At 45.0% G+C, this 51,949-nt stretch overlaps 4 protein-coding genes and 2 pseudogenes across 4 annotated transcripts; 4 read left to right on the top strand and 2 right to left on the bottom strand.

The window, feature by feature from the left end:
- The first annotated feature begins 2,402 nt into the window (after window positions 1-2,402).
- LOC123457274 (ubiquitin carboxyl-terminal hydrolase 17-like protein 6) lies at window positions 2,403-3,984 on the top strand. Its single transcript, XM_045141233.1, has 2 exons — window positions 2,403-2,430; window positions 2,543-3,984. The coding sequence occupies exons 1-2, from the start codon at window positions 2,403-2,405 to the stop codon at window positions 3,982-3,984; spliced, it is 1,470 nt and encodes a 489-aa protein (XP_044997168.1).
- A 4,864-nt stretch (window positions 3,985-8,848) lies between these two features.
- Window positions 8,849-10,430, top strand: LOC123457273 (ubiquitin carboxyl-terminal hydrolase 17-like protein 6). Its single transcript, XM_045141232.1, has 2 exons — window positions 8,849-8,876; window positions 8,989-10,430. Exons 1-2 carry the CDS (start codon window positions 8,849-8,851, stop codon window positions 10,428-10,430), a joined length of 1,470 nt encoding a protein of 489 aa, XP_044997167.1.
- Window positions 10,431-14,989: 4,559 nt separating this feature from the next.
- On the top strand, window positions 14,990-16,571 carry LOC123457272 (ubiquitin carboxyl-terminal hydrolase 17-like protein 6). Its single transcript, XM_045141231.1, has 2 exons — window positions 14,990-15,017; window positions 15,130-16,571. Exons 1-2 carry the CDS (start codon window positions 14,990-14,992, stop codon window positions 16,569-16,571), a joined length of 1,470 nt encoding a protein of 489 aa, XP_044997166.1.
- Window positions 16,572-21,103: 4,532 nt separating this feature from the next.
- Window positions 21,104-22,685, top strand: LOC123457271 (ubiquitin carboxyl-terminal hydrolase 17-like protein 6). Its single transcript, XM_045141229.1, has 2 exons — window positions 21,104-21,131; window positions 21,244-22,685. The coding sequence occupies exons 1-2, from the start codon at window positions 21,104-21,106 to the stop codon at window positions 22,683-22,685; spliced, it is 1,470 nt and encodes a 489-aa protein (XP_044997164.1).
- Window positions 22,686-30,701: 8,016 nt separating this feature from the next.
- Window positions 30,702-31,404, bottom strand: LOC101609649 (annotated as a pseudogene).
- Window positions 31,405-32,147: 743 nt separating this feature from the next.
- On the bottom strand, window positions 32,148-43,330 carry LOC123453249 (annotated as a pseudogene).
- Window positions 43,331-51,949: the final 8,619 nt, after the last annotated feature.

Raw genomic sequence — 51,949 nt, 5'->3', positions numbered from 1 at the left:
TTTATTGTATTGTATTGTATTGTATTGTATTGTATTGTATTGTAATGTATTGTATTGTATTGTATTGTAATGTATTGTATTGTATTGTATTATATTGCATTGTAGTGTATTGTATTTTACTTTACTTTGTTTTTTTTTTTTTTTTTTTTTTTTTTTGTGGTTGGGTCTCTCTCTAGCCCAGGCTGACCTTGAGTTCACTACGTAGTGTCAGACTGGTCTGGAATTCACAGATATTCTTCCTACGTCTTTGTCCCCAGTATGGCAAATTGTGGCATGCACTACCAAGGCCAGCAAAACTATGACTTTCGTATAGAGGTTGGTTTGGTCATCAGAAAGGCTTAGTTAGGGTGCTATTGGAAATGGAGGCTAATAGAAATGGCACCAGAGACTGAGAGGAGAATCAGGATGAAAGTTTAATGTCATGCCAGTGTGGGCCCACGGGAAACACTTCCAAAGGCTGGGTTCACAGTTCATACAACTTATCTTGGAGTACTCTTATCATTGTTAGGTCTCAGAGCCCAGAGCCCTGTCTTAGTGCCAGAGATCTTGAATATGGGATAGGTAAATTTTATACAAACACTCAAACAAACAAAAAACACCCCATGGCTATTTCGCAGACAGATGCCTGTAGAAATGGTGGTAAAAAGACGATTTTCAATACAAGTCAGCAGTTGCAATGCAGATCCGGGTCTTGAATAATTAAGCAATTGAAAAGACCACACATTTAGGAGAAAAGACTACCCAGTATGATGTATATAATACAAAAGCCTCCTCAGTACAGGACCTAACATTGGGGCGATTGTTTCTGACTTACATTTCCTCACCCCAAATTGCACATGAATATATTTCATTGCTTAGTTATTTTGGAAAGTGTTCATGCTCATGACATCTAAAACTAAGCAGCACAGGAACACAGATATGATTGAAAAGAAGTGAGGCCAATGTTAATTTTGTTTTGTTCTGTTTTGTTTATTCGAGATAGGGACTCAGTCTAGGCAAGGCTAACGTAGTTTTGGAATGTAGTCTCAGGGTGGTCTCGAACTCATGGTGATCCTCCTACCTCGGCCTCCCAAGGGCTGGGTTAAAGGTATGCGCCAGCACACCCAGCCCAACATTGACTTGTAACATTTTCTTTTTCTGGTTTTTCTGCTTAGGGTCTCCCTGTAGCCCAGGCTGACCTGAAACTCAGTTTGTGGTCAGGGTGGTCTTGAACTCATGGCTGTTTTGCCCAGATCTCAGAGTCCCCAAAGACCACCAAGAAAGTGAGGCACATATGCAACAGCAAAGTGCTTTATTTCGGGCTTAGCTTGTGCTCCAGACTTTACCAATGCAGTGGGTTCGTCCAAGAGCCCCGAATGGCATCTGGAGAGAGCTTTCATTAGGTTCAAACAAAGCAAAGGGGAAGTTGCAATGGGGCAGTTCCATGATAGGTTGACATTTAAATGTGCTAGGTGGTGGGTTACATAGTAGCTGAGGTGCGTTCAGCACACTTGTCTATAGTCAGAAGAGCCACAGGAATCGATAACATTTATTGTTCCTTTTTGATTGGCCCATTACAGGGATTAATTTGGGTACTGAGCAGTTTGCAGTTGTTTTTCCCAGTAACTGCCAAGTGTTGTGTCAGTAATTTGGGCCCAGGAGGGAAACAGAAACTCAGGCCTATTAATATATTTAAAGACTGTCATGGTGTTACTTTGGTTTGGGCTCTTCAGTGGCGATCCTCGCACCTCTGCCTTCCGAGTCCCGAAACTCAAGGCGTGCCCCACCACGCCCAGCTTAAACTATGTTGAATTGATAACTTCCATAAGCCATGATGATTTCCACCCAGCCCCACATTCCCTTCACAAACCACCCTCCATCATTTCCCTTCCTCCTCTCAATTAGTCTATGTTTCATTTGGATGGCATCATCATTTCCTCCTAGGAAATGAGGGTCTTGTGTGGGTGGGTAGTACCAGGCACTGTAGAGTCACGAGTCCCCGGGCCTTTTTGTGTACCGTAAGGAGACCTGCCCTGTTTTGGGCTCTTACATTCTTTCCGCCACAACTTCAGCAATGGACCCTGGGTCTTAGAAGGTGTGACAGAGGTGTCTTACTGCTGAACACCCTGTCACTTCTTCTCAGAACTATGGTGCCTTTGGAGTCATGGCCCTGGTCACCAGCCATCTGGAAATATTTTGATTCTGGAGACTCGGGCCTAAAGACCACCTGTGCCATGACTGATTCCACTGAAATCTTTCAGGTTGTTCCAGCAGTTCATGAGTGGGTGAGGTCACGAGACTGACCCATCAAAGGTCTGAGGTGCTGGAGAAGTTCAGGCCTTGTAGACATGTGCAGAAGGTGATACTTGCTTGTGCTCCTTGAGAAGCTAGACAGGAAAATTTTTCGCCTTGACTCTGGAAGCATGGATTCTCCTGAGAACCATGGGGAAGGTGAGTGTCCCTTTGAATATACTTTCAAAACTCAGATCACTTCAGCCAAATGCCTTTTGTCTACTTCCTCCAGATTCACCTTCATCTAATGTGTGTGTTTATCTACCTGTAGATTCATCCCGATCATCTCAACCTGATGCAGACCTGCTGAAGGTGACTTTCAAGGCAACAGAGCATGCTCTGAGCCGGCAACGTTACCTGAGTTGGAAAAGGCCTTATGGCATCGCTGCTGGGCTCCAGAATCTGGGAAACACCTGCTACCTGAACGCCACACTGCAGTGTCTGACACACACACCGCCTCTGGCCACTGCGATGCTGTCCCAGCAGCACTCCCAGACCTGCTGTCACCGGGGATTCTGTATGATGTGCGCCTTGGAAGCTCACGTGACCCGCTCACTCCTCCATTCAGGTGATGTTATCAGGCCCTCTGGGCCGCTGGTCAGTACTTTCCATCGGTACAAGCAGGAAGACGCCCATGAGTTCTTGATGTTCCTTCTCAATGCAATGCAGAGGTGCTGCCTGGAAGGGAAAAGCGACTCAGATTCCAGTGCTGAGGATGCCACCATCATCCGCGAGATATTTGGGGGCTACTGGAGATCCCAAGTCAGATGTCTCCTCTGCCGTGGCGCCTCAGACACCTGTGACGCCTACCTGGACATTTCCCTGGATATCAGGGAAGCTCAGAGTGTGAGGCAAGCCTTGGAAGATCTGGTGAAGCCCGAGAAACTGCACGGGGAGAATGCCTACCAATGCAGCACTTGTCTGAAGAAGGTACCAGCCACGAAGACACTCACTCTGAAAACCGTGTCTAAGGTTCTCATCCTTGTGATGAAAAGGTTCTCGGCTTTCACGGGCGACAAAGTGAATCAGCACGTGAAATTTCCCGACTCTCTTGACATGGGTCCTTACATGTCTCAGCCAGGCCGAGGGCCACTTGTGTATGTTCTCTACGCTGTGCTGGTCCACACAGGTCTGAGCGGTCACAATGGACATTACTTATGTTATGTAAAAGCTGGGAATGGACAATGGTATAAGATGGAGGACGCGAAGGTCACCAGGTGTGACAGTTCTACCGTCCTAATGCAGCGTGCCTACGTGCTGTTTTATTTCCTGCAAAGTGATATCCAAGACAACAGTGTTGATCTGCATGTGGGCACGGACCCAGGAGCTCACGGGGCTGAAGAGAGGGTTGTGGGAGAGCAGAAGACACAGCTCATCAGAAACTTCTCTATGGAACTTCCAGAGTCACAGGATCCTGTGGAGTATACAGCCACCAAAGAAATGTCCCTAGACCAGTGGAAAAGCCTCCAAGAAAGAAACAGACTCAAGCCTCAATTTAACCTCAGGAGAGTAGAAGTCACTCTGCCACCCAATGTAGTAATTATTCACAAGGCAAAATACAGAGGCGATTTGGGGGAAAATCAGGCAGAAAAGGAAAATTCTCTTGTGCAAGCTGGTGTGAGACTGGAGTGTGATCAGGGCAGTTCCCTGGTCAGGCCCCACACTAAGAAGCAGAAGAAGAACAAGCAAGGCATGAGGCTTCTGGTCTTGTAGACTTCTGAGTTCAATACCCGACCCGTTATTGTGTGCAAGCAGGCCTTCCAGAGCTCAGGAGGGCCCTAAGGTCTGCATGCGTCTGCCTCCAGAGTGGTTGAGGACTAGAAGCCAACTCGCACTTTTAATATTCCAGAGGTTTCTTCCAGCTCCTCAGATAGGGGCTGGGATATTTCACATTTCTCACGAATGTGGACACGTTTCTAGAATGAATGCTACCTGCCTTGTGATTGTCAACTTGGCTAATTGAAATTCCAAAAACTGGGGGTTATTGTGCAGTTTCTCCAGCTTGGTTGATGTGCCAGTGAGTACACCTTCTGTGTGGATGGTGCTACTTCCAATATTTGCTCCGGGTCAAGTTGACTTGTGGATTGTTTCTGATGAGTTTTATGCCATCTTTGCATTATTATTTCGATGCCATGACTCTCCCATCGGCTTCATAATCACTTTGGATATTTGACTTTTATCTCTTCGGTCTTGTTTGTTGACATGTAAATGCCTTCTCATTCTGAGAGGGCATGGAGGCTGGTGTGAAATAAATGACATTGTGAGGCTGCAGGCTTTGGTTTGGAGCTGGGAAGTTACCTCCTATGGTTTCCTAATTGACACAATTAAATATCACCTGACTTATTGTACATGAGCTGCAACGATGTTGACCAAATAAATTATATTAATTACTTCTGAGTCCATTTCTAACAAGTATTTTATTTGTTATTATGATCAAGGAGAAGAAGAGAGATGTAGGGAGCCAATGCAGACGCCATTCTCGCCAGTCTTGAGGTAAATACTTCCTCAGTTAGGCAGCAACCTCCCTTGAGGTTGTGCATGCGCTTGATGCACCTTGTCCTGAGCCTATCCCGTGGCTCCTGTGGGTGGGTGAGCCTATGGCAGCCAATCAGCAGGCGTCCCATAGTATTCTGCCCTATAAAAGCAGCTACACTCCTGCGCCACTCGCCCCTCGCCATCAACTTTCCTGTTAACCAAGAGGCTCTCCAATAAAGTGTGATCAAGAAGGATCCTGGTTTGCTGGTCGTGCTCTTCCTGCGGGTCAGGGGCTCGCCGCAGAGAGACAGAATGGGTGTACCAGGGTCTCTTTTCACTGCCAATGATGTCTAGATAGATGTGCCACCTGGTGTATCTGGCTATAGGTGGCTTTTGTGGAATCAAACACAGGTCATCACACGTTTCTAGGAAATGCCTTTAAGACTTCAGCCTTTCCTGCGGCCCGATTCTGTCTTTTTCATGTTGAGAAAGACTTTCTTATACTAAGAAATGAAAAGAGGGCCTTGTGTTGGGGCACGCGTTTAACCCCAGCACTCGGGCGGCAGAGGTAGGAGGATCACCTTGAGTTTGAGGGCTCCCTGAAAGTCCATAGTGAATTCCATGTCAGCCTCAGCCTGGGTTGGACAGAAACCCTACCACGAAAAAGGAACAAAACAACACAAACAAACAAACAAACAAAAAATGGAGAGTACAAAAACAAAATTGATAAAGTTGCAACCTGGACTAGAAAAACAGGCAACACTATCAACTCTTTTTTTTTTTTTTTTTTGGCTTTGCCAGGTCTAGTTTCACACTAGTCAAGTGTGGCCTTTGATGCCTTTAATGCCAACACTGGCATGTGTCATTTGGGAAGCAGCGGTAGGAATGAGTTCAAAGCCACGAGCTTGCAGAAAACAAAAAGAATGACAAGAAAATCCAAACAGTTTAAGGTGTGGCTTGTTTGTCTAATTGAGGCAACCACACCCCAGACTCAGCTGTGTTTTTGTAAGATAAAAATGGGGACTTACAAACAGGGTGTTGATGTGCACGCCTCTCTTCCCAGAAGGTGCATGGGAACCCAGCGGCAGGGCTGGCAGGATGTCCATGAGTTTGAGGTCATTTTGAGACTACGGAGTGAATTCCAGGACAGCCTAAGATAGAGGGAAACCCTGCCTGGATAACCCAAGAAGGGGGGCGGGGAGGAATCTCATGTCAATCCCATGGCTGCAGGCGATTCAGTTCTCATGTATTCCAACTGGGTAAAGCCCATCAAGTTGTTCTCAGATTCTTTGAGACAATGGCTCATGACATTACTTCAGATCTGAGTTTGTTCAGAAAAATACATTCAGAAACTCTAGGGATATAGTTCAGTTGTTAGAGTGTCATTAAGATAAAGTATCTCATACATTAAAGGCAGGGGATGAAGTCCCTAGAATTCAGACCCAATCAGCACAGAGATAATTGAGTCAAATGTGATTGGCTTAAGCAATCCCATGACCCTGGCTGGGGCAGTATAAAGGCCCTTATGAACTCAGCCTGTCTCACTTCCCTTTCTCCTTGCATCCTGAAAGCTCTATCAATTGGCTACACTTCCTTCCTTCCTTCGTCGCCTGAGAAGTTGCTCACAAGAGGAAATCCTTTGAGGACATATGCATTGAAATGCCAAGTAAGCTCAAGAAAAAGAACGTGACTTATATTTTATTTTATTTTATTTTATTGTATTGTATTGTATTGTATTGTATTGTATTGTATTGTATTGTATTGTATTGTATTGTAATGTATTGTATTGTATTGTATTGTATTATATTGCATTGTAGTGTATTGTATTTTACTTTACTTTGTTTTTTTTTTTTTTTTGTGGTTGGGTCTCTCTCTAGCCCAGGCTGACCTTGAGTTCACTACGTAGTGTCAGACTGGTCTGGAATTCACAGATATTCTTCCTACGTCTTTGTCCCCAGTATGGCAAATTGTGGCATGCACTACCAAGGCCAGCAAAACTATGACTTTCGTATAGAGGTTGGTTTGGTCATCAGAAAGGCTTAGTTAGGGTGCTATTGGAAATGGAGGCTAATAGAAATGGCACCAGAGACTGAGAGGAGAATCAGGATGAAAGTTTAATCCCATGCCAGTGTGGGCCCACGGGAAACACTTCCAAAGGCTGGGTTCACAGTTCATACAACTTATCTTGGAGTACTCTTATCATTGTTAGGTCTCAGAGCCCAGAGCCCTGGCTTAGTGCCAGAGATCTTGAATATGGGATAGGCAAATTTTATACAAACACTCAAACAAACAAAAAACACCCCATGGCTATTTCGCAGACAGATGCCTGTAGAAATGGTGGTAAAAAGACGATTTTCAATACAAGTCAGCAGTTGCAATGCAGATCCGGGTCTTGAATAATTAAGCAATTGAAAAGACCACACATTTAGGAGAAAAGACTACCCAGTACCATGTATATAATACAAAAGCCTCCTCAGTACAGGACCTAACATTGGGGCGATTGTTTCTGACTTACATTTCCTCACCCCAAATTGCACATGAATATATTTCATTGCTTAGTTATTTTGGAAAGTGTTCATGCTCATGACATCTAAAACTAAGCAGCACAGGAACACAGATATGATTGAAAAGAAGTGAGGCCAATGTTAATTTTGTTTTGTTCTGTTTTGTTTATTCGAGATACGGACTCAGTCTAGGCAAGGCTAACGTAGTTTTGGAATGTAGTCTCAGGGTGGTCTCGAACTCATGGTGATCCTCCTACCTTGGCCTCCCAAGGGCTGGGTTAAAGGTATGCGTCAGCACACCCAGCCCAACATTGACTTGTAACATTTTCTTTTTCTGGTTTTTCTGCTTAGGGTCTCCCTGTAGCCCAGGCTGACCTGAAACTCAGTTTGTGGTCAGGGTGGTCTTGAACTCATGGCTGTTTTGCCCAGATCTCAGAGTCCCCAAAGACCACCAAGAGAGTGAGGCACATATGCAACAACAAAGTGCTTTATTTCAGGCTTAGCTTGTGCTCCAGACTTTACCAACGCAGTGGGTTCGTCCAAGAGCCCCGAATGGCATCTGGAGAGAGCTTTCATTAGGTTCAAACAAAGCAAAGGGGAAGTTGCAATTGGGCAGTTCCATGATAGGTTGACATTTAAATGTGCTAGGTGGTGGGTTACATAGTAGCTGAGGTGCGTTCAGCACACTTGTCTATAGTCAGAAGAGCCACAGGAATCGATAACATTTATTGTTCCTTTTTGATTGGCCCATTACAGGGATTAATTTGGGTACTGAGCAGTTTGCAGTTGTTTTTCCCAGTAACTGCCAAGTGTTGTGTCAGTAATTTGGGCCCAGGAGGGAAACAGAAACTCAGGCCTATTAATATATTTAAAGACTGTCATGGTGTTACTTTGGTTTGGGCTCTTCAGTGGCGATCCTCGCACCTCTGCCTTCCGAGTCCCGAAACTCAAGGCGTGCCCCACCACGCCCAGCTTAAACTATGTTGAATTGATAACTTCCATAAGCCATGATGATTTCCACCCAGCCCCACATTCCCTTCACAAACCACCCTCCATCATTTCCCTTCCTCCTCTCAATTAGTCTATGTTTCATTTGGATGGCATCATCATTTCCTCCTAGGAAATGAGGGTCTTGTGTGGGTGGGTAGTACCAGGCACTGTAGAGTCACGAGTCCCCGGGCCTTTTTGTGTACCGTAAGGAGACCTGCCCTGTTTGGGCTCTTACATTCTTTCCGCCACAACTTCAGCAATGGACCCTGGGTCTTGGAAGGTGTGACAGAGGTGTCTTAGTGCTGAACACCCTGTCACTTCTTCTCAGAACTATGGTGCCTTTGGAGTCATGGCCCTGGTCACCAGCCATCTGGAAATATTTTGATTCTGGAGACTCGGGCCTAAAGACCACCTGTGCCATGACTGATTCCACTGAAATCTTTCAGGTTGTTCCAGCAGTTCATGAGTGGGTGAGGTCACGAGACTGACCCATCAAAGGTCTGTGGTGCTGGAGAAGTTCAGGCCTTGAAGACATGTGCAGAAGGTGATACTTGCTTGTGCTCCTTGAGAAGCTAGACAGGAAAATTTTTCGCCTTGACTCTGGAAACATGGATTCTCCTGAGAACCATGGGGAAGGTGAGTGTCCCTTTGAATATACTTTCAAAACTCAGATCACTTCAGCCAAATGCCTTTTGTCTACTTCCTCCAGATTCACCTTCATCTAATGTGTGTGTTTATCTACCTGTAGATTCATCCCGATCATCTCAACCTGATGCAGACCTGCTGAAGGTGACTTTCAAGGCAACAGAGCATGCTCTGAGCCGGCAACGTTACCTGAGTTGGAAAAGGCCTTATGGCATCGCTGCTGGGCTCCAGAATCTGGGAAACACCTGCTACCTGAACGCCACACTGCAGTGTCTGACACACACACCGCCTCTGGCCACTGCGATGCTGTCCCAGCAGCACTCCCAGACCTGCTGTCACCGGGGATTCTGTATGATGTGCGCCTTGGAAGCTCACGTGACCCGCTCACTCCTCCATTCAGGTGATGTTATCAGGCCCTCTGGGCCGCTGGTCAGTACTTTCCATCGGTACAAGCAGGAAGACGCCCATGAGTTCTTGATGTTCCTTCTCAATGCAATGCAGAGGTGCTGCCTGGAAGGGAAAAGCGACTCAGATTCCAGTGCTGAGGACGCCACCATCATCCGCGAGATATTTGGGGGCTACTGGAGATCCCAAGTCAGATGTCTCCTCTGCCGTGGCGCCTCAGACACCTGTGACGCCTACCTGGACATTTCCCTGGATATCAGGGAAGCTCAGAGTGTGAGGCAAGCCTTGGAAGATCTGGTGAAGCCCGAGAAACTGCACGGGGAGAATGCCTACCAATGCAGCACTTGTCTGAAGAAGGTACCAGCCACGAAGACACTCACTCTGAAAACCGTGTCTAAGGTTCTCATCCTTGTGATGAAAAGGTTCTCGGCTTTCACGGGCGACAAAGTGAATCAGCACGTGAAATTTCCCGACTCTCTTGACATGGGTCCTTACATGTCTCAGCCAGGCCGAGGGCCACTTGTGTATGTTCTCTACGCTGTGCTGGTCCACACAGGTCTGAGCGGTCACAATGGACATTACTTATGTTATGTAAAAGCTGGGAATGGACAATGGTATAAGATGGAGGACGCGAAGGTCACCAGGTGTGACATTTCTACCGTCCTAATGCAGCGTGCCTACGTGCTGTTTTATTTCCTGCAAAGTGATATCCAAGACAACAGTGTTGATCTGCATGTGGGCATGGACCCAGGAGCTCACGGGGCTGAAGAGAGGGTTGTGGGAGAGCAGAAGACACAGCTCATCAGAAACTTCTCTATGGAACTTCCAGAGTCACAGGATCCTGTGGAGTATACAGCCACCAAAGAAATGTCCCTAGACCAGTGGAAAAGCCTCCAAGAAAGAAACAGACTCAAGCCTCAATTTAACCTCAGGAGAGTAGAAGTCACTCTGCCACCCAATGTAGTAATTATTCACAAGGCAAAATACAGAGGCGATTTGGGGGAAAATCAGGCAGAAAAGGAAAATTCTCTTGTGCAAGCTGGTGTGAGACTGGAGTGTGATCAGGGCAGTTCCCTGGTCAGGCCCCAAACTAAGAAGCAGAAGAAGAACAAGCAAGGCATGAGGCTTCTGGTCTTGTAGACTTCTGAGTTCAATACCCGACCCGTTATTGTGTGCAAGCAGGCCTTCCAGAGCTCAGGAGGGCCCTAAGGTCTGCATGCGTCTGCCTCCAGAGTGGTTGAGGACTAGAAGCCAACTCGCACTTTTAATATTCCAGAGGTTTCTTCCAGCTCCTCAGATAGGGGCTGGGATATTTCACATTTCTCACGAATGTGGACACGTTTCTAGAATGAATGCTACCTGCCTTGTGATTGTCAACTTGGCTAATTGAAATTCCAAAAACTGGGGGTTATTGTGCAGTTTCTCCGGCTTGGTTGATGTGCCAGTGAGTACACCTTCTGTGTGGATGGTGCTACTTCCAATATTTGCTCAGGGTCAAGTTGACTTGTGGATTGTTTCTGATGAGTTTTATGCCATCTTTGCATTATTATTTCGATGCCATGACTCTCCCATCGGCTTCATAATCACTTTGGATATTTGACTTTTATCTCTTCGGTCTTGTTTGTTGACATGTAAATGCCTTCTCATTCTGAGAGGGCATGGAGGCTGGTGTGAAATAAATGACATTGTGAGGCTGCAGGCTTTGGTTTGGAGCTGGGAAGTTACCTCCTATGGTTTCCTAATTGACACAATTAAATATCACCTGACTTATTGTACATGAGCTGCAACGATGTTGACCAAATAAATCATATTAATTACTTCTGAGTCCATTTCTAACAAGTATTTTATTTGTTATTATTATCAAGGAGAAGAAGAGAGACAGAATGGGTGTACCAGGGTCTCTTTTCACTGCCAATGATGTGTAGATAGATGTGCCACCTGGTGTATCTGGCTATAGGTGGGTATTGTGGAATCAAACACAGGTCATCACACGTTTCTAGGAAATGCCTTTAAGACTTCAGCCTTTCCTGCGGCCCGATTCTGTATTTTTCATGTTGAGAAAGACTTTCTTATACTAAGAAATGAAAAGAGGGCCTTGTGTTGGGGCACGCGTTTAAACCCAGCACTCGGGCGGCAGAGGTAGGAGGATCACCTTGAGTTTGAGGGCTCCCTGAAAGTCCATAGTGAATTCCATGTCAGCCTCAGCCTGGGTTGGACAGAAACCCTACCACGAAAAAGGAACAAAACAACACAAACAAACAAACAAACAAAAAATGGAAAGAGTACAAAAAAAAATTGATAAAGTTGCAACCTGGACTAGAGAAACAGGCAACACTATCAACTCATTTTTTTTTTTTTTTTTGGCTTTGCCAGGTCTAGTTTCACACTAGTCAAGTGTGGCCTTTGATGCCTTTAATGCCAACACTGGCATGTGTCATTTGGGAAGCAGCGGTAGGAATGAGTTCAAAGCCATGAGCTTGCAGAAAACAAAAAGAATGACAAGAAAATCCAAACAGTTTAAGGTGTGGCTTGTTTGTCTAATTGAGGCAACCACACCCCAGACTCAGCTGTGTTTTTGTAAGATAAAAATGGGGACTTACAAACAGGGTGTTGATGTGCACGCCTCTCTTCCCAGAAGGTGCATGGGAACCCAGCGGCAGGGCTGGCAGGATGTCCATGAGTTTGAGGTCATTTTGAGACTACGGAGTGAATTCCAGGACAGCCTAAGATAGAGGGAAACCCTGCCTGGATAACCCAAGAAGGGGGGCGGGGAGGAATCTCATGTCAATCCCATGGCTGCAGGCGATTCAGTTCTCATGTATTCCAACTGGGTAAAGCCCATCAAGTTGTTCTCAGATTCTTTGAGACAATGGCTCATGACATTACTTCAGATCTGAGTTTGTTCAGAAACATACATTCAGAAACTCTAGGGATATAGTTCAGTTGTTAGAGTGTCATTAAGATAAAGTATCTCATACATTAAAGGCAGGGGATGAAGTCCCTAGAATTCAGACCCAATCAGCACAGAGATAATTGAGTCAAATGTGATTGGCTTAAGCAATCCCATGACCCTGGCTGGGGCAGTATAAAGGCCCTTCTGAACTCAGCCTGTCTCACTTCCCTTTCTCCTTGCATCCTGAAAGCTCTATCAATTGGCTACACTTCCTTCCTTCCTTCCTCGCCTGAGAAGTTGCTCACAAGAGGAAATCCTTTGAGGACATATGCATTGAAATGCCAAGTAAGCTCAAGAAAAAGAACGTGACTTATATTTTATTTTATTTTATTTTATTTTATTGTATTGTATTGTATTGTATTGTATTGTATTGTATTGTATTGTATTGTATTGTTTTGTTTTGTATTGTATTGTATTGTATTGTAATGTATTGTATTGTATTGTATTGTATTGCATTGTAGTGTATTGTATTTTACTTTACTTTGTTTTTTTTTTTTTTTGTGGTTGGGTCTCTCTCTAGCCCAGGCTGACCTTGAGTTCACTACGTAGTGTCAGACTGGTCTGGAATTCACAGATATTCTTCCTACGTCTTTGTCCCCAGTATGGCAAATTGTGGCATGCACTACCAAGGCCAGCAAAACTATGACTTTCGTATAGAGGTTGGTTTGGTCATCAGAAAGGCTTAGTTAGGGTGCTATTGGAAATGGAGGCTAATAGAAATGGCACCAGAGACTGAGAGGAGAATCAGGATGAAAGTTTAATCCCATGCCAGTGTGGGCCCACGGGAAACACTTCCAAAGGCTGGGTTCACAGTTCATACAACTTATCTTGGAGTACTCTTATCATTGTTAGGTCTCAGAGCCCAGAGCCCTGGCTTAGTGCCAGAGATCTTGAATATGGGATAGGTAAATTTTATACAAACTCTCAAACAAACAAAAAACACCCCATGGCTATTTCGCAGACAGATGCCTGTAGAAATGGTGGTAAAAAGACGATTTTCAATACAAGTCAGCAGTTGCAATGCAGATCCGGGTCTTGAATAATTAAGCAATTGAATAGACCACACATTTAGGAGAAAAGACTACCCAGTACCATGTATATAATACAAAAGCCTCCTCAGTACAGGACCTAACATTGGGGCGATTGTTTCTGACTTACATTTCCTCACCCCAAATTGCACATGAATATATTTCATTGCTTAGTTATTTTGGAAAGTGTTCATGCTCATGACATCTAAAACTAAGCAGCACAGGAACACAGATATGATTGAAAAGAAGTGAGGCCAATGTTAATTTTGTTTTGTTCTGTTTTGTTTATTCGAGATAGGGACTCAGTCTAGGCAAGGCTAACGTAGTTTTGGAATGTAGTCTCAGGGTGGTCTCGAACTCATGGTGATCCTCCTACCTCGGCCTCCCAAGGGCTGGGTTAAAGGTATGCGCCAGCACACCCAGCCCAACATTGACTTGTAACATTTTCTTTTTCTGGTTTTTCTGCTTAGGGTCTCCCTGTAGCCCAGGCTGACCTGAAACTCAGTTTGTGGTCAGGGTGGTCTTGAACTCATGGCTGTTTTGCCCAGATCTCAGAGTCCCCAAAGACCACCAAGAGAGTGAGGCACATATGCAACAGCAAAGTGCTTTATTTCGGGCTTAGCTTGTGCTCCAGACTTTACCAACGCAGTGGGTTCGTCCAAGAGCCCCGAATGGCATCTGGAGAGAGCTTTCATTAGGTTCAAACAAAGCAAAGGGGAAGTTGCAATGGGGCAGTTCCATGATAGGTTGACATTTAAATGTGCTAGGTGGTGGGTTACATAGTAGCTGAGGTGCGTTCAGCACACTTGTCTATAGTCAGAAGAGCCACAGGAATCGATAACATTTATTGTTCCTTTTTGATTGGCCCATTACAGGGATTAATTTGGGTACTGAGCAGTTTGCAGTTGTTTTTCCCAGTAACTGCCAAGTGTTGTGTCAGTAATTTGGGCCCAGGAGGGAAACAGAAACTCAGGCCTATTAATATATTTAAAGACTGTCATGGTGTTACTTTGGTTTGGGCTCTTCAGTGGCGATCCTCGCACCTCTGCCTTCCGAGTCCCGAAACTCAAGGCGTGCCCCACCACGCCCAGCTTAAACTATGTTGAATTGATAACTTCCATAAGCCATGATGATTTCCACCCAGCCCCACATTCCCTTCACAAACCACCCTCCATCATTTCCCTTCCTCCTCTCAATTAGTCTATGTTTCATTTGGATGGCATCATCATTTCCTCCTAGGAAATGAGGGTCTTGTGTGGGTGGGTAGTACCAGGCACTGTAGAGTCACGAGTCCCCGGGCCTTTTTGTGTACCGTAAGGAGACCTGCCCTGTTTTGGGCTCTTACATTCTTTCCGCCACAACTTCAGCAATGGACCCTGGGTCTTAGAAGGTGTGACAGAGGTGTCTTAGTGCTGAACACCCTGTCACTTCTTCTCAGAACTATGGTGCCTTTGGAGTCATGGCCCTGGTCACCAGCCATCTGGAAATATTTTGATTCTGGAGACTCGGGCCTAAAGACCACCTGTGCCATGACTGATTCCACTGAAATCTTTCAGGTTGTTCCAGCAGTTCATGAGTGGGTGAGGTCACGAGACTGACCCATCAAAGGTCTGTGGTGCTGGAGAAGTTCAGGCCTTGTAGACATGTGCAGAAGGTGATACTTGCTTGTGCTCCTCGAGAAGCTAGACAGGAAAATTTTTCGCCTTGACTCTGGAAACATGGATTCTCCTGAGAACCATGGGGAAGGTGAGTGTCCCTTTGAATATACTTTCAAAACTCAGATCACTTCAGCCAAATGCCTTTTGTCTACTTCCTCCAGATTCACCTTCATCTAATGTGTGTGTTTATCTACCTGTAGATTCATCCCGATCATCTCAACCTGATGCAGACCTGCTGAAGGTGACTTTCAAGGCAACAGAGCATGCTCTGAGCCGGCAACGTTACCTGAGTTGGAAAAGGCCTTATGGCATCGCTGCTGGGCTCCAGAATCTGGGAAACACCTGCTACCTGAACGCCACACTGCAGTGTCTGACACACACACCGCCTCTGGCCACTGCGATGCTGTCCCAGCAGCACTCCCAGACCTGCTGTCACCGGGGATTCTGTATGATGTGCGCCTTGGAAGCTCACGTGACCCGCTCACTCCTCCATTCAGGTGATGTTATCAGGCCCTCTGGGCCGCTGGTCAGTACTTTCCATCGGTACAAGCAGGAAGACGCCCATGAGTTCTTGATGTTCCTTCTCAATGCAATGCAGAGGTGCTGCCTGGAAGGGAAAAGCGACTCAGATTCCAGTGCTGAGGACGCCACCATCATCCGCGAGATATTTGGGGGCTACTGGAGATCCCAAGTCAGATGTCTCCTCTGCCGTGGCACCTCAGACACCTGTGACGCCTACCTGGACATTTCCCTGGATATCAGGGAAGCTCAGAGTGTGAGGCAAGCCTTGGAAGATCTGGTGAAGCCCGAGAAACTGCACGGGGAGAATGCCTACCAATGCAGCACTTGTGTGAAGAAGGTACCAGCCACGAAGACACTCACTCTGAAAACTGTGTCTAAGGGTCTCATCCTTGTGATGAAAAGGTTCTCGGCTTTCACGGGTGACAAAGTGAATCAGCACGTGAAATTTCCCGACTCTCTTGACATGGGTCCTTACATGTCTCAGCCAGGCCGAGGGCCACTTGTGTATGTTCTCTACGCTGTGCTGGTCCACACAGGTCTGAGCGGTCACAATGGACATTACTTATGTTATGTAAAAGCTGGGAATGGACAATGGTATAAGATGGAGGACGCGAAGGTCACCAGGTGTGACATTTCTAACGTCCTAATGCAGCGTGCCTACGTGCTGTTTTATTTCCTGCAAAGTGATATCCAAGACAACAGTGTTGATCTGCATGTGGGCACGGACCCAGGAGCTCACGGGGCTGAAGAGAGGGTTGTGGGAGAGCAGAAGACACAGCTCATCAGAAACTTCTCTATGGAATTTCCAGAGTCACAGGATCCTGTGGAGTATACAGCCACCAAAGAAATGTCCCTAGACCAGTGGAAAAGCCTCCAAGAAAGAAACAGACTCAAGCCTCAATTTAACCTCAGGAGAGTAGAAGTCACTCTGCCACCCAATGTAGTAATTATTCACAAGGCAAAATACAGAGGCGAATTGGGCGAAAATCAGGCAGAAAAGGAAAATTCTCTTGTGCAAGCTGGTGTGAGACTGGAGTGTGATCAGGGCAGTTCCCTGGTCAGGCCCCACACTAAGAAGCAGAAGAAGAACAAGCAAGGCATGAGGCTTCTGGTCTTGTAGACTTCTGAGTTCAATACCCGACCCGTTATTGTGTGCAAGCAGGCCTTCCAGAGCTCAGGAGGGCCCTAAGGTCTGCATGCGTCTGCCTCCAGAGTGGTTGAGGACTAGAAGCCAACTCGCACTTTTAATATTCCAGAGGTTTCTTCCAGCTCCTCAGATAGGGGCTGGGATATTTCACATTTCTCACGAATGTGGACACGTTTCTAGAATGAATGCTACCTGCCTTGTGATTGTCAACTTGGCTAATTGAAATTCCAAAAACTGGGGGTTATTGTGCAGTTTCTCCGGCTTGGTTGATGTGCCAGTGAGTACACCTTCTGTGTGGATGGTGCTACTTCCAATATTTGCTCAGGGTCAAGTTGACTTGTGGATTGTTTCTGATGAGTTTTATGCCATCTTTGCATTATTATTTCGATGCCATGACTCTCCCATCGGCTTCATAATCACTTTGGATATTTGACTTTTATCTCTTCGGTCTTGTTTGTTGACATGTAAATGCCTTCTCATTCTGAGAGGGCATGGAGGCTGGTGTGAAATAAATGACATTGTGAGGCTGCAGGCTTTGGTTTGGAGCTGGGAAGTTACCTCCTATGGTTTCCTAATTGACACAATTAAATATCACCTGACTTATTGTACATGAGCTGCAACGATGTTGACCAAATAAATCATATTAATTACTTCTGAGTCCATTTCTAACAAGTATTTTATTTGTTATTATTATCAAGGAGAAGAAGAGAGACAGAATGGGTGTACCAGGGTCTCTTTTCACTGCCAATGATGTGTAGATAGATGTGCCACCTGGTGTATCTGGCTATAGGTGGGTATTGTGGAATCAAACACAGGTCATCACACGTTTCTAGGAAATGCCTTTAAGACTTCAGCCTTTCCTGCGGCCCGATTCTGTATTTTTCATGTTGAGAAAGACTTTCTTATACTAAGAAATGAAAAGAGGGCCTTGTGTTGGGGCACGCGTTTAAACCCAGCACTCGGGCGGCAGAGGTAGGAGGATCACCTTGAGTTTGAGGGCTCCCTGAAAGTCCATAGTGAATTCCATGTCAGCCTCAGCCTGGGTTGGACAGAAACCCTACCACGAAAAAGGAACAAAACAACACAAACAAACAAACAAACAAAAAATGGAAAGAGTACAAAAAAAAATTGATAAAGTTGCAAACTGGACTAGAGAAACAGGCAACACTATCAACTCATTTTTTTTTTTTTTTTTTGGCTTTGCCAGGTCTAGTTTCACACTAGTCAAGTGTGGCCTTTGATGCCTTTAATGCCAACACTGGCATGTGTCATTTGGGAAGCAGCGGTAGGAATGGGTTCAAAGCCACGAGCTTGCAGAAAACAAAAAGAATGACAAGAAAATCCAAACAGTTTAAGGTGTGGCTTGTTTGTCTAATTGAGGCAACCACACCCCAGACTCAGCTGTGTTTTTGTAAGATAAAAATGGGGACTTACAAACAGGGTGTTGATGTGCACGCCTCTCTTCCCAGAAGGTGCATGGGAACCCAGCGGCAGGGCTGGCAGGATGTCCATGAGTTTGAGGTCATTTTGAGACTACGGAGTGAATTCCAGGACAGCCTAAGATAGAGGGAAACCCTGCCTGGATAACCCAAGAAGGGGGGCGGGGAGGAATCTCATGTCAATCCCATGGCTGCAGGCGATTCAGTTCTCATGTATTCCAACTGGGTAAAGCCCATCAAGTTGTTCTCAGATTCTTTGAGACAATGGCTCATGACATTACTTCAGATCTGAGTTTGTTCAGAAACATACATTCAGAAACTCTAGGGATATAGTTCAGTTGTTAGAGTGTCATTAAGATAAAGTATCTCATACATTAAAGGCAGGGGATGAAGTCCCTAGAATTCAGACCCAATCAGCACAGAGATAATTGAGTCAAATGTGATTGGCTTAAGCAATCCCATGACCCTGGCTGGGGCAGTATAAAGGCCCTTCTGGACTCAGCCTGTCTCACTTCCCTTTCTCCTTGCATCCTGAAAGCTCTATCAATTGGCTACACTTCCTTCCTTCCTTCCTCGCCTGAGAAGTTGCTCACAAGAGGAAATCCTTTGAGGACATATGCATTGAAATGCCAAGTAAGCTCAAGAAAAAGAACGTGACTTATATTTTATTGTATTGTATTGTATTGTATTGTATTGTATTGTATTGTATTGTATTGTATTGTGTTGTATTGTATTGTATTGTATTTTATTGTATTATATTGCATTGTAGTGTATTGTATTTTACTTTACTTTGTTTTTTTTTGTTTTTTTTTTTGTTTTTTGTGGTTGGGTCTCTCTCTAGCCCAGGCTGACCTTGAGTTCACTACGTTGTGTCAGACTGGTCTGGAATTCACAGATATTCTTCCTACGTCTTTGTCCCCAGTATGGCAAATTGTGGCATGCACTACCAAGGCCAGCAAAACTATGACTTTCGTATAGAGGTTGGTTTGGTCATCAGAAAGGCTTAGTTAGGGTGCTATTGGAAATGGAGGCTAATAGAAATGGCACCAGAGACTGAGAGGAGAATCAGGATGAAAGTTTAATGTCATGCCAGTGTGGGCCCACGGGAAACACTTCCAAAGGCTGGGTTCACAGTTCATACAACTTATCTTGGAGTACTCTTATCATTGTTAGGTCTCAGAGCCCAGAGCGCTGGCTTAGTGCCAGAGATCTTGAATATGGGATAGGTAAATTTTATACAAACACTCAAACAAACAAAAAACACCCCATGGCTATTTCGCAGACAGATGCCTGTAGAAATGGTGGTAAAAGACGATTTTCAATACAAGTCAGCAGTTGCAATGCAGATCCGGGTCTTGAATAATTAAGCAATTGAAAAGACCACACATTTAGGAGAAAAGACTACCCAGTACCATGTATATAATACAAAAGCCTCCTCAGTACAGGACCTAACATTGGGGCGATTGTTTCTGACTTACATTTCCTCACCCCAAATTGCACATGAATATATTTCATTGCTTAGTTATTTTGGAAAGTGTTCATGCTCATGACATCTAAAACTAAGCAGCACAGGAACACAGATATGATTGAAAAGAAGTGAGGCCAATGTTAATTTTGTTTTGTTCTGTTTTGTTTATTCGAGATAGGGACTCAGTCTAGGCAAGGCTAACGTAGTTTTGGAATGTAGTCTCAGGGTGGTCTCGAACTCATGGTGATCGTCCTACCTCGGCCTCCCAAGGGCTGGGTTAAAGGTATGCGCCAGCACACCCAGCCCAACATTGACTTGTAACATTTTCTTTTTATGGTTTGTCTGCTTAGGGTCTCCCTGTAGCCCAGGCTGACATGAAACTCAGTTTGTGGTCAGGGTGGTCTTGAACTCATGGCTGTTTTGCCCAGATCTCAGAGTCCCCAAAGACCACCAAGAGAGTGAGGCACATATGCAACAGCAAAGTGCTTTATTTCGGGCTTAGCTTGTGCTCCAGACTTTACCAACGCAGTGGGTTCGTCCAAGAGCCCCGAATGGCATCTGGAGAGAGCTTTCATTAGGTTCAAACAAAGCAAAGGGGAAGTTGCAATGGGGCAGTTCCATGATAGGTTGACATTTAAATGTGCTAGGTGGTGGGTTACATAGTAGCTGAGGTGCGTTCAGCACACTTGTCTATAGTCAGAAGAGCCACAGGAATCGATAACATTTATTGTTCCTTTTTGATTGGCCCATTACAGGGATTAATTTGGGTACTGAGCAGTTTGCAGTTGTTTTTCCCAGTAACTGCCAAGTGTTGTGTCAGTAATTTGGGCCCAGGAGGGAAACAGAAACTCAGGCCTATTAATATATTTAAAGACTGTCATGGTGTTACTTTGGTTTGGGCTCTTCAGTGGCGATCCTCGCACCTCTGCCTTCCGAGTCCCGAAACTCAAGGCGTGCCCCACCACGCCCAGCTTAAACTATGTTGAATTGATAACTTCCATAAGCCATGATGATTTCCACCCAGCCCCACATTCCCTTCACAAACCACCCTCCATCATTTCCCTTCCTCCTCTCAATTAGTCTATGTTTCATTTGGATGGCATCATCATTTCCTCCTAGGAAATGAGGGTCTTGTGTGGGTGGGTAGTACCAGGCACTGTAGAGTCACGAGTCCCCGGGCCTTTTTGTGTACCATAAGGAGACCTGCCCTGTTTTGGGCTCTTACATTCTTTCCGCCACAACTTCAGCAATGGACCCTGGGTCTTAGAAGGTGTGACAGAGGTGTCTTAGTGCTGAACACCCTGTCACTTCTTCTCAGAACTATGGTGCCTTTGGAGTCATGGCCCTGGTCACCAGCCATCTGGAAATATTTTGATTCTGGAGACTCGGGCCTAAAGACCACCTGTGCCATGACTGATTCCACTGAAATCTTTCAGGTTGTTCCAGCAGTTCATGAGTGGGTGAGGTCACGAGACTGACCCATCAAAGGTCTGTGGTGCTGGAGAAGTTCAGGCCTTGTAGACATGTGCAGAAGGTGATACTTGCTTGTGCTCCTTGAGAAGCTAGACAGGAAAATTTTTCGCCTTGACTCTGGAAACATGGATTCTCCTGAGAACCATGGGGAAGGTGAGTGTCCCTTTGAATATACTTTCAAAACTCAGATCACTTCAGCCAAATGCCTTTTGTCTACTTCCTCCAGATTCACCTTCATCTAATGTGTGTGTTTATCTACCTGTAGATTCATCCCGATCATCTCAACCTGATGCAGACCTGCTGAAGGTGACTTTCAAGGCAACAGAGCATGCTCTGAGCCGGCAACGTTACCTGAGTTGGAAAAGGCCTTATGGCATCGCTGCTGGGCTCCAGAATCTGGGAAACACCTGCTACCTGAACGCCACACTGCAGTGTCTGACACACACACCGCCTCTGGCCACTGTGATGCTGTCCCAGCAGCACTCCCAGACCTGCTGTCACCGGGGATTCTGTATGATGTGCGCCTTGGAAGCTCACGTGACCCGCTCACTCCTCCATTCAGGTGATGTTATCAGGCCCTCTGGGCCGCTGGTCAGTACTTTCCATCGGTACAAGCAGGAAGACGCCCATGAGTTCTTGATGTTCCTTCTCAATGCAATGCAGAGGTGCTGCCTGGAAGGGAAAAGCGACTCAGATTCCAGTGCTGAGGACGCCACCATCATCCGCGAGATATTTGGGGGCTACTGGAGATCCCAAGTCAGATGTCTCCTCTGCCGTGGCGCCTCAGACACCTGTGACGCCTACCTGGACATTTCCCTGGATATCAGGGAAGCTCAGAGTGTGAGGCAAGCCTTGGAAGATCTGGTGAAGCCCGAGAAACTGCACGGGGAGAATGCCTACCAATGCAGCACTTGTCTGAAGAAGGTACCAGCCACGAAGACACTCACTCTGAAAACCGTGTCTAAGGTTCTCATCCTTGTGATGAAAAGGTTCTCGGCTTTCACGGGCGACAAAGTGAATCAGCACGTGAAATTTCCCGACTCTCTTGACATGGGTCCTTACATGTCTCAGCCAGGCCGAGGGCCACTTGTGTATGTTCTCTACGCTGTGCTGGTCCACACAGGTCTGAGCGGTCACAATGGACATTACTTATGTTATGTAAAAGCTGGGAATGGACAATGGTATAAGATGGAGGACGCGAAGGTCACCAGGTGTGACATTTCTACCGTCCTAATGCAGCGTGCCTACGTGCTGTTTTATTTCCTGCAAAGTGATATCCAAGACAACAGTGTTGATCTGCATGTGGGCACGGACCCAGGAGCTCACGGGGCTGAAGAGAGGGTTGTGGGAGAGCAGAAGACACAGCTCATCAGAAACTTCTCTATGGAACTTCCAGAGTCACAGGATCCTGTGGAGTATACAGCCACCAAAGAAATGTCCCTAGACCAGTGGAAAAGCCTCCAAGAAAGAAACAGACTCAAGCCTCAATTTAACCTCAGGAGAGTAGAAGTCACTCTGCCACCCAATGTAGTAATTATTCACAAGGCAAAATACAGAGGCGATTTGGGGGAAAATCAGGCAGAAAAGGAAAATTCTCTTGTGCAAGCTGGTGTGAGACTGGAGTGTGATCAGGGCAGTTCCCTGGTCAGGCCCCACACTAAGAAGCAGAAGAAGAACAAGCAAGGCATGAGGCTTCTGGTCTTGTAGACTTCTGAGTTCAATACCCGACCCGTTATTGTGTGCAAGCAGGCCTTCCAGAGCTCAGGAGGGCCCTAAGGTCTGCATGCGTCTGCCTCCAGAGTGGTTGAGGACTAGAAGCCAACTCGCACTTTTAATATTCCAGAGGTTTCTTCCAGCTCCTCAGATAGGGGCTGGGATATTTCACATTTCTCACGAATGTGGACACGTTTCTAGAATGAATGCTACCTGCCTTGTGATTGTCAACTTGGCTAATTGAAATTCCAAAAACTGGGGGTTATTGTGCAGTTTCTCCAGCTTGGTTGATGTGCCAGTGAGTACACCTTCTGTGTGGATGGTGCTACTTCCAATATTTGCTCAGGGTCAAGTTGACTTGTGGATTGTTTCTGATGAGTTTTATGCCATCTTTGCATTATTATTTCGATGCCATGACTCTCCCATCGGCTTCATAATCACTTTGGATATTTGACTTTTATCTCTTCGGTCTTGTTTGTTGACATGTAAATGCCTTCTCATTCTGAGAGGGCATGGAGGCTGGTGTGAAAGAAATGACATTGTGAGGCTGCAGGCTTTGGTTTGGAGCTGGGAAGTTACCTCCTATGGTTTCCTAATTGACACAATTAAATATCACCTGACTTATTGTACATGAGCTGCAACGATGTTGACCAAATAAATTATATTAATTACTTCTGAGTCCATTTCTAACAAGTATTTTATTTGTTATTATGATCAAGGAGAAGAAGAGAGACAGAATGGGTGTACCAGGGTCTCTTTTCACTGCCAGTGATGTCTAGATAGATGTGCCACCTGGTGTATCTGGCTATAGGTGGCTTTTGTGGAATCAAACACAGGTCATCACACGTTTCTAGGAAATGCCTTTAAGACTTCAGCCTTTCCTGCGGCCCGATTCTGTCTTTTTCATGTTGAGAAAGACTTTCTTATACTAAGAAATGAAAAGAGGGCCTTGTGTTGGGGCACGCGTTTAACCCCAGCACTCGGGCGGCAGAGGTAGGAGGATCACCTTGAGTTTGAGGGCTCCCTGAAAGTCCATAGTGAATTCCATGTCAGCCTCAGCCTGGGTTGGACAGAAACCCTACCACGAAAAAGGAACAAAACAACACAAACAAACAAACAAACAAAAAATGGAGAGTACAAAAACAAAATTGATAAAGTTGCAACCTGGACTAGAAAAACAGGCAACACTATCAACTCTTTTTTTTTTTTTTTTTTTTTGGCTTTGCCAGGTCTAGTTTCACACTACTCAAGTGTGGCCTTTGATGCCTTTAATGCCAACACTGGCATGTGTCATTTGGGAAGCAGCGGTAGGAATGGGTTCAAAGCCACGAGCTTGCAGAAAACAAAAAGAATGACAAGAAAATCCAAACAGTTTAAGGTGTGGCTTGTTTGTCTAATTGAGGCAACCACACCCCAGACTCAGCTGTGTTTTTGTAAGATAAAAATGGGGACTTACAAACAGGGTGTTGATGTGCACGCCTCTCTTCCCAGAAGGTGCATGGGAACCCAGCGGCAGGGCTGGCAGGATGTCCATGAGTTTGAGGTCATTTTGAGACTACGGAGTGAATTCCAGGACAGCCTAAGATAGAGGGAAACCCTGCCTGGATAACCCAAGAAGGGGGGCGGGGAGGAATCTCATGTCAATCCCATGGCTGCAGGCGATTCAGTTCTCATGTATTCCAACTGGGTAAAGCCCATCAAGTTGTTCTCAGATTCTTTGAGACAATGGCTCATGACATTACTTCAGATCTGAGTTTGTTCAGAAACATACATTCAGAAACTCTAGGGATATAGTTCAGTTGTTAGAGTGTCATTAAGATAAAGTATCTCATACATTAAAGGCAGGGGATGAAGTCCCTAGAATTCAGACCCAATCAGCACAGAGATAATTGAGTCAAATGTGATTGGCTTAAGCAATCCCATGACCCTGGCTGGGGCAGTATAAAGGCCCTTCTGGACTCAGCCTGTCTCACTTCCCTTTCTCCTTGCATCCTGAAAGCTCTATCAATTGGCTACACTTCCTTCCTTCCTTCCTCGCCTGAGAAGTTGCTCACAAGAGGAAATCCTTTGAGGACATATGCATTGAAATGCCAAGTAAGCTCAAGAAAAAGAACGTGACTTATATTTTATTTTATTTTATTGTATTGTATTGTATTGTATTGTATTGTGTTGTATTGTATTGTATTGTATTTTATTGTATTATATTGCATTGTAGTGTATTGTATTTTACTTTACTTTGTTTTTTTTTTTTTTTGTTTTTTTTTGGAGGTTGGGTCTCTCTCTAGCCCAGGCTGACATTGAGTTCACTATGTACTGTCAGACTGGTCTGGAACTCACAGATATTCTTCCTTCCTCTTTGTCCCTAGTACGGCAAATTGTGGCATGCACTACCAAGGTCAGTAAAACTCTGACTTTCATATAGAGGTTGGTTTGGTCATCAGGAAGGCTTAGTTAGGGTGCTATTGGAAATGGAGGCTATTAGAAATGGCACCAGAGATTGAGAGGAGAATCAGGATGAAAGTTTAATCTCATGCCAGTGTGGGCCCAGGAGAAACACTTCCAAAGGCTGCGTTCACAGTTCATACAACTTATCTTGGAGTACTCTTATCATTGTTAGGTCTCAGAGCAGAGATCTTGAGTATGGGATAGGTAAATTTTATATAAACATTCAAACAAACAAAAAACACCCCATGGCTATTTCGCAGACAGATGCCTGTAGAAATGGTGGTAAAAAGACGATTTTCAATACAGGTCAGCAGTTGCAATGCAAATCCTGGTCTTGAATAATTAAGCAATTGAAAAGACCACACATTTAGGAGAAAAGACTACCCAGTACCATGTAAATAATACAAAAGTCTCCTCAGTACAGGACCTAACTTGGGGGGTGTGTTTCTGACTTACATTTCCTCACCCCAAATAGCAAATGAATATATTTCATTGCTTAGATATTTTGGAAAGTGTTCATGCTCATGAGATCTAAAACTGAGCAGCACAGGAAAACAGATATGATTGAAAAGAAGTGAGGCCAATGTTAATTTTGTTTTGTTCTGTTTTGTTTATTCGAGATAGGGACTCAGTCTAGGCAAGGCTAACCTAGTTTTGGAATGTAGTCTCAGTGTGGTCTCGAAATCATGGTGATCCTCCTACCTCTGCCTCCCAAGGGCTGGGTTTAAAGGCATGTGCCAGCACACCAAGCCCAACATTGACTTGTAATATTTTCTTTTTCTGGTTTTTCCGCTTAGGTTCTCCCTGCATCCCAGGCTGACCTGAAACTCACTTTGTAGTCAAGGTGGTCTTGAACTCATGGCTGTTTGGGCCCAGGAGGGTAACAGAAACTCAGGCCTATTAATATATTTAAAGTCTGTGAATTACATGTCAGCCTCTGCCTGGGTTGTACAGAAACCCTACCACGAAAAAGAAGCAGAACAACAGAAACAAACAGCAAACAAAAAATGGAAAGAGTACAAAAAAAAAAAAAACAAAAAAACCTTTGATAAAGTTGCCACCTGGACTAGACAAACAGGCAACACTATCAACTTTTTTTTTTTTTTTTTGGCTTTGCCAGGTCCAGTTTCACTCTAGTCAAGTGTGGCCTTTGATGCCTTTAATGCCAACACTGGCATGTGTCATTTGGGTAGCAGTGGTAGGAATGTGTTCAAAGTCACGCCCTTGCAGAAAAGAAAAAGAATGACAACAAAATCCAAACAGTTTATGGTGTGGCTTGTTTGTCTAATTGAGGCAACCACACCCCAGACTCACCTGTGTTTTTGTAAGATAAAAATGGGGACTTTCCAATCAGGGTGTTGATGTGCACGCCTCTCTTCCCAGATGGTGCATGGGAACCTGGCGGCTGGGGTGGCTGGATCTCCATGAGTTTGAGGTCATTTTGAGACTACGGAGTGAATTCCAGGACAGCCTAAAATAGAGGGAAACCCTGCCTGGATAACCCAAGAAGGGGGGCGGGGAGGAATCTCATGTCAATCCCATGGCTGCAGGCGATTCAGTTCTCATGTATTCCAAGTTTTTCTCAGATTCCATCCTCACCTGAGAAATTGCTCACAAGAGGAAATCCTTTGAAGACATAGGGATTGATATTCCAAGTAAGCTCAATAAAATGTACGTGACTTTTCTTTTATTCTATTTTACTTCACTTTTTATTCTTTTTTTGAGGTTGGGTGTCACTGTAGCGCAGGCTGACCTTGAGTTCACTGTGTAGTGTCAGACTGGTGTGGAACTCACAGCAATCTTCCTTCCTCTATCTCCCCAGTAGGGCAAATTATGGCATGCACTTCTAAGGTCAGCAAAACTCATAATGATTTTGGATATTTGACTTTTATCCCCTTGGTCTTGTTTTTTGATATGTAAATGCCTTCTCATTCTGAGAGGGGAAGGAGATGGTGTGAAATAAATTACATTTTTTGGCTGAAGGCTTTGGGTTGGACCTGGGAAGTTTTCTTCTATGGTTTCCTAATTGTTGTTGTCCATGGAGATCATATGTCCCCTCCCCATTAGTGTGGGTGTCCATGCAGTCTCTGATTTTGTGCTTTGATGAGATTAGGCTTCCTCAGTATCTGCTCTCCTTTGCCTGGAAGAGGGTATCAGCCTAGCAGTGAGAGCAGCACTCATATTTATTTCACCAGGGCCTCCTTGTTCTGGCACTGTGGCGGAATGCCCCACAGTCTCTGTGCTACTCCTGTGTATGGAATGACGATTAGTACTTCATGACTAAAACATCAGGAGTCTCTCAAGTATCAACATGAGGTCAGGTTCCTGAACCTCTGTTCTAGACTCAACATAATAAAAAGGAGACCGGACATAGTTATATTAATAGCCACCACATCCTCCCACCAGAAAAACATACATTCTTATTATCAGACTCGGTCACTCTGTTTAGGGGCTTCCTAGGGAGGAGGTCCCCATCCAGTCGCCTGTCTTTGGAAAGTATCACTGATGAAAGAGACGAATGATCTGGAATGAAACCCATCACGTGGATCTCATGCAGGCTCACTACCCCATGGGTGAGTGAGGCAAGTCTCCACATTACCTGGGGATCCCCTCCTCAGCTGTGGCCACCCCCTGCCCCATGTGTAACCCAGACCTTTTCTGCAATTTGCCTCAGCTCTTGACTTGCATGCTACTGAGAGTAGAAATAAAAATTGTTTTGATACATGAAATTGAAATTCATTAGAGGATTTAAGCATATGGTGTTTTGACCCAAGCAAAATCACACTGAACTGTTCATGTTTTACATCCCCACATGAAATTACACATTGGGACCTATTTCTTGGAATTATGAAACTTTGTGATAATATAAAGTGTTTAACTTGTTCTTGTCACCATCTTGTGTAAACGAGATGGGTTTTCCAAGGAGATGGGGTTGAGACCATAACAAACTTCCGTAAACCCATATTGATAATGTGTGAGCCCTTTTGTGAAAAAAAAAAATCAACAAAGATAATACTGTTGGATTTATACCATAAATACATCTTCATGAGTTCTCTGTGTAGGTTCTGAGAGAAGTAGATGCTGGAGACAGCACTTAGGGTATTGTCTTGCTTTCAGGATGCTTGTAAAATATAGGGTAGGAGACTTGCATGGTCATAAACTTTTGTACTTGCCCCCAGGGCCCCATGGCTGAACTCTTCTAAATCTGGTTAGTAGCTGTGTCTCCTGATGCCAGAATGCACCTTGTGGTTCTGCCTCCTGAATCTCGTTCTTCTGATGTGGTTCTTGTTTCAAACACTTGGCTATATGCATATGAGGCCGAAACTATACCACTGAGATACATCCCCAGACATTCTATTTGCACATTTCCATATAAGTTAAGACCTGGACTCATGTTCCAAAGCACTGTCCCTAAAGAAGATTAGATCATGTGATTGGCTTGACTCAATTGGATTAGATGATAATTGCATCAGCTGTAGTCTTCTTTTTGAGAGGAGGAGCAGCCTTGGGTCTTGTCATCTCAAAAGAAATCCCTCCTGTCAGCCCAGAAGCACACAGTTCAAAGATAGGTCTGTGTGTCGATGCCAGGAAAGCACTGCAGAAAAATAGGAAGGGCTAACAATAAAGAGAAATGGCCACACACTGACTTCTGAGTTGTGGGTGCTTAATGCATTTTAATGAAGATTTTCCCTATGTGGACTATTACTGGCATAATGCCAACTGTTTTTCCTCTCCCCTTCTTCCACAATCTTTCAGGTCTTTTTTTTTTTTTTTTTTTTTTTTTGCTACAAGCAAAACAAAGAATGCTGGTTTAAATAAAGACAGAAAGGTGTGAGAACCCTCCTCTGCCTATCTTCTTCCCTACCTCCTAGGACTACCACTTCAGGATGGTCCACTGCTCTCAGGCAGGGAGGAGGCTGTTCCTCCCAAGACTCTGCCTGTGACCACCTCTTCCATGCTCTGTCTGTGACCCACGGGCCTCTAGAGTGAGGAAGGGTAAGATATAGTGACTTTCTATGTCATTTTCCAAGGGATTCAGCCCCTCTGCATGGCTAAGGGAGCGATGTTCTATGTAGTCTGTTAGAAACAATAGGTCCTAGCAGAGCCAGGCCGTGCTCTGAGCTTCTAGCCTACGTGCACTCACCTCCTCTCCTTCCTTGCTCCTTCATTCTTTCTTCTCACTTGATAGCAACACCTTGTCCTCTAGTCCCTGGCAGTGGGGCCACTCAGAGCAGAGCACAAGGAGGAGGCATGGCTTGTAGGATGGCAGGAGCTTCCCAGAGCCACCACTGCACCCAGTCTCAGTTTGCTGAGCAGGTGTCAGCTGGAAGCCTAACCTGGGGCCTGACTGACAGAGTCCCAAGCCAGTGTTTGCCTGAGGTTCATGAAGGAAGGACAGATTAAAGAATGAGGCCTGACCCCCAACATGAGCCCAGGAGTATTGTGATCAATGCACCTGCTCCTTGTCCTGTAAATCTGAATGTGTTTGAACCCAAGGGAGGAATGAGGATGTGGGCAGCCCAGGGGATATGGGGGCCAGCCACATTTATACAGGGGCACGTGTAAGTACACACACATGTGTGTGCATGTGTGTGCACACTCACATAACCATTCACAGATAGAAGGTCTCCTAGCAATAAATTTATCAAAACCAGTTAACCCTCTGATAGACTACTTGGCACTGAATACGCAGCAACATGGTTAACATTGTATTGTTGTGTATGGACGGCTATGTAGAAAAGAGATCTATAAAATTGCGCAACACCCAATATTACTGAACCCATTTCAGGTATTGGCAGGATGGACATAACCTGCACATCTCTACCCAAGCCTGTTAAAGACATAGGGGTGGGGTCCCTTAGAGAGTCTCCTTAGGCAGGGCAGGACAAGTCCTCCCTTGATTCTGTGCTGCCTGCCCAGGAATCTACAGGAGTTGAGGGTCTGGGAGTCTGGCTGATTGGCGTGGTTTCCTCTGACACAGGCTGCCCATCCTCCTATCCCTGCTCTCCCCACTGGCACCTCAGCTCTGTACTATTGGCCAAATCCATACAAATCCCCCAAACCCAAGAAACAGTCCACTAAAAGAACAATGCTCACTAGCAGAACAACACATGAGCCCCTAAACCAAAGCAGCCCACAGAGCTGTCCCCTCCACAGCCCACGGTTCAAGCCGACTGCTCAGCAGTCAGTTCCTGAGATCCCTGGCACAGCAGAGGCCTTGTTCAGTCCACAACCTCAGTCACACAGGGTTTACCTAGGCACAGGCAAAGACTGGAAGTCGTCTGCAGATGCTGTGGCTCTCCTTCACCCCTGCCAAAGATCAGCTGGTGGACCTGGGGAATCTAGGGCCCAAGGCCATGGGCACCTGGGTCTAGGGAGAAGAACATATAGCCAGGGAACAGTTCAGGGAAAACCATGGAGGATGGGAAGGAAATATGTAAAACCCTCAGTCTTTGCAGCCCTGCTTGCCTTGCTGGCATTGGGGAGGGTCCCTGAACGTGTGAATGGCAGCAGGTAGGTGTGAAGGAGAAGTCAGGCCAGCAGGTGGCAGATGCTGAGCCACATTCAGGGGTGGCCTCCAACCATGGTGGTGTCTGGTTGGCTCCACAGGCTGGCTCGTTGCTTCTGATAGTCGAGGGCCACACCTTGTTGGACTGCACAAATCCCCTCCAGTCAATTAGGGACCTAAGAGCACAGCACAGCAGTTGGTGGTAGTGCCTTTATGGCTGTAGGGGTCAACAGAGGCCTCACTGCCCCTCTTCCTGGAGAAGGGTTTGATGTCATCCTTAATTGTCAGGTTAGAGGTTAAGTGTGAAACCCTGAGAGGTGCAGGATGAACCAGATCGAGAAGAGGCAGATCGCCAACTTCAGCACACTGGCTGGTGTTTCCTTCCAAGCAGAGAGGAAGTTGCTTCTCTGAGAGTGCATTGTCAGGCAGGTGACCACACAGGCAAAGTGAAGGCCCTGAGGAGTGTTAGAGACAGAACAAGCACATAGAAGAAGCAGTAGTTTCAGCTCCCAACACAGTTGTCCACCCTGGGGCAGGCATGGTCAAGTGGAGTGGCCAGAACATCTTGCATCTTGCAGGTGAAATTGTACTTCACCTGTCCGATGATAAGATGATCAGCACCTCCTCCATCTGAGTGGGTGGCCGCTGTGTGGAGCTGCCAGTGCTAGGAATCTGATACTTCAGATCCTCTGCTTTACAGATGGTGGCCCAGGGCAGGACTCATAGGTTGGTGAAGCTCATTTGCAGCAGACAGCTCATGACATTGAGGAGAAGAGGAAGAGGTCATCAGTGGTGATGGGGATGACCAGGGTGAGTTTCCAGACCAGTGGAGTGTGACAGATTGCATGGTGGCATGAATGTACAGATGCCACCATGGCCAGCCAGCATGAGGGGCATGCCTCCCACTCACCATGAGGGCTCTCGCTGCCTCTGCTGCTCCAGTACAGGGTAGTGGGTGTGGGCCCTGGCCATAGTGGAGCTGGAAGAGCACTGACTAGACTGAGCTGTGGAGGTCTTCCCCTTTTATTTAATATTTAGTTTATTTATTTACTTACTTCAGAGACAGAGAGAGAAATAGAGAGACAGAGACAGGCAGAGAGGGAAGATGGACACAACAGGGCCTCCAGCCACTGCAAATGATTTTCAGATGTAAGTACTTTGTTGTCTTTCATTCTTTTGTGGGCACTGGGGAATCGAACCTGGGTCCTTAGACTTCACAGGCAAGAGTCTGAACTGCTAATCCATCTTTACAGACCCTCCTCTGCTTCTTGATGTGAGCCCTATGGCTTTGTCATGCTAGTTTTTTTTTTTTCCTGCAATTGCCTTGAGAAACCCATAACCTGAGATTTAAAGCTCAGAACAAATGTGAGTACAATAAATATGAAATATTTTGAGCAAGCTAAACTGCCTTTAACAAGGGCTGATTGTGCCTGACACACCTTTAATCTGAGCACTCAGGAAGCAGAGGTAGGAGGATCACTGTGTTTCAGGCCAGCTTAGCACTACAGCAGTTTTGAACCACAAGGCACATTGTTACCATCAAGAGACACAGCCTCCAAGTAGATTGCATGATGCATAGAGTGTGACCCTGAGTGCACAGCGTAAAGGTCCTGTAGGGAACAAGCTTCCCTCTTCTCCCTTCGCCCAGTATCCTGAAGCAGCACGCTGACCCGTGTGTTCTCTCCAGCATCCACCTCTATGAGCAGCTGCTGATTTCTTCTAATTCCACCCTGCCCCACAAAAATAAATGACACATGAGAGTTAGTATGGAGTGAGATAAAATACTATTTCATTGTAAACACAACATATTTTTCATAGAGTGTTAATGTAAATAATTATAAATGGAAACATGATCACCAAGGTTGATAAACAAAGAAATATGGCCCAATCTGTGAATTTCTACAGCATGAGTAGGACGACCTATGCAGCTGGGTGACTTGTTTTGATGAACTTTACAATAGTATGTATTGATACCAGCAGTAAAATTTCATGTCACATGTTCAAAAATAGTTTTGTGTTCTCAGTCAGGGATTCCCAAACCATATGCCAAGGAAGTCTGGACTGACACTGTGGAGATGAGGACAGAGGCAGGCCACTCCATGCTTCAGCATCACAAGACCCATGCAAACTCAGAATGTGCACAGGAAACTGAGGGACCACAGTGGGCAGTTTGTGCCCCCACCAGATCAGGAGAACCCCTGGTAAGTGGATGCTTGAACCTCTCAACAATTGAGGGTAAGGCCACCATGAGTCTCAGATCATGGGTTTGGTTGCATATTGCTGTCTCTTTGATCAGTGATCCTCCCCACTCCTTCAATACTTAACTGGGGACATACTCACTGGGCAGATAGGTCCATAGAGTGAAAACAACACATGCAGATGCTATTTAGTTTCATTTTGCCAAGAGTTTGTTTACTGTTGAAATCTGGATTATTTTCCTCACCCTTGGACCCTTTGATCTTCTGGTCCTTCCATCCACTGTCCTTTGCATGGCAGTATTGGTAAAACTGTCTATTTTCACCATAAATGGCATTACTTTGGTAATGTTTCCAGTTACAAATTTTACATCACTTTTGTTGTGAGCCCTTAGCTTTTGCATGCTACTTCTCTCCATGAGCCTAGTGAAATAAAAATGTATACCCTGTGATTTAAGTCATAGAACAATTAAATAAAAATAGAAATATGGAATCTATTTTGTATATATATATATATATATATATATATGTGTGTGTGTGTGTGTGTGTATGTATATAAGTTTCACAGGTCATTGCCTTAACTGCGAAAGCACCTCTGCAGCCCCCTAATCCATTATATGTATAGATAGATATAGACATAGATGCAGAGGTGCTTTCGCAGTTAAGGCAATGACCTGTGAAACTTAAAGACACAGGTTTGATTCCCCAGGACCCATGTAAGTCAGATGCACAAGGATGCATCGTTCTGAAGTTTGTTTACACTGGCTTGAAGTCCTGCCATGCCCATTCTCTGTCTCTCTGTATGTGCCTCTCTCTTCCAAATAAATAAATGCACAAATAAATATTTTTAGAAATAGATATCAGTGGCTGGAGAGATGGCTTTTTGGTGAAGGTGCTTGCCTGAGAAACCTAAGGATATAAGCCAAATGCACAAGCTCATGCATACACACAAGATCACACATGTGTACAAGGCAGCACTTGTCTAGAGTGCCTAGAGTCTCTAGCGTGCCAATTCTCTCTATCTCACACTCTGCCATTTTAGAAAACAAATACGAATTAGGACTGGAGAGGTTGCTTAGCAGTTAAGTTGCTTGCTGCAAATACAAAGGAACCAGATTCAATTCCCCAGTACCCAGCTAAAGCCATATGCACTAAGTGGCACATGTATCTGTAGTTTGACTGCAGTGGCTCAAGGCCCTGTAGCACCTGTTTTCTCTCTCTATCTGCTTCTCTCTCTCTTTCTAAAATAATGTAAAAATTCCCCTTACCTGTATGTTACAAATAATGTAAGGTTTTTAATACCATTTTTAAACTACACCTATTTTGCTAAAGGCAAAGGGAACAGATACAGTCCCATTTCTCTTCTGTGTGCACAAAAACAAGACATAAATAACAGCCAAAACCAATGAGGAATTTGATGATGTACTCATTGTTAATTAAATTAAATATTTTGGTCTCTAACCCCTCCAGGTTAAAAGTCCACAAGATATGATGGATGGGCCTTCTAGCTTGCTCTACAACCTTGATAAGTCATTTTCATTCTTGATTAGGGAGGACAAGGACACCCAGAGACTGCACTGAAAAAAAATCAGTGGACAATTTTCAAGAGGAGAGTCATAACAGAGGAGAAATCCTCAATGCTTCCAAGGAGGACCTCATGGTTAGCATGACTGACTTGTCTCAGCGGGTAGTGCAAATGCTCAGAGCCATGAAACTGCTCCCAAGTCCTAAGATGTCTCCCCTAAAGGGCCACAACTGACCTTCAAGAGTGCAAGTAAAGTTAAAATTTTTGAAGACTAATTTGTTCTTAAGCACTCAACTGAAATTGTAGGCAGATAATAAGGTAGAAGGCTTCGATATCACAGCTCAGTCAGTGACTTGATGGATGGGCTCACAACAACTGAACAATATCCATGCCACAGTCAAGTTCAAATGATATTCATATATTCTGACAATGTCTCACCTGCTTTATAAGAACAGGAATAGACCATGCAATTTAGTAAACAGTTCTAAAACCAGACCTCAAAGTTCCCAGCATAAAAAGATTATACCTATTAGAATCATAGTAGAAATTCTGTTAATCCTTAGATATTCTACGCTAAATGGCTGTTTTTACCATAGGTAGCCTCCTCTGTGTCCTCCCCCCTCCAAAGGGATGCTTCTTGGTGGGGATTATGGGTAATGCATTGGGGGGAGGTAGCCATCAGTTAATGGGGAAGAGCCAATGTCTGTGTGCATAATGTCTATTTTCACCCTAAATCCCACTACATTGGGAATGTTTTCAGTTATATTTTTTATTCCAGTTTGGTTTTGAGCCCTCAAGCTTTTTCATGTTACTTCTCCCCATGATCTTAGTGAAATAAAAATGTATAACTTGTGATTGAAACCATAGAACAATTAAATTAAAATAAAAAGTGAACATAGAATATTTTATATATATATATAGATAGATAGATAGATAGATAGATAGATAGATAGATAGATATAGATATAGATATAGATATAGATATAGATATAGATATAGATATAGATATAGATATGGATTAGGGGGCTGGAGAGATGCTTTCACATTGGCCTCTGAATCCTAAGGACATAGGTTTGATTTCCCAGGACACTTGTAAACCAGATGAACAGGGTACATTATTCTGGAGATTGTTTGTAGTGGCTTGAGGTCCTGGCATGCCCAATCTGTCTGTCTGTCTGTCTGTCTGTCTGTCTGTCTGTCTCTCTCTCTCTCCATTGCCTCCCTCTCATAAATAAATGCATATATAAACATTTTTTTAAAAGATACAAATTGATTATGTCTGGCTTGGCTCCACAGGCTGGCTCATTGCTTCTGGTAGGTGAAGATAACACCTTGTCAGACTGCACAAATCTCCTTCAGTCAATCAGGGGCCTCAGAGCACAGCACAGCATCTAGTAGTAATATCTTTATTGTTGGTGGGTTGACAGAGGCCTAGCCACCCTGCAGGATGGATAATCATTTGACATCATCATTAGGTGTCAGGTTGGAAGTAAGTGTGAAACCCTGAGAGGTACAAAATGGACCAGATGTAGAAGGGGCAGACCACCCACTCCAGCATGCAGGCTTGTGTCTCCTTCAGAATGGGGAGGAAGTTGCTTCTCTGAGAGCATAGTGTCAGGAGGGTGACTAAATAGATGAAGATGAAAGCTGTGAGGACTGAGAGGGAGAGAAATAGCACACAGAAGAAGCAGTAGTTTCATATCCCAACACAGTTGGACCAAGGGGCAGTGGTGGTCAAACAGTGTGGCCAGAACATCTTATATCTTGCAGACGAAGCAGTTCTTAACCTGCCTGATGATCAGCACCTCTTGTGTCTGAGTGGGCGGCTGGTACATGGAGCTGTGTGTGTTGTTGATCTGTTTCTTCAGATAGTCTGCTTCACAGATGATGGCCTGAGGCAGGATGCAGGGTTGAGGTTGAGGAAACTCATCAGCAGCAGATAGCTCATGACAAAGAAGAGAAGAGAAAGAGATAGTCAGTGTTGATGGCTATGGCAAGGGTGAGTTATGGGCCAGGTAGGGACAGTGGAAGATGAGGAATTGGTGGCATGAATGCAAAGATGCTGCCATGGCCAGCCAGCACGAGGGGGGAAATTCTCACTTCCAGGGCTCCTGCTGCCTCTGCTGCTCCAGGGCAGGGTGGTGAGCATGGCCCTGGCCATAGTGGAACTGGGAACTGGAGGAGCACTGACTGGACAGAGCTGCAGAGGCCCTCCCTTTTCATTCAGTATTTTATTATTTACTTCAGATAGACACACACACACACACACACACACACACACACACACACACACACCCAGAAATCGAGAAGGAAGATGAGCATGCCAAGCCTCCAGCCACTGTAAACGAACTCCAGATGCATGTGCCACCTTGTCTATTAGACATATGTGGGTACTGGGGAATCGAACCTGGGTCCTGAGGCTTTGCAGGCAAGAGTCTGAACCACTAAGCCATCTTTCCCACCCATCTTTCCCCTTTTCATGTGAGCCCTATGGCTTTTCATGATTGTTTTCCCCATGATCACATTGAAAAATCTATAAATCTGTAATTGAATCCAAAGAACACACATGGTTACAATGAGTCTGAAATATTTTGAGCAAGCAAAACTTCCATTGACAAGGGCTGGGTGTGTCCACCTACACCTTTAATCTGAGCACTCAGGAGACAGAGGTAGGAGGATCACTGTGAGTTCGAGGCCACCTTGGGGCTACAGCAGGTTTGAACTAGAGAGGGCATTTTTACTGTCAAGAGACACAGCCACAAATTATATTGGATGATGCATATCATGTGACCCTGGGTGCACATATGAAAGTCCTGTAGGGAAACAAGCCTCCCTCTTCTCCCTTTGCCCAGCATCCTGAAGCGGCACACCGACCTGTATGCTCTCACCAACATCCACCTCTCTGAAAAGCTGCTGATTTCTTCTAATGTTTCCCCCCAAATTGGTACATGACAGAAATATGGAGTGAGATGAAACAACAGTTCGTTGTAAGCACAACATCCTTTTCAGAGAGTGGTCATGTAAACAATTATAACTGAAAATATAATCATCAAGGTTGGTAATACAAAGAAATGTGCCCCAATCTGTGAATTTTATGTGGAGGAGTGGGAAGAGCTAAGCAGCTTGCTGATTTTTTTCTGATGGACTGCACAATATTATGTACTGATACCAGCAGTGACATTTCATTGCCCATGTTCAAAAATAGCTTTGTTTCTGTTCTCAGTCAGGGATTCCTAAACCATGAGATGAGGAAGACTGCCCTGATGATACTAGGTGAGACTATAGGCAAGCTATTCTAAGAGTCAGCACCTCAGAGCCATGAAAACTCAGAATGTGCACATGAAAGTGAGGGCCCACAGCAGGCAGTTTGTGCTCTCACCCAAAGAGGAGAACGGCTGGGTAAGTGGAAGTTACCTCTCTCAATAATTAAGGGCAGGGCCTACATGAGTGCCAGAGCATGGGTTACATGACATATTTTGTCTCTTTTCCAATCCTTCAATAACTAACTGGGGATATCCTCACTGGGAAGATGGGTCCATGGACTGCGAACAACACATTCAGATACAATTTAGTTTCTTATCTGCCTATAATTTGTTTATTGTTGAAATATGGCTATTTTCCTCATGCTAGGACCCTTTGATCTGGTCCTTTCATCCACTGCCCATTGATAAGGCAGTATTGGCAAAACTTATGGCTATTTTCAACATAAATATCACTACATTGGTAGTGTTTTAAGTTATAACTTTTCCCCAACTTTAGTTGTGAGCCTTAAAGTTTTTCCATGTTACTCATGATCTTACTGAAAAAAAAAATTATAACCTAGGATTGAAAACATTGGAAAATGTGATTACAATAAAAGATATATATATATATATATATATATATATATATATATATATATATGTATATATATATATAAAACCAGAGAACAAAATGAACAGTTCAGGCAAAACAACTCAGACTAGATGGATGTGCTCACAATAACTGAGTGATATCCATGCCAACATCAGGGTCAAATGCTATTCACATATTTTGACAATGTATCATCTGCTTTACAAGAACAAGCATAGATCATACAATTGGGTACACAGTTCTAAAATGAGACCTCAACATTTTCAGCATATAAAATTATACATATAAGAATCCTAATAAATATTCTGTTAATCAGATATTCTATACTAAACTTGTTTTAAACTTAGCTCCTTTGGCTTTCACTCAGCTCACACTCAGAGTGTCCTGAGACAATCTACCTCCCTGTACCTGGGTTCCCTTGATCTGCCTCCAAGGCATAAAAATCTACAAGAATGAAAACACTAAGACTTCCTGTCTGGGATGTGCCAACTACCCCTTAACTCCTTGATTTCATTCTTTCTCCTTAACATTATCTTCCAGGGCTGTCTTCCTGCACTCCACCAATGCAGTTCCAATGTCCCTTCAACCCCCAAGAGAAGGTTCCCAACTGCCACAGCAAATAACTCCTCTCAGCATGAAAAAGCCAGGTTGGTCATGGCCCCAATTCCGTAACAGAAATTAGGATTACTTTTTCAAAGTGTAGTTGAGGCAGTTTAGGGTGATTGGGCATCCAAAATTAAAAAGCAGATATGTTCTTGGGCTTGGCTTTGTAGTCTCCACTTTGTTAGAGAACACAGAAGGGCCTGGTTTCTCATCACTTACTGCTAAAGGAGGTCCCTAGACCTCTTTGTCCATAAACAACCTGAGCCCCTCCCTGGGAAGGAGCATTCCTGGAAGTTTTAAATCTGATCTTGGCATTGTGGTTAAATACAGGCTCCAAACTTGGCATTATGGTTGATTAACTGAATCTTCACTCAGAATCTATAAATGATTGAAACTTTGGTCACACAGTGGTATTTAACCTCACTTATCTCCCTTGTGGCAGGAGCTCTCAGTGTTTCCTCATCTTTCCTTCTCTCAATCTAATTTTTTCTAAAAAATTGTCTCCCAGGACTGTCTTCCTGCATTCCAATAATGAATGTTCAGTGCACCTCAGACCAACTAGAGGAGTTTCAAAACTTCCACACTCAACAGAGCCCCTAAGTCTCTTTATACCTTACCCTCTGGTTTTCAGAATTTAATTCTTAAGCTTCATAACACAAAAATCAGGGTATCCTAACTTTTTGGTGTGTTGGTGTTTATTGGTGTATTGGAGATGAAACATAAATTTTCCTTATCATCATTTTCCTCCTTTAAAATTTTTTTGTTTATTTTATTTTTTTGTTTGAGAGCGACAGAGAGAAAGAGAGAGAGAATGGGCATGCCAGGGCTTCCAGCCACTGCTAACAAACTCCAGACGCATGCGCCCCCTTGTGCATCTGGCTAACATGGGTCCTGGGGAATTGAGCCTCAAACCAGGGTCCTTAGCCTTCACAGGCAAATGCTTATCTGCTAAGCCATCTCTCCAGCCCCATTGTCCTCCTTTAGTACTACCTCTTGATGACCTACTTGCCATCTACTTTCTGAACACATCACATAACAGCCATATCATGTATGTTTGTATGCTTTGTACATTGGATCCAAGCACCCCAGCATCTCAATGTATGTCCATATGATGAGAAGTCATGGAGTGAAAACACTCAGAGACATATCCAGGAGTTTGTGAGATCACACCCACATGCCAGGACGTGCAAACAGCATCCTTCCTAGTCCAGATAAGAATATTAATGGACCTGGGCATGGTGTTGCACATCTTTAATCACAGCACTTGGGAGGCAGAGGTAGGAGGATTTCTGTGAGTTCAAGGCCACCCTGAGATTCCATAGTGAATTCCAGGTCAGCCTGGGCTACTGTGAGACCCTACCTCTAAAAGCCTATATATATATATATATATATATATATATATATATATATATATATATATATATATATATATGGAAAAGTGCTAGAGAACTATCTCATTACCCCATGTCAGTGTCCCAAATAAATGATCCCTGAGACTTGGACAATGACACTCAGCCCAACAGGTTGTCTGCAGCCTCTCCCTCCCAGGACCTCAAGATCAGACCAGTGCTGGGTGGGTTTTAGTGGTTGCAAAACATTTTGTAGTAGGACAGAACTTTAGATTATGATAGCCACATTGTAGATACTGAAGCCGCATTTTTGTATTTGCTGAAACAGACTGCTGTTCCACATTGTCAGGAGGTGATAGATAGAAATTAGTGTCATTACAATGGCCATGGAGGCATCATGCCAGGAAGGGATGCTATCTAAGTGGCTGAGCTGGAGGGGTGCAAAGTTGTCCTATTTCCAAAAGGAATGTGAAGGTTGTTTCCTGAAAACCCAGGCTTCCTTCTCTCCCCAGCTTCCTCCTTCCTGCATCTCACAGCTTGGCACTCAGTAGTTTTTCAACAGTTCAGAGGAAGCCCTTACCCTCTGCAGAGTTCAGATGCAATTCCTACTCCTGCCCTTCATGATCACATACTATGCAAGCCCCTATTCTCCCTTTGATACTTCATGTAGACATGTGTCTCTGACTCCCCTTGGTGTCTGTTTGGTTGTCGTTGAAGTTGATATTTTGTATTTGATGACTCAGAGCCAGGGTACTCTTGATCTCCATATTAAGCCATCCCTTTTGTGTGTCAGTTTTAGGTGTGACAAGGTACACTGGACTAGAAGTGGCAGTTGCAGCCCAGCTTTCTCATGGTGGTGGCCAATTGCATTCTGACCTGAGGTCTGGGGAGGATCCTGCTTCTTGGTCCTGTAGCCAGAGCTGCAGACAAGATTGGAGTCCTGGGCAAATCTTCATGAATCCTGGACACTTTGCTGGATTTTTCAGTGTGAAAGTTTCCTATGGCAATGAACTTATTGAGCCTCTAGATCTAGAGAGAGTTAATTCAGGTGTCTTATATCTGTTATAATTAGGAAACTCAAGGGTACATGACTTTCTCAATGTTGCATAGTTGGGAAGGAGACACACAAGTGCTTTCACATGAAAGCTCATGTCTTGACCATGTTCACTTTCTTGGGAACTGAGTAATGCTGTAACCCAAGGCAATGTCACACAAGGAGAAGGCCAGATGCTCTGAGATGTATTCATGGCACTCAGACCCTGGCGTGTACCCTTAGAGAGGGTGAACTGAAAAAAATCACATTTCTGCCCTTTACAGCCTCAGGATTTTCATTGAGATGAGAAGCAGTCAGGAAGCTGAAAAGAAACATCAAGGTAGATGGAGAGATGGCTCAGAGGGTGTGAATGTTTGTTGTATAAGAATGAGTTCCATTCCTAGCACCCATTTAAAAATCCAGGCAAGGGAGGTTGGAGAGATTGTTAAGAGGTTAAGGCATTTTCTGTAAAACCTAAGGACTGGGATTTGATTACCCAGTACCCACGTAAAGCCAGATACACAAAATGGCACATGCACCTTCAGTTTGTTTGCAGTGGCTGGAGGCCCTAGAGTGCACATTCTCTCTCTCTCTCTCCTTCTCACTATCTATACAAATAAAATAAAAATATATTTTAAAAGTTCAGGCAAGGCCATACATGGCTATAACCCTGGCACTAAGGATTGGCAATAGGAGTATTGTTGCAATGACATGGGTATCTAGTATAACTGAAAAGCTGTAAATTCCATGTTTGGGACCCTGTCTTAAGATAGTTGAGAGATAAAAGAGATCATCTTATGTCCTTCTCTAACCTATACACCTTTATGCATTGGGTGTATTCTCCTACACACATGAATGCACACATTAATACTACATTACACACAGACAGCCAGACTCACACACTGAGAAAGAGAGAGAGAGAAATAGAGAATAAAACCTGATAGCATCTTTCTGGACGGCATTCTGTGGATATGGTATCTGTCCACAAGTTTCCCATTCTTTGCACCACTTGATACAGTTACAGACTTTTCCCCTAGAAACAGTTTGAGCCTTTTGCTCTCTGCTACAGTCTTACTGAAAATGAGTTCCCAAACCTGGTTGGCTTGATATCTGCTTTGGCATGCTCAGGCATTGGGGCTGGACTAGGGGTTGTCCCATACAAACTTGTACGACCAGGGAGGAGTCAGGATGTGAGTCCAGCTAAAAGCTTGTCAAAGAATTTAGCAGTCAGTGTAAAGCCAAGATACTGAATAAAGGATCCAGACATGTGGTGTTGCTACCAATGTTTGAGCAGGTCGAGATTTGGAGTGAAACAGTGCTGGAAACAGCAAGCACGCCATTTCAGGATCTTGAGGAATCAAGCACTGAAGAGCCGCATGACACTGTTCCAGCCCAGCTGTTTCTTCCTTGGAGTCCAGTGTGGCTCCTCTACAGAAACATCTTTGGCTCTCTGCACTACAGATATCTATGGTTTTCTGTATGTTTGTCTTTTTCTGTCTTTCACTTGGTGCACCAATCTCTAAGTTTATTTTTCCAGCAAAAATTGATGTTAGTGAATCATTGGTCAAAGTATCTGAAAGAAGCTCTGGCATTGAATTGGAAAAACAAGAAAATTGGTCATAAATAATTGTTTTCCTTAAAGACCTTAAAGAAAGTTAGCCATGGTTTATAGTACACTGAGGAGGAAACAATGAACCTTCTGGAACAATGTAAAAAATTGTTCTATGACTAATTTTTCTGAATGGTGGCAATTGCAGCAAACTATGACTCTTTACCAATAATCTTTAAGGAAAAACAACTGAGGTCAGAAAGAGCTCAATCAGGGGAACAAAAGTCTAAGGACTAGACTTCCAGCCAAGATGTGACCGCCTAGCTACGCTGCAAATACTGGGGAAAGAAAGGCAAGAAATTAAGGGTTATCAGGGTCTTCTTGCCAGTGGGAGGGCACAGAGTGTGGAAAAACAGGGAATCGCAGATCCCCTCTCTAGTGGGTAGTCTACCACCCCCATACAGCCACTGTGCCCTGCCCCCCAAGCGGCTGTGCTCCAATGGCGTGCCTGCCAGCCTGCTGCGCTGTGCTCTGATCACACACCCGCTGAGACCTCCACTGCGTGGGGACCTCCGCCATTGTGCTCTGATCATGCGTGCCAGCCCACCATGCTGTGCTCAGTTCACACACCCGCAGGAACCACCTCTGCTGTGATTAGGTGGCTGCCAGACCCCCCGCTGCTGTGCTCCGATCACACGCCTGCTGGCCAGCCTCTGCTGTGCCCTGATCCTGTGCCCACAGCAGCAACCTCTGCACTACAATTGCACGTGCAGTGGGCCCAGTCCCACAGCAAGGGCCACACAAGCCCACACTGAGTCACTAGCACCAGCTCAGGTGCTATCCCCTACCTGTCTGTCGCCACCCATCCCCCACTCCCCTGTGGCAGGAGAGCGCAGACTGTTTGCAAGTCCAGTGTTCCCAGCCAGAGTTCGGGCAGCTTCAGGGTTTGCTACCTCAGTCCCCTTCCAACCTCAAAGGCAGGCAGATTTGGTGCATTAATGGGTGAGAATTCAGGCAACTTTGGTGACCCTGTTACACAGTAAATAGGCTGCTTTGGCAAGAGAGAGCAAAAACCCAGTCTGCTTGGCAAGTGCCCCAAGCTGCCTTGCATTCTCATTGAGCTAGAGCCCAGGCTGGTCCACCCACCTATCCACCCATACACTGACATGGGGAGACCACAGTGCAAAAGAAATAACATGAAAAATAAAATGCAAGAAAATCCAGATAGATCACCCAGTCCAATAAGGATTATATCTAACCAAAACATAGAAGAATGTTTAGGATCAGAACATCAAGTGGAAGCTATGAGCAATGCAACCCTGACCAACCTACTGCTAGAACTTGCAGGAAAGCAACAAAGGACCAGTAATCATGTGGATGCTACCATTACTAAGCTAGAGCAATATAAAACACTGGAAGGAATTCAAAGAGAGCTAAGAGAGTTGAGGGAAAGTGAAAAAACAGAGGACCTTAAAAATCAGCAGGCAATACTAAATGAAGACATAAAGAAATGCAAGGATGAATTCCAAGAATCATCAAAGAAATCACAGAATGATGAGAAAAGGGAGCTTGAGAGAGGGATGAAAATCATACAAAGAAAAGTAGTAGAAAATGCAAACTTAATTGAATAAGTCCAAAATTCTCTAGAGGCTCTCAAGAATGGAGTCAGTGAAATGGAGCACAAGACAAGATGGAAGAAATAGTTCGAGAGATCAAAAATTTCAGTAAGTTCAAAAGTTCCTGTGAACAGAACATGAGGGAATTGTGCGATACACTTAAACGTCCTAATATCAGAATCATTGGAATACCAGAAGGAGAATTTCAGACCAAAGGCATGGAGAACTTATTTAACAAGATAATTGAAGAAAACTTCCCCAGTCTCTTAAAAGAAAGGCCCATCAAGATACAAGAAGTGAACAGAACTCCTAACTGACGGGACCAAAGGAGAAACTCCCCAAGGTATATTATCATTAAGACTCTAAACATAGACACCAGAGAGAAAATCCTAAAAGCAGCTAAGGAAAAACAGCACACCACTTTCAAAGGAAACCCCATCAGAATTACTTCAGACTTCTCAATGGAAACCCTGAAAGTTATAAGGGCCTGGAATGCAACTCTCCATACTCTAAGAAACTATGACTTCCAACCCAAAATACTCTACCCGGCAAAAGTCTCCCTTATAATAGATGGTGAAAAAAAAACTTTCCATGACAAAACTCAGATTTACCATTCTATGAACACAAAGCCAAACCTACAGAAAGTATTCCAGGAAATTTTCCACTGAGAAGAAACAAGTAACCAAACACAAATGCCTACAAGAAGCATATCACAACAACCAAAGCCAGAGTAGACACAAAAAATTTCAAATGATCTGTTCCAGATTCAAACATTTTTCCTCAAATTTCTTTGTGTCGTTTTTTCTTGCTGCTGTATAGAATTCCACTGTGTAGATATACCACATCTTTGTTATCCATTCTTCTAATGATGGACATCTGGGTTGATTCCAGCTTTGAGCTCTTACGAATTGAGCCGCTACAATCATGGTTGAGCAAATCTCTCTGGCCTGTGGTTTGAAGGTTTTAGGGTAGATGCCCAGTAAGGGTATAACTGGGTCTGTTGGTATTTCTATAGTAAGCTTTTTCAGGAGTCTCCACATTGCTTTCCAAAGTGGTTGTACCATCCTGCATTCCCACCAACAGTGAATGAGTGTCCCTGCTTCTCCACATCCTTGCCAGCATTTATTTTCATTTGATTTTTTTGATGTTGGCTATCCTTATTGGGGTAAGGTGGAATCTCATAGTTGTTTTAATTTGCATTTCTCTGATGATTAGGGATGATGAACATTTTCTTAAGTGTGTGTTTGCCATTTGTGTATCTTCCTCTGTGAATTGCCTGTTCAACTCTGTGCCCCATATTGTGAGTGGGGTATTTGTCTTCTTATTGTGACACATAAAATGGAATGGCATGGTTGGAATCCAAGAGAGAGTCAGTCCCCAGACAGTCACCATGTCTAGTGCCAGAAGGTGCTACATGGGCGACTGGGGGAAATAACCAATATCTGTCCAAGCAACTCAGTGTCTAACCTACTTATCAACAAATAACCTGATGTGATGCCCATACAAGTGCAATAGTGGCACATAGCCATGGTGGGGAAACAACCGCTCTTGATTTGTGTAACTGATCCCCTCAGTGGTACAAGACCCATAGCTGGAGCTGGGAAACAAGTTAGAACCATACCCAAACATAAGCTCACTCTCCAATATCAAGCTACCATCAATCATGGGGTACAAGAGGGCCTACACCTATCAAACTATCAAAAAAGTAATTGTTATCTCTATTTTCCGGGTGCTAACTTACTCTCCTTTGGAGAATCTGCTCCTCTTTCTCAGATAGATATGGATCCTAAGGAGAGAGCTGCCCCAACATACCTCAAAAGGGGCCCGACTGAAACTAAGAACAATTGGTGAAATAAGCAAGGGTGATGTTTTCCTGATGAACCGGATACCAGCACAAAGGGGAAGGAGACCAACACAGAGAAAATTCAACTCCTACCAAATCAGAGAGCCAGAGCCTCAGAGGCCCCCAACACCTCAGCACTAAAGCAGACCAAAAATGAACCCAACATGGCTCAGGGAAATTTTGCAGAAGAGGGAGCGGAAAGAATCTCAGAGTCACATGTTGGGTCATGATATGCAAAGACATTTATCGTACCATAACTGTGGGCTAACTCCACAATGCACGACCCATTTACATCAACAAGGAGGGTCAAATGGGAGGGGAAAGATCATGGATGAGCCTAAACAATGGTACCAAACTGCCTGTATTTGCTGAAAAGGAAACTAATAAATTAAATTAAAAAAAAAAAGAATATTGTTTTCCAGAAAGGACCTCATTCTCACCCAGATCAGAAGCCATACATTCTGGTCTGGGAAAGCCTAGTGACAGACCTCCCAGCGTGGATCAAGCCCTGAATCTACCCTCCCCCTCAGCCAGGCTCCTGAGTCCTGGCAGTGGCACAGCCACCCACAAGGGAAACAGGTCTAATGGCCCCAGACCCCCCGCCTCAACCCAAAATATATCCTGAAATAGAGGACCCTCCTGAGTGACCCTCTGCCCCAATTTCGCCACCCCCGCCTTACCCCCTGCCCTCCCCGCTCCAGTCCTGGACGAAGGAGGAGGAGATGGCCCTGCTTCAGGGACTAGATGACGGAGGGCCTGAAGTCCTGAGGGGCCCAATTCAACTGTAGCCCTGCCCTTGTGAGCCTTCCCCCCCACCCCACCCCAACACAAGCCCACAGGTTCTTCAACTTTTTCTGGCCTTTCTCCTTGGCTGACCTCTACAATTGGAAATCTAACCACCCCTCTTTTTCAGACAATCCCTCTGCACTTACAGGCTTAATGGATTCCCTCATGTTTTCTTACCAACCCACTTGGGATGATTGTCAGCAGCTCTTGCAGGTTCTCTTCACTTCTGAAGAGTGTGAGCGCATCCTCCTGGAAGCTCGCAAGAATGTCCCTGGCCCGAATGGGCAACCTACCCAGCTCCCAAATGAGATCGATCTGGGATTTCCCTCACCCAACCTGAATGGGATTACAACTCGACAGAAGGTAGGGAGCGACTGACAGTCTACTGCCGGGCTCTGATGGCAGGTCTCAGGGGGGCTGCCCGATGCCCCACAAATCTGGCTAAGGTAAGAGAGGTCCTCCAAGGGCCCACCCAGCCTCCCTCTATTTTCTTAGAACGCTTGATGGAGGCTTACCGGAGATATACTCCATTCGACCCCACTTCTCCGGGTCAACAGGCAGCAATAACAATGGCATTTATAGGGCAGTCTGCCCCAGACATTAAAAAGAAATTGCAGCATCTGGAGGGTTTACAGTATTTAGCTTTGGTGGACATAGTTAAGGAAGCTGAGAATAATAGAGAGACAGAAGAAAAAAAGAAGGATAGAGAAAGAAAGGAGGCAGAGGAGAGAGAAAATAAACGTGAAAGGAGACAAGAAAGGAACTTGAGCAGGATATTGGCCGCAGTAATAGGAGAAAAAGAAAGAGGATTAGGATTAGGGAGGCCTAGACAGTCAGGGCGCCTGGGCAACAGACAAATAAGAAAAAAGGAGCCTGAAGGTTTTAAAAAGCCCCTCGAGAAGGATCAATGTGCATATTGCAAGGAAAAAGGACATTGGGCTCGTGAATGCCCCAAGAAAAGAGGAGCAAACTCAAAGGTTCTACACATTGAGGAAGATAACTGGGGGGGGGGGGGGTCGGGGCTTGGACCCCCTCCCTGAGCCTAGGGTGACCTTGACAGTGGAGGGGACTCCTATAAATTTCTTAGTGGACAGTGGAGCTGAATTTTCTGTTCTAAATGAACCATTGGGAAAATTAAAAAATAAAAAGACTATGGTAATTGGGGCTACCGGAAAAAAACAATATTCCTGGGCCACCTCTGTATGGTGGACTTAGGGAAAGGGCAGGTTATGCACTTGTTTCTAGTCATACCGGAATGCCCTGTGCCACTGTTGGGAAGAGACTTACTAACTAAACTAAAGGCACAGATTCGCTTCACTCCCAAGGGACCACAGATAGACTGGGAAGCCCCTTCCACCGCGGTCCTAGCCCTCCACCTTGAGGAGGAATACTGCCTTCATGAAGGCCAAAAGCCAAAGTCACCTGGACCCGACTTCCAACAGTGGCTAACTGATTACCCCATGGCATGGGCAGAAACCAGGGGCATGGGGATGGCAAGGGAAGTGCCCCCCATTATAATAGAACTAAAGGCAGATGCAACACCAGTCAGAGTCCGCCAGTATCCTATGAGCCATGAAGCTCAGAGGGGCATCCGCCCTCATATACAGAGACTCATGTCTCAGGGCATTCTGAAGCCTTGTCAGTCACCCTGGAATACTCCTTTACTTCCAGTCAAAAAGCCAGGCACCAATGACTATCACCCAGTACAGGATCTGAGGGAAGTCAATAAAAGAACATGGGACATTCACCCTATAGTCCCCAACCCTTATAACCTCCTAAGTTCACTGACCCCTGAAAGGCAATGGTATACTGTTATAGACTTGAAAGATGGTTTTTTCTGCCTGAGATTGCACCCAAGCAGCCAGCCCATATTTGCTTTTGAATGGAGGGACCCTGAATCTGGTCAAACAGGACAGCTGACTTGGACAAGATTGCCCCAGGGATTCAAAAACTCCCCCAATCTTTTTGATGAGGCTTTGCATCAGGACTTGGCTCCCTTTACAGCCAATAACCCCCAAGTGACTTTATTACCATATGTGGATGATTTGCTCCTGGCCACCTCCACATGGCAAGAATGCCAACGAGGTACTCAAAACTTGCTTACTGAATTAGGAATATTGGGATATAGGGCATCTGCAAAGAAGGCTCAAATCTGCCAATCTGAAGTGACTTATCTGGGGTATACATTAAAAGAAGGAAAACGATGGTTGACTGAGGCCAGAAAAAAAGACAATAACCCAGATCCCTGTCCCAACCACCCCAAGACAAGTAAGAGAATTTCTGGGCACTGCTGGCTTCTGTAGACTCTGGATACCTGGATTCGTCACCTTAGCGGCTCCCCTGTATCCCCTGATTAAAGAGAAGGGACATTTTGGATGGACTCCTATCCATCAAGAGGCTTTTGATAAAATCAAACAGGCCTTGCTAACGGCCCTGGCCCTGGCTCTGCCTGACCTGACCAAACCTTTCACTCTTTATGTTGATGAGCAGGCAGGAACAGCTCGAGGAGTCCTCACTCAGGCCCTGGGTCCCTGGAAGAGGCCGGTTGTCTACCTGTCAAAAAAACTAGATCCCGTGGCCAGTGGCTGGCCTTCCTGTCTGAAGGCGGTGGCAGCAGTTGCCCTCTTAATCAAAGATGCTGACAAATTGACTTTGGGGCAAGCGGTGACTGTAATTGCACCTCATGCCCTAGAAAGCATAATCCGGCAGCCCCCAGACCGATGGATGACAAATGTTCGCATGACTCATTACCAAAGTCTGTTACTAACGGAAAGAATAACCTTTGCGCCCCCAGCTGTTCTAAACCCGGCCACTCTGCTACCTGAAGCAGACGAGTCCTCCCCAGTGCATTGCTGTCTGGACATCCTAGCCAAAGGGACAGGGCTACGAGAGGACCTATGAGATCAGCCCTGGCCTAGAAGCCCAAACTGGTATACTGATGGCAGTAGTTACCTGGTCGAAGGTAAACTGATGGCTGGGGCAGCAATGGTAGATGGGAAGCAAACAGTCTGGGCCAGCAAATTGCCTGAGGGGACCTCCGCCCAAAGAGCAGAACTCATTGCCCTAACCCAGGCCTTAAGGATGGCAAAAGGAAAAGCCATCAACATCTACATGGATAGCAGGTATGCCTTCGCCACCTCACATATTCATGGGGCCATATACAAACACAGGGGCCTACTGACCTCGGCAGGAAAAGACATTAAAAACAAAGAAGAAATATTAAGTCTCTTAGAAGCCATTCACTTGCCTGCCAAAGTGGCCATAATCCATTGCCCAGGCCATCAAAAAGGGCAAGACTCAATTGCTAGGGGAAACCAAATGGCAGACCAGGCAGCTAAGGCAGCTGCCCAAGGGCCTATGATTATGATCATAGAACAAACAAACAATTGCATCACTGACTGGGACTCCAATTTTGACTATAAACCAGAGGATCATCGACTTATGGGCAAATTAGGTTTTCAATCTGAAATACTACATGGAGTCAGAAAAACAAAGGATGGAAAGATGATCCTTCCACAGGAGGAAGGAAAAAAAATATGTGACCAATTTACATCAATTAACTCATCTGAGGGCCAAGCATTTAAAGACTCTGATTAAGTCCTCTAAATACTATGTGATGGGGCTCCCTGACCTATTAGAAACTGTAACAAAACACTGTGTGCCCTGTGCCATGACCAATGCAGGATATTCAGAATGTTCTCCAGGAGAGAGATTACACAGAGACCGACCTGGAGCCTACTGGGAAGTTGACTTCACAGAGATTAAGCCAGCCAAATATGGCAACAAGTACTTACTAGTTTTTATAGACACTTTTTCAGGATGGGTGGAAGCTTATCCTACCAGGACTGAGACTGCCAATGTAGTGGCCAAGAAGATCCTAGAGGAAATCCTCCCAAGATTTGGAATTCCTAAGGTAATTGGGTCTGACAATGGTCCTGCCTTCGTTGCCCAGGTAAGTCAGGGTTTGGCCAAACACCTGGGGATTAATTGGAAATTACATTGTGCTTACAGGCCCCAGAGTTCAGGACAGGTAGAAAGGATGAATAGAACCCTAAAAGAGACCTTGACTGAATTAGCCCTAGAGACCGGTGGGAAAGACTGGACAGCCCTCCTTCCCTTTGCCTTGTTCTGGGTTCGAAATACCCCTGGAAAATTCAAACTTACACCTTATGAACTTCTTTTTGGGGAGCCACCTCCACTTACTTAATCAGGTGGAGTACCTGACCCTAGCACTAATTATTCTAAATCTCTGTTTGCCCACATGAAAGCACTTGAGGTGGTCAGATGCAAGGCATGGGAACAACTCAGAACAGCTTATGAGATTGGAGACTTAAAAGTACCCCACCAGTTCCAGGTGGGAGATGCTGTGCTGATTAGAAGACACCATGCTGGAAACTTGGAACCCTGCTGGAAGGGCCCCTACCTTGTTCTACTGACCACACCGACAGCCATAAAGGTTGAAGGAGTACCTGCCTGGATCCATGCATCCCATGCTAAGCTTGCCCCGCTGCCAGACCCTAAATGGCAAGCTGAGAGGACAAACAATCCCCTCAAGCTTAGACTTCACCATGTGGCTCCTCCTTCTCCAGCTTAGTAATGCTTCCAACCCACGTGCCCCCCAAAAGTTGACTTGGCAGGTGATTTCCCAGACCGGGGATATAATATGGAGCATCTCAAAGGATGCCCCCCTTGGACCTGGCAGCCAATGCTGTCTCCAGATCTCAGTCAGCTGGCAGCAGGCCTGGAGACTTGGGACGTGCCTGAGGTAGACCCTCAAGGTTGGCAAAGTATTCCATATGCCTGTCCGGGATTTGCCCCTGTGCTTTAAATGGGATAGGAGGTCTAGGCTGTGGCCACCCACAATTGAGAGCTGAGCTGCGAAAACATGACTTCTATGTCTGTCCCAGGAATGGGAGAAATCGTGGTAAAGCTGTCGAATGTGGTGGGGCAGAA

Source organism: Jaculus jaculus, unplaced genomic scaffold, assembly GCF_020740685.1.
Source record: "Jaculus jaculus isolate mJacJac1 unplaced genomic scaffold, mJacJac1.mat.Y.cur mat_scaffold_34_1_3701052_arrow_ctg1, whole genome shotgun sequence".
Lineage (NCBI taxonomy): Eukaryota > Metazoa > Chordata > Mammalia > Rodentia > Dipodidae > Jaculus > Jaculus jaculus.
The sequence above is the reverse complement of the archived record's forward strand: the minus strand, read 5'-3'. Positions and strand labels throughout refer to the sequence as shown.

What these genes read in the sequence shown, in the direction of transcription:
- LOC123457274 (XM_045141233.1), top strand. Translation starts at nt 2,403, where the DNA reads ATGGATTCTCCTGAGAACCATGGGGAAG. An exon ending in TCCTGAGAACCATGGGGAAG is followed by an intron (nt 2,431 to 2,542) that starts GTGAGTGTCCCT and finishes ATCTACCTGTAG; the next exon opens with ATTCATCCCGATCATCTCAA.
- LOC123457272 (XM_045141231.1), top strand. Translation starts at nt 14,990, where the DNA reads ATGGATTCTCCTGAGAACCATGGGGAAG. An exon ending in TCCTGAGAACCATGGGGAAG is followed by an intron (nt 15,018 to 15,129) that starts GTGAGTGTCCCT and finishes ATCTACCTGTAG; the next exon opens with ATTCATCCCGATCATCTCAA.
- LOC123457273 (XM_045141232.1), top strand. Translation starts at nt 8,849, where the DNA reads ATGGATTCTCCTGAGAACCATGGGGAAG. An exon ending in TCCTGAGAACCATGGGGAAG is followed by an intron (nt 8,877 to 8,988) that starts GTGAGTGTCCCT and finishes ATCTACCTGTAG; the next exon opens with ATTCATCCCGATCATCTCAA.
- LOC123457271 (XM_045141229.1), top strand. Translation starts at nt 21,104, where the DNA reads ATGGATTCTCCTGAGAACCATGGGGAAG. An exon ending in TCCTGAGAACCATGGGGAAG is followed by an intron (nt 21,132 to 21,243) that starts GTGAGTGTCCCT and finishes ATCTACCTGTAG; the next exon opens with ATTCATCCCGATCATCTCAA.